Raw genomic sequence first — 72,089 nt, 5'->3', positions numbered from 1 at the left:
CACCTAGCACCCCAAATAGATGTACCATATTCCATTTCCCCAGGCTACAAAGCACTGCTTATCTAGTTCACCATCACACCATTGATCCCACAGCCTTTATGCAAGAGGGGGAAAGAGAGAAAGTTGAAGGCACAATATATTTCCTGATCTAGCCTCAGAAATCACATCTCACATCTTTTTTTAAAAGATTTTATTTATTTATCTTTAGAGGGAAAGGGAAGGAGAGAGGGAGAAATACCAATGGATGGTTGCCTCTTGTGCATCCCCTGCTGGGAACTGGCCTGCAACCCAGGCATGTGCCCTGACTGGGAATCAAACCTCGATCCTCTGGTTCGCAGGCCCACACTCAATCCACTGAGCTACACCAGCCAGGGCCACATCTCACATCTTTGTCATATTCTATGGTCTATACAGACCAAGCTTTGTAAAATGTTTGAAAAGATGACAAAGGGGCCTGAATACCAGGAGGTAGGGACCGACTTAGAAGCTAGCTGCCACGGGCTCATTTGACAGTTGAGCTTTAAGAAGTTTTCTTTCTTATGTTTTTGTGTTGATGGTTGCATAAAAACTATTCCAAAATGTATTGGTTTAACAGAACAATCATTTATTTGTTGTTATAGTTCCATAGGCAGACAATTTGATCAGGCTCAGTTGGGATGGCTCACTTCTGCTCCATCAAGTGTTAGGTGGACTACTGTGATAAGATGATCCAATATGACTCTTTACATGTGCATCTAGAGGCTGCTGCTGCCGATTGCCTGGGCATCTGTCTATGTGGCCCCTCACAATTCATAGTCTACCCCAGGCTTCCTCACATGACAAAGGCAGTATTCCAGGAGGTTGAAGGCATAAGCTGCACTGAGACTCTGAGGCTCACCTCATGTCATTTCTACCACATCTATTGGCCAAAATAAATCACAAAGAACTAACTTACTAGTTAGTCCATTAAAACAGTGCCATCTACGCTTGTTTACCACTGAAAACACCAGACTTCCAAACACAGGAGCTTGGATCCCACCTCAGAGAACAGGATAGACCTGTACATATGGATTTTTAAAAACTTTCTAGTTGATTCTAATGGACAGTAAGTTTAGGGAACTGTCTTGATGGGGAATCAGCTCATTTTGAGAATTTTTAACCTCTCACAAATCAGAACCAAAGGGAAACAATCCTTACTGGTTTGGCTTATTTTTCCTCATACTTAACTGCTAATAAATGTGTTAGTGTCAACAACAACAACAAAACTAACCAGCAAGGCTTTTAGAGTAGAAGGCTTTACCAGGCATTTTCCACACAGTGTGATTTTTTCATCATTTCTAACCAATGGAACAGTGAAGAAATATCACTCAACAATTTTGTCTTTGGGTCTTTTTTACACTTATTTCTTTAGTGTAGAAATCTGAACACCTTGTGACTTCTCTTAGTATTTCTACTCCTTAAACATGCAAAATAATTTATATAATAGGAAACAATCTTAGCATATCAGCTAAAGAATGAGCAATCTCTTCCTACGCCCTATTTCCTGTTCAAGACAAAATGATTGTGATCACTTTCTTTGTTCATATGAAGAAAATTTCTTTCTGGTTGAATTAATATATATCATTTCCCGGCTGAAACAATGGGTCAAAATTTTCTTACATTCAGTTGGAATTCAACTAGTGACTCACCGCAAACTATTCTATTACAGCAATCATTTCAATGTACTAAGCCTCATCTCAATCTCTGGACTTCCATTGCTGTTCACATCTGATGCTTCTATGAAGATTTTTAAAATAGAAGCCAGTCTAGACAGATTCTTAGTTACCTGCTTTTTCTCTATCTTTTTCCTTTATCTCACATATGCTAATGCTGTTCATATTTATATCTATTCTCACACACACACACATCTGTATTTTTCCAGGCTTCCTGACTTGAGTCACAATGCCCTGAAGGTCACATTCACCAGGTGTTCATTTTTTTACTTTACCCGCAACCACTGGTAACAGAACTGGAAGTCACACCTGTGGAACAAAGAGATAAGGCAGATTTATTAATGCAACTTGTACATGTATTTTCATTCCTTTATGGACACACCTTTTAAATCTTAGAATTTAATCTTTGGAAAGACCCCACATGTCATTTCTATCAATCAATGAAAGTTATATAATCTTCTATTTCCATTAGTCACCTGGGTACCAGGAAGCTTAGAAATAATTAAGTGCTTAAACATTAATTAACATAAACAAAGAGGCAAAATCTGGATTTCCAGGAGGAAATTTTCTGTATGAGACCCTTTCTGAGGCCACAGTTTGAGATCCAGTTATGCATATCAGTAGCTCTTTAATAAGTTACAAACTTGACTACCTTTTTGGACCATCTGGATGATAAGAACCCTCTGTTTAGTACATTTTGTGTCTTTAATCAGTGGTCCCCCACTCACCACATCTAGTAGTCTGACAAACACCATCCCAGGGACTTTGAAATATCTCGTGAGAATCTAATTATACATTTTGGTGTTCCTTCTTAGGAAAGTGTGTGCCACAGGAATGAAGAAGCAGTAATGAGAAAGCAATAACATATTTGAATGCCTATCATGTGTGAGGTATTTCATATATACTCTAGCTCATTTTGCAAGCATTTTAAGTATCTGGCATAGACATCCTGATAAAGGTTAGGCTCACAGAGGTAGTGAACCTACTGGCCTCAATCCCATAGCTCGGAAGAGGGAGAAAAAAGAGAGGTGGGAGTAAAATCAGGTTGTCTGAAACAAGGCCCAGATTCCTTCCACTTTACCAAATCATCTTGCCACATCTTTTTCACCTATGAACATATAACTTATTATGTGTTTTGTTCATTAGTTGTTGGGTAACAATTAATTAGTTGTTGGGAACCACCCTGCCTGGTTTCAGGAATTTTAACTGCCTCCCATGGCTAAGTGAGCGACCACAAGAATGCAAGCCACAGGAGACAAAACTTGCCTCTGGTAGCAAGTGCTGCTTCTGCTTCTTCCCCTGCCCCCAAAGCATGGTTGATGTCCATGGTGGGTACAACCCCTCAGAGAGGGGCAACTTAGGCCAGACACAATCACTTAGAAGGCCATTGTGGAAGGACTCTGGGACGGGGGGCTGCGACAAAGAGGGAGCGATGGACCCTCATCCCCCGGCTATTGTGACATAGCCCAAGTCCCCATTTCCATCTGGGAGAAGTGCTTCCTGGCTGTAATCCACTTAAGCCTAAAAACCTATGATGGGGAAGGCAGTGCAATTCCTTGCCTTGCTAGAGTGGTATCGGGGTAAATCAGGCATAAGAAAAAATATGTAAAAATCCTGTGAAACCTGCTTTGTTCAGAATACTCTCATTTAAATGATAAGGGTCTAAACAAAAATTTGTTCCTCAAAGTTTTATGGCTCATTATCTATCTGACCCTGACTGAGAATAAACCCTCACAGTTCTTTGAATGCTATCTATCGTTTGATCCTTACCTGTATTCTTGTGCAAACAAACCCAATAAAAGCCCCTTGAGGACGGGGCTCTTGGCCCTTCCTCTCTGAGGGATCAGCTACCTTTCCTCCCCAAGCAGATCATGTTGTGGTAGTTTCACTTTCATCCGTGGTGGATGGAGGGACTTTGCGGGCAAAGTTGCCCCCACAATTAGCTACTGTCTTGTGATTACTCTTACACTTTTTTTAACTTTTTAAGAAAATATGCTTATAATTTCTAGTAGATTATACAGTATAAAAGATTAAAATTTATAAGGATTTTCTTCATTTTTCATCACACATATGTACTTCTGGTCAAATGATGCATGCAATACTCACAGTTATAGGGTAAACAAAATTTTTAAAATGTTGTTATTGAGTGTAAGACTTCCAAAACTGCTAGAATTCATAGGCTGGTTCTTTTCAGGTAATGTAAAACTTGCATTTGATTCTGACGTATCTCTGAGTCATTGTCCTGACTGCAGTGTACTTCCACTAGTTTAAAAAAAGTTTCTTTCCAGTAAAACTTTTACCCGAGGAAGTAGGTTCTTTAGCAGTGCCTAAGGAAAAGAATTTTAGGAAGACTCGTGAAGGAGGGGCTTACCAATAAGGGCAAGATTTATTAAAGCAAAGAGTGACAAGTGACAGTACCCTCTCTGAGAGGCAGAGAGAGTGGGCAGGCTCTAGGGAGCAGCTGTGCAGATTCAGGAAGTTACAGAGGGAAAAGGAGAGCCCTCTGTTCTCGCTGTTCTCCTAGTTACAGGTTTCATGGGGACCCTGGGAGTTTAGGAGAAAAGACGGTAAAAAGTGTGTGCTGAGAGAGAAAGAAGGACATAAGTGTGCTCTGAGGAGAGTGCACCCTGGCTTCTTTTTCAGGCTTCTTTATATTCCCTTGGGTTAGGGGAAAAGCAGGTTTTCTTTCAAACTATCCAATCACTTTCCTGGCTCTTCCTGGGCTTGTGACAATGCCCTATCATTATCCAATTTCTTTGTTGGGTTTTCCTGGGACTTGTACCCTTACCTTCTCTGATCTCTTTTCCAGATTTTCCCAGGCTTTGCTCTCCCCTTTTGTGGTCACCATTGTGGCGGCTGCTGCAAATTCTCATAGCTGCATCATGTCATTTGGCTTCTAGTGGGCATACACTTAGTAAAAGTAACTCCCCTAGATGCTCCACTACACCCCCTATTTGTTAATCCAGCAGAAAGACGCTGGTTATTTCTGGGGTGACTGTTTCAACCTTGTGTTAATTATCTAACTAACTGCCTACTCTAAGAAAACCAAAACATAAGGATGCAGTAAAATTATTCCTCTGGGCTGTTCCCCTCACCAAGGACTTCTTAAGGATGGATTATAATAACCATTTGAATTAAATCATATTAGTGGAGGCATTCTTGGAGTATATTTAGGAACATTCTACTGTGTTGCCTTCCACCAGTGCCTAGCAAATAGGAGAGGGCTGGACTCTGTGCCTCCAAAGGTAACTCGAGCTAAGTCATCTTTCTGATTTCCTAGTTCACTGCCTTTACAAACCCCAGAAGTCTCGGGGTTCTGCAAAAGCCTAAAGTGAGATTGAAACTTGCTCCAGAAGGAAGGACAGAGGAAGTAGAACCTCTAAGTTTATTACATGACTGTTTATAGCAGTGAGCAGGATGAGGCCTTACAACAAGAACATTATCCACTCCAAACATGCTGCTCAAACAGAGGAGAGCACAGTCAAACAGCTCCTTAGGATTCAGTGTCACTGGCTTGGCATACTCGTATTTTGTTTTCATGAAATAGCATCTCCACCTTGATAAATGTCTCTTTCAGTATCTTTGCATGTCTCCAGCCACCCTGTTTTATTACTAAGGAGTGAAAGGAACTCTTTATTTCTGGCAAATTTGAAGCTGAATTACCACAAGACAACAGCCTTTCATCACTATTTGGAGACATAAACAACCACTTCCCACAGTTGGCCTGTGCTGTTCTCTGGCATTGCAAGAAATTTATGGTGGCTCAAGCGCCAGAGAGTTTCAAGGTTGCTTTCTTCTCAGTATAAAGGACAGAGTGAATCCATAGCATTCTTGTACTGATTAAACAGTCTGAGGTGAACTAAGCATCGGGGTGAGAAACTGAGTTTTGTTCGTAAGGACATCTCGGTGAAGGAAAAGAGGAACGTCTGCCAGAAAAAATGGGGGTGTAAACTGGCCTTATTTAATTTCTTGATCTGCTGTCAGGCCCTGAAGAGAACGATTACCGTCAGCTAACTGAACAGTTTCCCCAAAATTCTTTTCTTCTCACAATGAAGATGGCTGCTCTGTTGTGCTTAAGGTGTCATATGAATGGTAAAAATAGGGATATTTCTATAATATACATTTGTATTGCTTACCTCCATTGTTAAATTGACCTGATCAAATCACATTAATTTGGCCCTTTCTGTGCATAGGATACACACATTCGGGAGCATCATTTAGATGCTACTTTTATGTACAACCTATAGTGACTGTATTAGTTTCTTAAGATTTCTGTAACAAATTACCACAAACTTAGTGGTTTAAAACAGCAAAAATGTGTTCTTTACAATTTGGGAGGGCAGAAGTTCAAAACTGAGATATCAGCAGAAGCTCTAGGGAAGATACGATTTCTTGGCACTTTTGGTTTCTGGTAGTATTACTGAACCAAAGTGAGGTTCAGATGCCTGTTTACAAACACAGGCATAAAACGAAGGTTGGGGGGGAAGAAAAAGGTTGCACAATTTGGCGGAGCTGAGGACCGCGCAGCTCCAGGGTCTTCTCTTCCGCAAAACACAGAAACCTCCAAAAGACTGAAACTTGAGACCAAGGGCAGAGACGCCGCTCTATTTTTATCTGTCCTTCAGAGCACGAGGCTGCTAAGCAGATGGCTCTCTGGCTTCAGACTCTCTCCATTAAGTCCACATGTGCACACGGGCAGGCTCTGCGGTTGTCACGGTGCTGCAGCTGCTTCCCATGCCAGGGGTCCAGGGCCACTGCCAACCAAGGCAACCAGTCGGGCAGGGACTCTACCCCGGGGCCCAGCGCCTGGGACTACCCGACTCCTGGGCAGCAAGAACTCCTGCCCGTACATCCCATCCCCACCCTAACTTCAGAGGGAGAGAAGGAGAGAATCTCTGCTCTGCCTCTGCCATTTAAATCTCACAGCCCCAAATTCCGGAAGGTTCCAGCTTCCTCAGACGATGCCATAGGCTAGACTGGCAGGTCTGCATCTCTCCCTGCCACCACATTCCCTTTCAGGTACACGTGCCTCTGTGACCAGTGGTTTTCCCTTCAACCAGGAAACAGAAGGGGTAGGAGGACTTTTTGGGCTTTCGCGCAAATTCCATGCAATGCTTCCTCCTGTAGCACATCCGTCAGGGGCAGGGAATCTGTCATCATGTGCTGTGCTAGCTCAGTTGCTGGGGCAACAGGAGGCTGCAACCTTTGGCACCCTGCCTCCAGGGTTTCCTGTGGCCCCACCCTCACTCCCTGCAGGACACTGGTATCTGTAGGTGTTACCATTGCTGGACTTCAGGCCACATCACTCCCTTCTTTGCCTCTATAGTCACATGGCCTCTTTCCTTTCTCCGTGTATCTCTTATAAGGATATTTTTCATTGGATTTAGGGCCCAAGATTATTTCCTCTTGAGATACTGAGCTTAATTATAGCTGCAAAGACTTTTTTTTTTTCAAATAAGATCAGTCACAAGTTCTGTGGATTATTCCATCCACTACAGTGACTAACATGCCAATAGGATCGAGTGAAATGGGACCTCGGGGTGTTCCCCAGATTCACAAATTTTCTACTTCTTGCTTAGGGTGAGGAGTGAAGAGTAGATTGAAGCTGGAATGACCCTCACTAATGTAGATTACATGCTAGGGGTAACATGAGGGTAACGAACTGGCTTGAGGATATTTCTGCAGAATGCATTACAGGCAAGAAAAATATATGAAGAGAGAATTAAGGAAATTTTCAGGTAATTACTTCCCCTCAATTGCCTGGGAGGAGAAAAGTCTAGTTCTCCAGGGAGATATTATCAGTGGGTAGATAAAAGAGTAGCTGTTTGAGGATTGGATCATTCCATTTACTAATGTATCAAAAATGACTTTTTCCTAGCTCTGGAGTTAAAAACTTTTGATGATTAGAAACAGGCAACCCTCTTCTGATTTTCACATTTTCTCAAGAAAACTATTAAAAATCATTTTTAACTAGTTAAAAGACAATTGTTAAATGCGTGGAGCTTTCACATGTTTGTTCTCTAAGGTTCGACAGCACCCTCTCCAGGTACCACCCACTCTGCATTCCTGCGGCATCTGCTCAGCTGCCAGGTGAGGGGACAGATGTGGAAAAACAGAATTAGACGCCAAGGAAACGGTGGAAATGCTTTTCCCAAGGGAATTAGACCATGCCTCATATTCCTCCCTGAAATTTCTTCCAGGCCTTTGCTGGCATAATCTAAAGTTTCCTTCTGTTCTGCTTATATTGCCCACTGAATGCTTGAGATACTCTCCACTTGAGATACTCTCTGGAGAGCTGCTTTTAAAGTCAGAAATCATAATGGAACCAAAGCTACCTGATATTCTTTGTATTACATGTTTACCATTTGTTTGACCACATGAGGAGGGGACGTCATTTGTATTGTTCACTACTGAGTTTTGCAGCACCCAGGACAGAGTTGAACACTAACACACGTTTGATAAGTGAATGACCTTCCCAGGCATCTTGAGCAGCATTCTGGGGCTGTATACTGACACTTTTCAGTTGTAATTATTTAAATCAAAAACTAAAGTAAGAGGCATAAATTGAATTAGTCAGTGCTACTTTAAAAATGGTTTGAATGCATATCATCTTTAAAATTTTCCTAGCCTACTAATATTCTGTACATAAAAGCAAGGAATTGATGTGGGAAGTTGTCCTCCTTCCATTACTTCCTTTATGTTGTTGCTGTTACATTTGCATACCAATATCAGACCATCAGAGCATTGCACAAACCTGCAAGTTGTAAAAACAAAACAAAACAAAACAAAACAAAACAAAGCAAAGGAGAAGGAACTCAGATGTGAAATTGTGGTGGCAAGTTTGCCTTTCCCCTGTGGGTAGTGACAAGGCCAGGAACACATGGGAGGGTGAAACACCAGCCAGATGCATGACTCAGAAATGAGTGGGTGACAGCCTGTGTCTCATGGGGTATCTCATGATGCAATTCCTTTCTCATAATGTTACTGAACTGAGGTCCAAGGGGGGACAGTATTTGGCCCACCCAGGGATGCCAAAAACTGTTACAGAAAACAGGGGCCCCTTCCAAGTGCAGTATACTAGTACCTACTGGGCTCGTCCGTCTGCCGCCAGAGGAAAGACATCTCTCAATGCAAGAGATTTGTGAAAAGAAAAGGAAAGGTTTATTTAAAGCTGTACAGACTTAAAGTAGTGACCTAATGTCCCCATTAATATATCAAAGTCCTTTAGGACCTCCAACTCTGCACACAGTGCTCCCTTCTCCCCCTGCCCTAATTTGGGTTACTGTAACTCAGGAAAAGAAGCACATGTCCGTGTTTCAGGTTCCTGGCATGGTCAGCTGTGTCACCATCTAGGCAGGGTCTCTAATTACTCCAAAGCCATGCTGTACCTTCTCACGGTCTACTGGCAAAGAGTTCTTTGTACTCATTTTCCAGGCAAAGTCTCTTCTGCTTCCCAGGCCATGCAGCCAAAGGGAGCATCCCAAAGCTTCATGGTCCTCTTCCACCAGAGCTGGAGGGGTCTTCACTCTGGCCAAAACCTCATGGTTCTCATCTTCACATGGCTGCAGAGAGGGTAGGGTCACCCCTCTGGCAAAGCCAAATGGCGGTTCTCTGCCAAAGCTGCATGGTGATTCTCTCTACCCCCAGCTGAGGGGGTCCCCACTCTGGCAAAGTCACGTGGTTTTCCTGTCAATGGCTGAGAATGAATATGACAGAGATATGACGTGATCTGCTTGGGGAGGAGGGATGGCCAGTTTCTCAGGGGAGAAAAAGGCTAGCGATGGCCAGTTTCTCCAAGGATAAAAAGGCTTTGATCCCCCACCTCCAGAGGCTTTTATTGGGTTGTAATACACAGGAATACAGGGAGGCAAGGATCAAACAGTAGATAACATTTCAAAGAAATCTGAGGGCTTACTATGAGTCCAAGTCTGTCAGGAACAGAGTTTTAGGGTTTCCTGCTCGAACTCTTAACATATGAATGAAAGCACTCTTAGCAGAGCAGATTTCACAGGTTTATCAGGAAGTTTTTGTGATGCCAGAGTTTTCCCCAGGACACGCTCTAGCAAGGCCAGGAGCTGCACCTCTCACCAACAGGTATTCAGACTTAAGGGGATTAGATCCAAGAAGCACTTCTCCTGGAGAACATGGGGACTCAGGCTATCTCAAAGCCGGGGGTGGGGGGAAGGCGAGAGTCCACTGCTCTTTGTTGCAGCCCCCTCCCCCAGTCCTTCCATGAAGGCCTCCCAGGTGATCGAGTCTGGCTTAGGTTGCCCCCTGCTGTGAAGGGTCTTACCTGTCATTGACTTCCGACCAAGCTTTGGAGGCAGGGAGAGGAACTGAGGCAGCATTTGCTACCAGAGACAAGTTTTGTTCCCTGCAGCTGGCACTCCAAAGGTCGTCCCTCACCCTCAGCCATAAGGAGTTGAGATACAATTCCTAAAACCAGGCAGAGCGGTCTACAACATATAGCACTGTTTGTGACTGGTGGATGTTTAACTGAGGAGGGACACAATCTCATAGATAGGTAGGATTACCAGGGCCCTATGGAACTATTGCTAAGATGGTGAGACAGTGAGTAGCTGGGCAGACAGAGGGGCATGAGGAGCCTACAGAGTTACCCTGACACATGTGAGAACCAAGGAGAGGATGTGGCTCTGAATGAAACTACGGCCCTAGTAAATTCTGTGAAACAGTGACCTCCAAGTAGGAGAATTGAACCCGAGAAGGAAAGAATGATTTACCAAACCAGTTCACAGGAGAAACAGGCTACAAGCAGATTAGAGCAGAGCCGTGTCATGGGTGAATATTGATCCACAGTTAACAGTTCATTACAGAATAGTGAGGGGAGGAGAGAATGTGAACGAATTGATTGGGAGTCAATGCCCATTCCAACAGCATTTTTGAGGTACTACAGGGGACTTCCAATTCTTGTAGAAAGGGGGATAATCAAATTTAATCAAAGATACACTAGTTAGCAAATTTGAAGCTACACCAATTGGTAAAATTTGGCTGTGACCTTCAGATCCGTTGTTAAATCCATTTAATAGACATTTTATTGCAATGGCTCAACTTTGAACAGATCAATACATATCAACATCCTCAATGGAAACTGGACTGGATGCAAATGTACAAGCAAAAGAAAACTTGGCCTGAAGAGTTTAAGGCAATGATGTTATTTGGAAAAATGTGGTCTACAAGATGAAAATAGTGAGGAGAAAAATAAAGTAAGCTCTTTTTAAACCCTAATGAAGTTTTGCCTCCCATTCATCGTTTTTAAATTTGCTTACTTCAAAGAAGAGTTTTTAATTAACTTAATTTCAACTCAATTACTGCATTATTAAAAATAAGCTTTATAGTTTTTAAGACCTAAATAAAATTTTGTCAGCATATTTAGCTTCATACCATCCATCAATTTAGCTGCAAAATATCTTAACATTAATCATTGGACGGTTCAGTCTTAAGGAAAATTAAAGTGTTGCTGTAATGAATTTCTTATCATTGGTCATTCTTAAAATGTGTGTAGTGATATGCATACACTGAAATAAAGATCAAGAATCATGTACCCCAACATAATGCCCTTGTTGTTTTGAAATGTAAATAGTTAGAAAAATTAGACCGCTATATTGAAAACTCTGCAACTATACTAGAGCCACTGACTCAGATACTTTAAATAGGTGAATTTTATGGTATTTGAGTTATAGCTCAATAAAGCTGTTTTTAAGGGAAGTAGAAATATAATTTAAACTTGGCAATATTATTAAACAACTATTGGACATACAGTCATTATTTAAAACCCAATTATTTTGAATTATTGACATCAATTTTTTAAAACTGAAAATTATATAGCATTTAGTTTTTAAAACTAATATTCATGTAATGGAAACTTATATAGCATCAGAACAGTGCTTAGAGAAGCCACCAAGTTTACACTGACTAGTTAAGTTTAATGTGACCTCTTATGTTTTAGTCACTAGCCACACAATGTTAAATTGTTTTTTAAAAAATTGTGATTAGAAGATTTCAAAAGATAGTATTTACATATTACTCCCAGAATAAAAATGTACACAGCCACTTCAGATAAGTCCTTTGCTTACACATGGAGACTTTTAGATTTTTGGTGTTTTTTTATTAGGTACTGTATCAATTTTTCTATAGTGGGTTTGCCCATTTATTTTAATATTTATTCTTTTGTGACTTTTTAAAGAATGGAGTAAACAGAAAACTCAAAAATATGAATGCATGACTATGAATGTACCCATTAGGTTGGGGTGGAGTGTAAACAGCTACCAAAGTGCTAGCAAGGACATAAAGCAACTGAAGTTTGTACCCATCGATTGTGAGACAGCAAAATAGCAGAGCCACTTTGGACAACAGTTTGCCACTTTGTTGTACAATTAAAGATGCATTTGTCATATGATCTAGCAAGGTAGGTGGAAGTTAAAAGGGATAGGGGACAAGAGAATCTTGTTAAAATAATTCTGAAACAGAGCACTGACATTCTGATTTAAGGGAAGTCAAGTGAATTCAAAGCTTTGTACATATGTGTGCCCCATTCATTCACTGGCTTGGCTGTGAGATTAACATATATATGGGTTGTGGCAAAAGTAGGCTTACAGATATGAACACATAAGACAGAATCTATTCTTATGTCTTTATTTATTAATTATTATATTATTTTCTGTATGAACAACTGTAAACCTACTTTTGTCCCGCACACACATTCTTTTGGTACACATTTCTTAGACATAGGCATGTAGATACATGGAGATTTGAGGATGACTTTTTCTCATTTAATTTAGCGAGTGTCTACTCTGTATCCCAGAACTGTAGTAAATCCTTTGTATTTGTTCACTATTTAAAAAATTTCATCTTTATCATATTTCCTTCCATTATTGTTCACTCTTTTAATCCTTAGAGCAGCTGTTATCGAAGTGTAGTGCCAGAACTTTTGAAGGCTGACTTTCCGGGATTGTGAGCTCCTCATTTTTTCAACTTCAAATCTATGTGAAACTGAGTTTTCTTCATACACGTTAAATAAAACAATGTATCACATCAGACTGAATTCAGAAGCAAATCAGAGCATCTGGCTGTTTTACAGTAAGCCTCACATAAAGAGATTTACAAAGCTGTGAAACAATAACACTGTACTCACTAAGTTTTTTGGAATGTGTAGTTATTGCTTTTAAGAAAATATAATTTCTGTTAACATGTAACTGTTATATCTTTAAAATTAATAACTATTTTGGATGTCTTGGTTTTATAACTTATAATATTTTATTATCAATAGATATAACCCATATCTAACAAAGCAAACTTCTTTTGGATTCCCCCCCCCCCAATTTTTAAGTATAAAATTTATGAGAGAGAGAGATTGAGAATTGTTAATTCAGAGAAGGTCTACAAAGTAGATATGATTTGCCCCATTTTCAGGTGTACAATATCTTACAAATATTAATTGAAAGAGTCTTCTAACCCTCCCCCCCGAACTATGCTCTCTCTCCTGTAACATTCTGTGTCTTTAATTGGCAGCATTTACATATAGCGGCTTTCTTTTTTTCCAAAAGGCACATATGCCTTTGAGATTCTCACCAAGGTAACTGTTTATTGAGGGGCAAGGGTAGGGCAATGGTAGGCTCAGACAGGCAATATTCCCAGCCTACCTACTCCCACTCTTCCTCAACATTTCCTCAAGGACCATCAGGGCTATGGCTTTATTAATGTGCTAGAGAAAAGCTTTCAGGGAGGGGCCAGATATTTCACTGGGGAAGCTGGGGGCAGGTAATTTCCTACCCCTACCTAGAACCGTTTGTGTTCCTGGTTCTTGTAAAATCCAACTCCTGCCTGATTCCCTGTGGGCGTTCATGTATCACTTTGGAAGAAGTTCAACTTTGGAGTCATCAGCTTGGCTTTGAGTCTATTCCTCTGCCACTTAACAAGCTTTTCCTCTTGGGGCATGCTGTATATCCTCTGTGTGCCTTAAATGTCTCCTCTGTAAAATGTGGTGATGATATCCACATGATAGGAGGGTTGGGAAGATTTAATAAGCTAAAACAATTAAGTGATTACACCAGAGTAGGCAAAGAGGAAAAGTAGACACCTATGCTTTCCATTTCCCTTAATTTCTTCTCTCCTAAATGCTTTTCTTTCTTCTCCGTGGATATATGGTCAAAGGCACTCTAGATGACCTCGAGGTTTTTGATGTTTTTGTACTTTCTTTTTGCAGGGGTGGTGAGAAGTTTGCAGTTACTTCACAAATGTCTTTGCAGATGTTTCAGATGAGCCTGGCTTCTTTGAAGCACAAAGTATAAATACTTCTCTGTTATCCTATTTTCTACCAAGGAAATTCTTTAAAGTAAGAAGAACTTATCCTTGTTTCATTATTGAAAGGCAGAGACCCATCAGAATAGAGACAGTGCCTGAGGCTGGCTGGCTCTCCAGTGTAAACCATTGTTTCTTCCTTTCCCTTGCTCTTCTTTCTCATTACCCCTGGGCTTTGAGCGGGGCCAGGGAGGGGTGACTGATGCTGCACAAGGTCCAGGAACCTACTGCCACACGTATAGACTCTCTTGATGGTATTCCTTTCCCATGTTTATCTGTTTCCTCCATAGGTGACCAGAAAATAAATTGGCAAAGTACACATATTAAGCAGTCCTTTAAATACTCTGTGAATTTCTAGCTACAGCAAATAAAGTTTGAACCATGTAAAATTTTTGACATTCATCCATTTTTGACATACAAAAATGGCAACTTGAACCTAGTAATCATCGGGCACAAGAATCATGAATGGGTTAAGGAGAGATCAGCAACCTTAAGATAGCTGTCCATGCTAGCGAGAAAAAGTGCAGATCAAGGCGTCCAGGAAAATAATTTAGTAGAATTCGAGGTGCAGAAGAAAGTTTGAAAGAACTGCATTCATCAGTCAGTAATTATAACTACAAAATCATGCCAATAGAGCAAAATGTTTCATTTCAATGGTTGTCTTAAGCCAGGTACAAATTAAGGGTACCATACCTTCCTTGGGTCTGTCAACTTTTTCAAAGGAATTTGAGTCAAAGAGGAGGAGATAAATACAGGAGGAGGGATGAATAACTGTGTCCACCCCTCTGTCAGAGCTTCATAAGAATTAGTGAGACATTAGCCCCACTCCAGCTCAGACACTTTCATATTTATCAGCAGTAAAAAGTGCTGATGGAAGCCTCATGATTACTCCTTCAGCCTCCATGAGGCATTAGCAAAATATTTCAGTTTTATACTCCTTCCCACTTCACAACTCAATAGCTACTTAATTCAAAACATTGTGCTTTGGGGGACTGAATCCACTTCAAAGGAGAATAAAGAGTTTCTTGCTGTAGGAGAAAATATAAAATCAGTATTATATTTATTATTAATGGAACTTCCATAATGGAGGATTGGATGAAATATTATAACTACATTTTAAAAGTTCTTTATTCTACCAAATAATTTATAAAGTACCACACAAAATACAACCTTTTCCTTAACTCTTACGATTTGAAAAAGGTTTCTGGGAATATGTCTTCTTAAATATTAAATGGTCATGCTTATAAAAATGGGACTGCTTCGTTCAACGTATTTCTATGTTTCAAGAAACTTAAAGTGTAGAGTTTATTAAAATAATTCACTTCTTAAGTAAGAATCAAGCCTGAGCTATAACAGAAGTGGGTAATTCTACCTCATTCATTTATTTGTGCTTATAAAAAACTGGACTTTTGAAACCTCAAAATGTCTAAGAGGAGAGTGGTATTTCTGAAACTGATACACACCCAGGCCTCTTTGCATGGGCCACTCATATACTATTCCTACAAGCCATTATCAGAGCACAGGTGAATTAACGTGAGTAGCCTAGAGCAATTAATAAATGCCAATGGAACAAGGTATTCTTGGTAGTCACAAGCAGAGATCACAAAAGAGTCTTGTGCTAAGCTTAATTTTGATTATATTGTATGTCTCCTCTCCATTAATTAGAGGACCTTGTGAAGGATACACTTGTCTGTAGCTGTTAGGTCAACACCTGGACCCTTCAGCTCACAACCTTCCAAGTGGCAGTCCGTTTCACAAAATAGCTAAAAGCTTTCAGCAAAAATAATCAAGACAAATGTCCTGGGAACAAACCCCCCAAAAAGTTGTTCAAAATTACCTCATTCAAGAGAGTTTGAACAAGAAGCTTGTCTCAATGTGGACAGACAGGCTAGGTTATAATGCAGTAAAAGTAACCCCCAAACTTTTGTATTGTGACTTAGCACAAAATAAATTTACTTCTCAGTCATCCTCATTCAGTCATGAGGCAGGACCACTGTCATTTCAGGCTGAATCAGTCCTGTGGCCCCACCATGCCAGCTTCTGCTTCCACAGAACACAGGAAGAAGAGGAACAATTCAGTGCTACAGCCTAGAAGTCACACATAAATTTCCACTCAAGCTTCCTTGGACAAAGGATTCCAATGGGCATGCATTTCGTAAAGAGGCAGGAAAATGAGATCATTTTATATGTCCAAACAAGGAGAAGAGCTTAAAATATTGGTGAGCCACACAGATAACAAGGGAAAAGTATGAATTAAATAAAAACTTTGCCTGAATTTAAAGACATAGGAATGGAAATTACTGAAAAAAATCCATCATCAGCAAACAGAGGTTCAAAGATGATTTACTTCAGTAAATTTAAACCCTTCTTGAATAAAGAATCTTTATGCTACTCCTCAGGTAATTCCTGTATGTGAATTAGGCTTGCTGATTGATTTGATTTATTGGTTCTCTTGAGGCCAAATCTCTATGACAAAAGGTCCTTTGGGACAGGGTTGGTCACTGCCAGTCTTCTGGAATGAGCCCTATCTCAGCCTTATTCATGGTATCCCACTTATTACACAAAAATAAAACTCATTTAAAAATATTCTCAAATTTTCTAATTTTCTGAGGCTTTTTTCCAAGGGCATAACACACTGCTAATCGTTAACATGTTACTTTATTAGAAGCAATAAAATTCTCTTCCCCAGTCCTACTCAAGTAAAAAGTTCTATAAGAATTGGCCTTGGAGCACTCAGCAAATTTTGTCACCTTCATAATTTCTTTTTTTAGTGATACCTGAACATCGCATGTTATTTTAGTTCAAGGACAGCAGCTAATGGGCATAAGTTGATTCAATTTATTTAAAATGAGCTGCATGAGTGACCTGAATGGGGTGTCCTAGTTATTGAAGGAGAAAAGTTGCATTTTCCCGCTCACTGCACAGTACAGAGAGCTGTTGTTGGCAGGCAGGAGGCAGAACAGGGAAGGTGGGGAGGAAATGAATTAATGCCATAGCCAATGATTCTCTAAAAGGCCTCCTGGTCTGAAACTGATAACACAGGGTGAGACCAGTTGAAGGATTTTAGTACACTGTGTAAGGGGCAGTAAAAATCATAAAGGTCAGGTCAAAGCAATCAGTAGAATTTACTCAAACATCTGTAGCTTCTTAGGGCTTTTAATGATAATTTCCATATTAACATTTGGTTCTACCAGGGTACAGGATAATTTTCTACTCAATTTACCCCTGACAGGTTACAGACATACCAGCATTCTTATCAAATTGACTTTCCATAATGTGAAAAGACACAGAAGTTTTATGATATTCTTTGTAGAGTAAGGAGAGGGAGTATGAGAGAAAATAACTTTAAGGCAAGGAAACCAAACCAGGCCCCTTTGAATATTTATCACACTTTTTATTTTTTCATACATTTTTAATATTCATCAAAAATACATTAACAGTTCCGTTTCACTTCAGCCTGGGATCATTTACAAAGTAGACAGCAGTGTTCAGATCTAAACAGTGAGTCTCTACCTCAGCAACAGAAATCCATAATTGGATTTAGGAAATAAATTCATTATCTTAGTTATGAACTGAACATGTGGATTCAGTTTCTAGAAGTTTTCTTACCAAAAGAAATTCAGAAGAACTTTAGAAATCAGCTGAAAAGTGGAGCATTGAGTCAAAATGGAGTACCCTGAGTTCCAAGACTCTGTAGACTAAACACTACTAATAGTTTGGTCTATTAATAATTTACTTTTACTACAAATAATTTACTTTTAAATGTTATGAAACCTTTGTGGTGAGACTAACAATTAATCACCTACACCTGCTTCTTAAAAGAAGCTAGAACTATGCTCAGAGGCTAGGTCTAAGTCACGTGCTCTACAGCTATTACTGGAGATAGAACTACACCCACAATATCTGGATGGAAAATGTTTAGATAATGCTCCTCCAAGGAACCAGCCTACTGGATTCTTTATTCCTAGAACTGGGAAATATATGCTTTAGATAGAATCTATATGTGCAATAGCTTTCTCTCCTCTCTCACATTCATCCAATTCAGTTTTGCCTTTATTTAGGAATACTTTGACTTGAAATTAGCTTACTCTAGAGCTCCATTCACAGAAATTTTAGTTTAATTGGCCTGTAGACAGATCAACTGAGGTCAAAATTGAGGACTGAAATCGTGTTATTCTTTTGTTAAGAAGAAAAATGTGTAGAAATAATTGACAACTCAAAGAGACATAAAACAAACAAAAATTGCACATACAATGTTTAATAAAGTTTTAAGCAGAAAAAATTAGACATGACTTTAATATCTTGATGACATAAACAATATGAGAATGGTTTGACCTTGACAACTGTCACTTTCTTCTTCTAGAGACCTAGGAGGTCATGTAATAACACGTGGTCCTAGTTACCACTTGGCCCTGCCTAGAACAGTATTTTATTTTATTTTTAATTTTTTAAATTTTAATTGTTGTTCAAGTAGAGTTTTCTGTCTCTTACTCCCATCCCAGCCCATCTACGCCCAGCCCTCCCCACCCCCCTCCCATTCCCACTCCCTCCAGTTTTTGTCCATGTGTCCTTTATACTTGTTCCTGTAAACCCTTCCCCTTTTCCCCTGAAATTCCCTCCGTCTCCCCTCTGGTCACTGTCAGCCTGTTCTCTATTTCAGCGTCTTTGGTTGTATTTTGCTTGCTTGTATTTTGTTGTTTGGTTCCTGTTAAAGGTGAGATCATATGGTATTTGTCCTACACCACCTGGCTTATTTCACTTAGCATAATGCTCTCCAGTTCCATCCATGCTGATGCAAAAGGTAGGAGCTCCTTCTTTCTTTCTGCTGCGTAGAATTCCATTGTGTAAATGTATCATAGTTTCTTGATCCATTCATTTACATTATTTTAATAGTCAAAGTTAGATGAAAGCTCTTTGCTAATTTCCTATTTTTAAAGTTAATCTATGAAGAATGTATAGAAGACACAATTTTGGTGGAAGAGAAAGTAAATGATGCTAAGCTTGCCAATATAAAAGCAAATATTTACTGAAAGAAAATGAAACATAGAAAAGAAGGAGGAAGCATAGGCAGATGTGATGCTAAAGGTGATATAAATAGAGATATGATACAAGCAAACCATAGAGCTAAAACAGTAAGACTACCACTCATGGGCAGTGGGGAGTAAAGTGAGTTAAACTCTTATCTTTCATAACGGTGAGTAACAGACTTCATATAAAGTTAATAAGTCAAGAAACAATAGATATACTCTGTATAGTTAAGGAATTAACAAAGGAAAAGAAAATAGAAATAAGAGCTGGGACAAGAGAGGGAAGGAATATATCATAAGCTTTTAAATACTCTTTAGATTTTAAAGCCAAAGACTTGTGATTTTTTGAAAAGGGAAGAATAAAGAAGGTAGTAATGAAGTAACTGGGAAACATGAACTACGTTGATTTACAGCACAGTCAAGAGCAGGGAACATCCATTTATAACCTTGACAGTTCAGAGAGCAGTGGGTGGAAAGCAGTTTTCACAAGCACACATTTTTGGTCCCCACTGGGACTGCAGGAAAGAGAAGGAGCAGGGATGAGCAGGTGTGTACTAAAGACTAGTTACAGCCTGGAACCCTGGCTTTGTCATTTGAGTTATGAGCTTTGGCCTCCCCCAGGAGGGCACTTGCAACACAGACATTTAGAAACCCAGACAGATACACCCAGAGTTTATCATGGTGCAGCTGTGCTCTGCTAATTTCACATAATCAAAAAGACACAAATCACAGATGCAAATCAAGTAATTTATGCAATTAAAGAAAAATGATCTTAGAGATAAACAGAGGGTGGGGGCTTCCTCCTGAGGGTGTCAACAAGGGTCTAAGTGTTCTAATAGATGGAACCCACTGGAGAACACTCAAAAAGAGAGAAACCAGCTCAGAGAATATCAAGATTGGAAGCAACTCAAGACTTTTCTCATCTATAGTTCTTAACCTGGGTAGGATGCAGGGACCCATATACTGGGAAGAAAAAATAAAAATATTTATGTTCACTAGCGCCTATCTGAAATGTAGCTCCTTAAACTATGAATGAGAGCAGCCAATCATAAGAGTGCTAGCAGTCCTGACACCCATATAAATAAATGCCAAGTAATTTTATATTGCATCATTGTTGCTTCAGATATCTAACAATATGGTTGGCACTCACACAGTAGTTCATAGACCCACCAATAGATCTTATTATTTAGTGCATTAACAAATAAATGTATTATGTTACTCTGACTTAGATATGTTTTTAATATTTAATTACTCCATTTCAGTAAAAGCTGTTACCTTTGTAACCCTGCGGGTTTTATTGTAAGCATCTAAAAATTAATTCTGAGCAGAAGTCTATAGGCTTCACCAGTCTTCCCATGGGGTTCATTACGCATAAAAGTTAAGAATCTCTGGACCCCTACTCTATTAGTTTTCTATTTTTTCACAAAACATTACCACAAACTTAGAGCCTCCAATACCACAATTTATTATCTCCCAGTTTCTGTGGGTCAGGAGTCACAGCACAGTTTAGCTGGATCTACTGTTCTGAGTCTCACAAGACTAAAAACATGTTCGCTGAGCTGAGCTTCTCATCTGGAGTTCAGCTCCTCTCCCAAGCTTCTTCAGATTGCTGGCAGAATTTAATTTCTGGTCACCATTATAGGCCTTACTCTTTCAGCTCCTCAGGGCTGCATACTCTTCCCACCACCTGTGGTTCTCTCTAACTTCTTTTATTTCTGACCTATAAGCCCTCTTTTAGGAGCTCACCTGATTAGGTCAGGCCCACCCCAAATAATCTTCCTTCTGACTAACTCAAAGTTAACTGGAAGAGCCTGGCAAGGAGACCATCTAGGTTTCACCACCTACCATTTAGTAGTTCGCTTTAAGAACTGTATCCTTTTCAAGAATTGTATCCTTTCCCAGCTGACTGTTTTCTCCTAATGAAGGACATATTGCACTGCTAATACAGTAAGTCCTCATATAATATCTTCCAGTTTCACATCATTTTGTTACAATATTCATGTGATGCCACAGAAACTTAACTCTTGTTTGCGTCAATTAGCCTATGGTAAAACTGGTTTTGTCATATGTTGTATTGTTACAGAATCTATGCATGACATTAAGTGAGGTCTTAACCATACTGTACTGTGAACAAGTATATCAACACAAAATGTTTGAGGAAGGGGAAAGCTAAAGGCTTAGAAAAACCTTGAAAAGCAGAAGTGGAGCTCATAATCCCAGATATTGTCTACCTAATGCTTTTGCCAAGGTGCACACTTGGCTCTGGCCTGCCTCCCAAAGTATGTGCAGTAAGTAGGCAGATTTTCACTGAAAGAGGCTTCTCCACACTGTGATGACTCAGCAACTAAGGGTGCAGGTTTCAGAGGACATAGGCAAAGCTGTAGGAGACCTGGATTTATATTAGTCTCCACAAGCGAGTGGAGACAGTGTATCCAAACCTCCTATTTGTTAGATCCCCACTCAAAACAGAACAAGGCCCCGTCAGCAATGTACTGCAAGCCTCAGTTTTGTTCAATAAAGAGCAAACCCAGGGAGCTCAGAATGATTTTAGGTAATGCTTCCTCAGTAGATGCACACCATTCAAACTGGCTTTTATCCTTCTAATGGAAGTGAAAAGGTGAGTTTATACTTAGACTCTGTCCTAAGGATTTGGGATTGATAGGAGCCCAATTAGAGGGTGGTTTTTTTTAGAAGCCTATGGAGTGAGCAGACCTTTGGTTATATATATTTTTAAAAAATATCACCCTCATTCTAAAATATAATGACTTTTTCAGAGCTTCAAGCCAGGCCTAAGTGAGCTCTTCCCTCTTCAGAAATTGTTTGCTGAGTTTCAAGTACCGTAAGCCATATTGGGAAACAGCATACTTGCTGTTCAGCAGATAAGTGATGTCCTAAGAGGGAGACATCAGTTATCTCTGATGTCCTGTGTTGAGAAGAGAGATAAGAAGCCTTGGATGGTGGTTGAACAAGGAATTCATAAACACAAAAACAAGTGGGGGGACTCACAAGTAGGTAAATTTCAGTCTTAACCTTTTTTGTCCCTCAGATCCTTCTGGCACTTGGATGAACTGAAGCCCCTGCTTTAGGTTAAAATTTTTAAATGTATAAAGTACATGGACATGGACAATAGGCTGGGAATTGACTATGGGAGCAGTGGGAGTGGGGGCAGGGGAGAGCAATGGGGGTAAATTGTGATAACTGTAATTGAACAGGATAAAAAATGTAACATAAATGTATAAAGTGAATTGCACAGTGGTACAAAGTAAAAGCTGAATTAGACTGAAATTTAGCAACCTAAGTATTCAAACACACTAATTATGATATAATAATGTTTCTGTTTCTTTGTTGTCATTAAATAACAAGAACGAGGGATAGCCTAATAATATAATCGAAAAGTAGTGATTCAAGGGTAAATGACATTTTAAGACATCTGGAAAAATTGTATTGTGAGATTAAAATAGCTCTGATTTCTATTGATGTCAAAGACCCAGATACTGCTAATAATATTGTAACTGATTGCCTATACATAAAATTGAAGAGCATCCTGAATTTCAGTGAAATGAAAGTGCTTTAGTTTTTTCCTTAGACATTTAAGGACCCTCCTCCCACCTACCCAGTTTGGGTATGTGGACTCTAGGTCAAGAACCAGTGAAAATAACCTGGTCACTGCAGGTTAAACCATTCATATCAAGAAAGTCTCATCTTCCTTTACATTGACTAGATTAAGCTAATAATTGCTAAATCTTATTATCTTTTCTGCAGTTTCAAAGAATTGGAGAACAGATGTAGTAGACAGACAGGCATAAGCAGAATAGGGCAGGTACAGAGAAGGCCACCAGGGTGGAAAGCCCCAGGTACCTAGCAACGGGCTGAACTGGGATGAAAAGTATTGTAGGGTGGAACCTCTCCCCCTGGATGACCTTTCCTCTCCTAGCATATTGCTAGTGAAGGGTAGACCCCCTTAGATGAGAAACAAGGGAGCTAGAGAAAAGACTCATGTGATTCCCATACAAGCCCTTGCGTGACCACTTCAAGTGTTAAGCCACTTGAGGCAATGAAGTTCTGACCTACATCAACAAATCTTAGGCACAAAAGCTCAGGCCTGTTGACCACAGAGACAAAGTTTTCTTCAAGCTGGAGATAATATTTAAACCTCAGTTGTGTTTTAGCTCCAGGCCCAGAAAAGCAGCAAGACCAGAGGAAGGAGCACCAGGGCAAAAGCAATGTCTCTCTGTCTGTCTGTCTCTCTCATGACTCTGCCTTTCCTTATCCCTTTGCTCAAGGACTATCCCTGTCTTTCTCTTTTCTAAGTTCCAAGGACCCTTCTTTCGCCTCTGTAACTTGTTTTCTGAGTCACTTCTTCTACCTCTGTGACTTTCTAAATTAACTTTCTCTTATAATTAGAGTTCTTGGCTCTGAATTCTTTTCTTAAGAGAACTTAAGGACCAAGGTCTAACATCTGGTGCTGTTTTGCCGTTAATAAGAACAATGAAGGAAAATGAATTTCCTGTAGAATTTTAAAACCATACTGGACTAGTGAAAGAGAAAAAAACACTATTTAATTTTAATCCTGCCTCTATGGAGTCAAGGATAGGCACAGTATGCAAATATATGCAATTAGTTTTTGAATTAGCATACTGACCCCGGAGCAGTGACACTATAAACAAAATAAAAATAAAAATCAGAGCATAGTTTTTAAGCATCAGGAGGCATGAGAATGTTGGCTTGCTGCCTAGAGCTCAGAGTGTACCTTCTACTATTTTGTCTGTGACAACAGAGCAGATTCAAAGCAAAGTCCATTTTCTCCAGGGAGAAATTCACAGCCAACCTCCATATGGGAAAGATCCAGGTTGTACTTCCCTCTAAGTAATTAAGTCCATTTCATCTTATCATACTTAAGAAAATCCCCAAATACAAAAACACACATTTTTAATCACATTTGAAGTAGCACTTATTATTCCCATTAAAGGAGATACTTTGCTTTACAGAATTATTTCCTGTAGTGTTATTAATTCAATCAACTCCATGAATGCACACCTGATGCCAGGAACTCTGCCAGGTGATAAGGGTATAAGCATGAATAAGAAAAATACCTCGTTCTAGAGGGGCTCATTATTTGGTGGAAATTCCTTGAAATAAGAGTACATTCTGATCATTATTGTTTTAAAACTCATTAGGCTCCAGAGAAACACTGTGTTCATTGGGCAGGAGAACTTAAAGGCAGAACTTTAGAAGCATGATTAATTGAAGACAGTGACTAGACATAAAAATAGAGCCTCCCAGAATTCCAAGGTGGAAAGGAAATAAAGCAAGTGTGGGAGAAACTTTGCGTGCAAGTCCCCCCATCCACCACAGATAAAAATAAAACTACCAAGACATGATCTGCTTGGGGAGGAGAGGTGGTTAATCTCTCAGAGGAGAAAGACCAAGAACCTCTTCTTCAACGGCTTTTACTAGGTAGTAATACACAGGAATACAGGCAAAGCTCATCAATCAATGTCAGGAGCAAGAATCAAACAGTAGATAACATATCAAAGAAATCTGAGGATTTAATCTCAGTCAGTGTCCGTCAGGTAAGGGGGTTGCAAAAACTTTGGGAGACATACTCATTTCCTGCTCGGACCCTTATCATATGAATGAAAGCACCCTTAGCAAAGCAGGCTTCAGAGGACTTTGTGAATTCTTTCTTATGTCCAATCACCCTGGATCCCTCTAGCGGGAGGACTGCAGCACCCTCCTTGTCATAAGTTTTTAGGCTTAAGTGGATTACAGCCAGAAAGCACTTCTCCCAAATGGAAATGGGGACTCAGGCTATGTCAGAACAGCCAGGAGGCAAGGGCCCATCACCCCTCTTTGCTGCAGCCCCCTGAGTCCTTCCGTGATGGCCTCCCAAGTGATCATGTCTGGCTTAGGTTGCCCCTCCTCTGAGGGGTCTCACCAGTCTCTGACTAACCGACCAAGCGTTGAGGGCAGAGATGGATGAAGCAGAAGCAAGGCTCCTGCCAGGGAGATAAGCCTTGTCTCTTTAGTGGCTCACAGTTCAAAGGTCGCTCACTCAGCCTTGTCCATGGGGAGGCGGTTACAACTCCTGAAACCAGGCAGAGCAGTTCGCAACAAGCAAGACTATCTTTTCTCAGGGAAGCAGATAGCTAAGACCATGCCCCTAAGCCTCCTTTTGGGAACAGGTGTTATTGGAAGAGACACACAGCCACAAGAAACTCTAAGAGAAATGTGGAACAAGAATGAAGCCAGATAGCCATTCTGATAGGTGTAACATGGTATTTAATTGGGTTTTTAGTCTTCATTTCTCTGATGATTAGTGATGCTGAGCATCTTTTCATATGTCTTTTGGTCATCTGTATGTCCTCTTTGGAGTAGTGTCTATTGAGGTCCTTTGCCCATTTTTTAATTGGGTCATTTCTTTTTTGAGTGTTGAGTTTTATAAGTATTTTATAAATTTTGGATATTAACTCCTTATCAGATATATTGATGAATATGTTCTCCCATTCTTTGGGTTGTCTTTTTATTTTGTTGATGATTTCCTTTGCTGTGAAAAAGTTTTTAGTTTGATGTTCTTTGTTTATTTTTTATTTGTTTATTTTTTCTTTTGTTTCCCTTGCCTGCGGAGATATATCTGATAAAACATTGCTACAAGTAATGTCTGAGATTTTGCTGTTTAGGTTTTCTTCCAGGATTTTTATGGTTGTGGGTCTAACATTTAAGTTTTTGATCCATTTTGAATTTATTCTTTTGTGTGATGTAAGAAGGTGGTCTAGTTTCATTGTTCCGAACATATCTATCCAATTTTCCCAACACCATTTATTGAATAAACTATCTTTAGCCCATTGTATGAGCTACAGTCCCACTTCTGGGAATATACCCAAAGAAACTCAAAACACTAATTCAAAAGAACATTAACACCCACATGTTTATTGCAGCATTATTTACAATTGCCAAGACATGGAAGCAGCCTGAGTGTTCATCAATAGATGATTGGATAAAACAACTATGAGACATTTACATAATTGAATACTACTCATGGCTAGAGTAGTATTTACATAATACTACTCCATCTATGAGTAGTATTCCATTTACATAATGGAATACAACATCACATGGCTAGATTATCTCTTGTTCCAAATGAGCCTCTGAATCTTCTAGAATCAGAGAATGTTTGTACCAGAAGTGCCTCAGCAATCGGCTACACACCTGTTTTTCTGCTGAGCTGAAGGGAAATTAGACAAAAGCCACAGAACAAATATTAATGTCAGCTTCCCACTATAGAGAATGAAAGAGACTAGAAATCAGTGAAGAGCCTTGGGCAGAGACTAGAACTTGGACTCCTTTGAGACTTTAAATACAGTACTCTGAGAGGTTGGGAGGGGATGCAACTCAGTTACTAAATACAAAGGGTACAAACTGTGCCATTTTATTTTCTTTCCCTTCAACCCAGCTTTGTAGGTTGTGCCCCAGTAGGAAAAAGTTCAAAACATTTTATTATCCATAGAGTATGGCTCAGGCATTTTTTGCCTGTTTGTGGCTTAGCTACTGCTAAGATATCCCTGTTTGCCTGAAAGTCCCATTTCATCCCTGGGACCCTGGCCTTGTTCGTTCAATGTAGCTACCTGAGCTAAAGCTAAGTGGATATTTTATATAGCATCCTAGGCCAGCTTTCCCTGACCATCTCTCTTGTATTTAGTCTTGGAGGCTTTTTTCTTTTTGCTTGAGTCACACAACACAGAGTCACACAACATTTGCCAGTCTCCCTTGGACATGTGCCTGAGTTTTGCTTAATGGAATGTGTGTGGAAGTGAGGACACTGCTTCCAGAGCAAGCCCATAGTATCTGCTTTAGTACAAGTCTCATTGTCCTTCCCTGAAGCAGAATAGATGCTGAGGGTGTAGAGACAGGAGGAGCCATGAGACGGAAGGTCCCTGAGCCAGGAATTTAGGCACGTGTGGTTCATTGAGGAGAGCTCTCAGGAGGAGTGGAATGAGAGAAGCAAAAGGGTGCAGAAGAGGGCACTAAGCAACGAAATGGTCTCCATTGGAGTCTAAGAGCCTTGTCCTGAGAGTTTCTTATTTTATGAGAGTTTCTGAAGCACCCTTGAGTTGTGCCACTTTGAGACATGGAGTTGGCCTTTCTACCTCCATATCAGTTTATTATTGTCTGTGGGGTACTTCCTGAAGTACCTGGAAAGATAGAAGGCATTTGTTTTTCTGAGTGCTCTGGAAAATTCCTTGGCTGGGGGATAAGGCATTCAGATGGAAACTGTGAGACTTTATCACCCAATATTTATAGCATCTGGGGATGGATGCATCTGCCTGATAATGGGGATTTGGGTAGGGCATCACCGCTTTCCACTTACTTGCACTAAAAACTCACTGATGCCCCAGCTGGTGTGGCTCAGTTGAACGTCATCCTGTGCACTGAAAAGTTGTTGATTCAATCCCCAGTCAGGGAGCCTATGAGAGAAAACCAATCACTATTTCTTTCTCACGTTGATATTGCTTGCTCTCTCTCTCTCTCTCTGTCTCTCTCCCCCTTCCTTCCTATTTTAGGAACATGTATAAAGGACACATGGACAAAGCCAAAGGAGGTAGGAGCAAGGGTGGGAAGTGGTGATGGCTGGGGTGGGGGAGCACTGGTGGGGGGAAAATAGAGACAACTGCATTTGAACAACAATAAAAATATGAAAAATAAAATAAAAGCATAATCAGGAAAAATATGTCCTCAGGTGAGGATTTAAAAAAAAAAGTCATTGTGAACCTATGTCAATGTGGCTTTAATTCCAAGATAAACATTTGATCCCCCTAAAATAAACATTTTGACTACTGTGAGAAGTAAGAAAGACTGAAGAGAATTAAAAAAACATTTTAAAATTAATCATACAGTTTTTAGTTGCAAACAAATAAAATGTGTTTAGTTAACTTATCAGAAAAGGGATTTATTAGCAAAGGGCATATTAGGAAGAGGGATTTTTTTTTATTATTGAGTAGTTTCAAGAATTGCTAGAAAGTACTGAGAATGTAGCTTACAAATTTGACAGAAACAAGGAAGGTTGTGCAGAAAGAGAAACGCAACACAAGTTCACATCTGTATAGGATGACACTGCAGCACGGTCAGCACTGGGCACCACACTGCCATCACCTCCAATATTACCTTCCATTGAAAGTATGGGGAAAATGCTTTGGATGGCATTCTATTTATCTGAATTTAAGGTTGACACTAAGAGAAGGTTCAAAGCTTAGGGTAAAATGAGCAGAGTATTATCCACAGGTTAGAGAGAATACTCTGTTCAAACGGGTGAGAACATCTGTCTTTCCTTCCACCATCATAGCTTTATATATTTGACACTCGAAGTCTTTGAAAGATCAACAGATCCCTCTAAAAATGTAAATAACCTTAACATTTTTAAACACCTTAGCTTTCAGCTAACACTGTAGTTATGGTTATGTTCAAATAACTGAAAATAGGGCCGTAGTGATTTGGAGTATCGTATTTCCAAAAGGAAAAAGAAATGCTGATGGAGGAATATACACTTGCCCCCACTCAGATTTTGGGAGCATTTATTCATCATGTTGATTTTCCCTACCAAAGCCCTGTTATTGCCTCTAAAGTGGTAACAAACTTCAGTAGAAATAGTTTTCATTTCAGAAGTCACAGCACATCATTCATTTTCAACAAGGGAGTACATTCATTCTGCATAGCAAAACAGCGCTACTTCTGACTCCACTGCCAAACCCACCGTAGTTTGGGGTCCTTAACACCAAGAGCCTCAACCAATGAGCTTATTTTGCACATGTAAATTTTTATATGTTTCAGCTGGTGTGGTAGGTTGCAAAAATGACCTCTTTGTATGCAGACACTTTGCTTAGATATGATGTTCTAGCTTCCCCTATCAACACATGGAATCTATTTCTCCTCCCTTTGATTCTCGCTGGCTTTGAGATTGCATTGGTCAATAGAATGTATGAGAAGTCATAGCACACTTATGAGTCCTGACTTTGAAAAGGTTTGCATTCTTCTAGCTAGACTGCCCTGGCTAGCCTGCTGAAATAAGAGACACATGGAGCAAAATGAGTTATCCGGCACAGTTATCATTTAGAATGGAAGGGCAGATAAATTGCTGCCCAGATAAGGTCAAGTTAAAGGAGTTAATAATCATCACCAAACCCTTATTATATGAAATGTTAAGGGGACTTATCTAAGAAAAAGATAATCAAAACGATGAACAGTAAAATGACAACAAACTCACAACTATCAACAACTGAACCTAAAACAAAAACAAAAACTAAGCAAACAGCTAGAACAGTAACAGAATCACAGAAATGGAGATCACATGGAGAGTTATCAGTGGAGAAGAGGAGGGGAGATAATGGGGGGAAAGGTTCAGAGAATAAGAAGAATAAATGGTAGGTACAAAATAGATAGGGGGAGGTTAAGAATAGTATAGGAAATGGAAGAGCCAAAGAACTTATAGGTACAACCCATGGATATGAACTAATGGGGTGGGGGGAATGCTAGAGGGTGGGGACCAGTGTAGGAATGGGGGAAATAAAGGGGAGAAAAAATTGGAGCAACTGTAATAGCATAATCAATAAAATATACTTTAAGTCTTTTTAAATGAATTATCCCAGTGTAGGTCATTTTGAAGTAACCAGCCCCAGCCAATCTGGTTGCTTGCTACAAACAAATAAGTAATCCCAGCCAAGACAAGAAAACCTATTCAGCTGATCCTAGTCAAAATTGCCAATTGGTGGAATCATAAGCAAATAAAAAATTGTGTTTTTAAGCCACTAAGCAAAAGGGTGTTTTATTGATTCACAAAATTTACTGAAGAAAGCGAATTACCTTTGCCCAGTGTGCATAGGCAGAGAATAAAGATATTCAAAGCCTGGGCAATCACACTCATGTTTAGTATTCCTCATACACTAAAACTGTGGGGAGATTCGTGAATCTTATTCTTCTTGGCAGGCATTAATTTTTTTTACCATATATCACTGTCATTTCCAGGAGAACTTGATAATAGCAAACACTGCTCACTTCCAAGAGAGCTAAAAGAAGAAAAAATGAGCTTCAACACATTTGTGGTAATTACTGGCTGCATAATTAAAACAGAAATCTGTCATCTACAGCCATGGGCAAAGCAGGTAAAATTTAACATAAACTGTCATAAAAATAATTTAAAACTAGACTTTTAAATTAAAAGGTGTCTTTTAAAAAATCAGACATTTGCTATTGTTCTAAACAGACTTGGGGCTAACGTTTAAGAATTGCTCAGTGTCCTTTTTAACCAAATTTTAATTATGCCTGATGGAAGTAAAAAAGTTGTCCATCCATTGATTTATTAAATGTATATTCTGTATAAGGTAGGCTTTCACTGGATGCCTCAAAGAATGGAACACTCTGCTCTCAAAGATGTGATAATACAGAAGGGGAAATAAGTGTTTCTAAGTATCACTTAATTGTTGATTTTTCATTAATTGGCATAAAAAGAAGGTATTCTCAGAAAGGTAGCATCTAAGCTACTTGAAGAGTTAGGGCAAAAAGTTGGTATATAGAGCTCAGGAAGGCCATACAAAGCTACGAGCAAAACAACTCATGTAGATCTTCAGAACGGCCCTTTCAATAGTGGCTTGGATTCTAGCAACTCTTAGGAAGGGAACTGTCTACAATCTTGTTTTGGAGAGCAACCCATTATTCACTCCCTAGAAGTACAATTAGGTATCCAGACATTCGTTACTCTAGGTAAGTAAACATTTTTCTTATAGTCATAAACTCAAGCAGCAGAGGAATGATATTCTAAACACCAGGCAGCTCTGATACTCAATAGCTTCTGCAGGAAGACAAGACCTGTGATCTTTCACAATTCCAGCTGTTCCAAACCACAAAAGCACCTGCAGGCCACCTTTGCTATAGATGACCTTGGTTACCTCTATGGGCCCCAACCTCTATCCCTGTGTTGAATATTTCCAACATGCTGTGTGTTTGTTTGGCATTAGAGCACCAAGTATGGCTTTTGGAAAGTGTTTGATTTGAGCTACCTTAGTTGGACAATGAACAAATGTTTTCCTTCTCACTGAGAGAATAGAGGCACCCAGCTTCTGTCAATACATCTTCCACTTGTCTCTGTCTCCGATCACTCTGCCTTCCCTCTAGATACTGTAATGAAAAGTCCATGTGCCTGGATAAAGCCCACCCCTCCCTTTGTACACACAACCTATCATTTTCACTGCTGAAGGCCATCAATTCAGTAACTTTTCCTTCTTCTCTGTTATTTTTTCCTGCTCTAATAGGTCTCATGATTGTTTCTACCATTTACTTAAAAATGATTTCCCCTTGATTCTTTCATCAACCTCCAATGAACAAAGCCTTTTATTCTATTTATAGAACTCCTGGTGTGATCTATCTTCAGTCACCAATTGCTCCTGTCCCATTCTGTCTTAGACCCATTTTGACCCAGCTTTTATCCTCTTATTCCAACTAATCTGTCTCATAAAGTGATCAATGACCTGCATGTTGCTCAACCTTACAGTGATCTTACCTGACATATGGGTAGCTCTGAACAATGCTGTAAAGTCCCTTCTCCTTGAAAACATTTCATCGCTTAATTTCTGTGACTTCACACTCTCATTGTTTCTCACCTATGCCCTAGTCATTTATTCTAAGATTCTGTTGCTGTTTCCTCACTATCTTCTTGGCATCGGAAATTAGAAGTGCCCCAGAGTTCAGGTCTTGGCTTTTGCCATTATTTTATCCAAATCCATTCTTTGGTGGGTCTCAACCTTATGGCCTTAAATAGTTCAAAACTACATACAAGCATGCAGAGAAGACCTCAAAATTTATCTCTTCAGCCTGAACCTCCCTCTGCTCATCTCACTATTTGACAGCCTGCTTACTTTTTAATGTGGATGAATGATAGGTGCTTTAGGGTCCCAAAATGAACCGTGATCTTTATTTTTCATGTGCTCTTCATAGAGTCTTTTCCATCTCGGAAAACTGGAATTCTTTTTTTATCCAGTTGATTGAACCACACTCCTTGCCATTCTCTCCTATTCTGCAAATCTGATTGTCAGCAAACCTGACAGACTCAACTATGAAATATTTTCAGAATCTAATCAATTCAGTGACTATTATCACATCTGCTGCTAAAACCCTTTTCTAAGCCACCATTGTCTATCACCTGTCTATTGCATGATGGCTTCTTAGCTTGTCTCCACACCCCCACCAGTCCATGTTCAGTAAGTTAGCCAGAGTGATCCAGTAAAAAGTAGAAGCAGACCGTAGCACACTTTTTCTGGAAATTCTCCAGTGGACATTCACCTTATTCCAACTTAAAAGATAACATGTTTTACTGACCCCGAACAATCTGTGCTCACATTTTTGGTATTCTCCTCACTCACTTTGCTCAGTTACCTAAACCCTCTTTCTGCTATTCAAACATGCCAGGTAAATTCCACCACAGCCTCTGCAGCTGATTGTTTCCTCTGGTTTTCTTCAGCTATCTTCAGGGATGTCTCACTCACTTCCTTTAATTAATTTACTCAATTGTTCAATTTACTCAATTTACTCAACTCAAGAGGTTGTTTTGTAAGGTCTTCCTTCTTGGATATTCTTCTAAAATTTTCACCACTATTCCTATCATCATTCTCTCTAATCCCCTTTCTCGCTTTATTATCTTCTCCTATGTAGTTATGTTTATCTAAAACTTTACATAGTTTATAGTTTATCAACCCTTTGTCTATAGCATATAAACTCTATGAAGTTGAAGATTTTAGTCTGATCTCTGCCTTTATTGATTGCATTATTGTTACCAGTCAATTGTCCTTTTTCTGAATCTACACTCTTTGCAGTTTATCCCAGGAAAGGCCAATTATACTTCTATGCTTCCTTGTTGTTGGACTTGGTCATGAGACTTCCTTTGGTCAATGGAAGGTAGGTAGGTGTGATAGTGAGGCAGTCCCAAGCCTAGACTTTACAAAGCATTGTATGTTTTCACTCACTACTTTTATACTTCTGCCATTGTTATGAGAAGTATGTGTCATGTAGCCAGTGGTCCCAGGAGAAGAGGAGCTATATGTCACAGACTCATACAACCTGTACAACCTATTGGTTCAAGTCTTGATCAGCTGAATCCAACCTATCCCAGATCAACCAGATTCCAACCACCTGACACATACATAATAGAGAAATAAATATATATTATATATGTCACTGAAATTCTATGATTGTTTTACACCAATAACAGACTATTGTATTGTTATGTTCATAGATCCTGCCACATAGTAAGTACCCAATAAGTAATTGATGAATAAATGACCATGTAAAAGAAGTATAAATTATTTTATCTGTGAGAGTCTTTAGTGCTTGCCAAATATTATGCCTTGCATCTTCTAGCAGAGAACATAGGGACATTTGACTGCTTCTGACCAAAGAATTATGAACTAAACTGACATTGTGTCACTTTTAGGCTAGATACATAATTGCAAGACATTCTAAAGCTCTATTTTCCCCTTTGGCATAGTGAAAAGCAATGTGTGCCAGGATGATTGCTATCACGTGTAATAGAAATGAGCAGAGCCTCTAACTTATCTGCAATAGATGTATAACATGTATGAAAAACAAACTGTTAGTGTTTTAAAGCACCAAGATTTGGGATTCTGTTTTTACTATAAAATAACCTAACCTGTGTCTTACCTCTTTTGCATACAAAATCATATGCAAAGAAGACATTTAGAGTCATCCTAAATGATTTGAAGTGGTTTGAAGTGTTGTCTTTATATTCTTATTTTATATCCTTGTTTTAGAGAGTACATTTCTAATGTAAGTTTTTACTCTAAAAGAACTTGGGTTCAAATCTGCAAATAGCCACATATTACATTTGTGACATTGGATAAATCATTAATCCACTATGATCCCATTTTCTTATTTATTCAATAGTCCTAATAATATCCATCTCAGAGGAAGTTGTTTTATTGCATTCATATAACTCATATTTTGAGCTAAAAGAGTTGGATATCCAAGAAAGGGCAAATCATAAATGCATACTGCTCTGTTACCAGGCCCTGCATGTGGCAGGAGAGCCTCAGAATGAGGGTATGAGAGGGATGAAAAAGAGAAATGGTGTCTGGAAGGGAAGTGGAAAGACACCATGCATGAGTCAGAAGCAACTATCTGAGCCAGGTAAATCATAATTTGGAACCTAGTTGCAAGGCAAACTTCAATCTCAGTACTGAACTCTCTGTCCCATTCAGCTACCCTCTGTCACCTCTCCGCAAAAGTGTCTGCTTCTTGTTTGAGAATATCTGACCCATTAAACATAAGTTTGCTGTCCTGGATAGCACATGGCCTTAGAAAAGTTGATTTCTGGTGAACTTCTAGTACTATAGATCTTTTCAAGCCATTGTAACTTCTTGCAACCCTCTTTCACTGAGGTCATTTCAATCTTCAGTTATTGATTCTGTGATTATTTAAACACCAATAATCTCCCTCATTAAATTTCCACAAGGACAAATTAATATTGCATACCCAGTGCATAGCACACTGTCTGACAGGTAGTATGAACTCAATAAACAATTGGTAAATGAATGAATAAATGAGTGGCGGGTCTCAAATCTCTACTGTGTCACTCCCCTAATTCACCACAGAAGTTGGTTTAATAAAGTTTGATGGACCTAAGTACTTAGAACAGCAAATGACCCCAATAAAATGAATTTGCTTCAAACATAAACCAACTGTTTCTAGTAAGGAAGGTTCACATTTTAAAATAGAACCTATGAAGGGAAGTCTATTCAAGCCCAATGAAAGGTGATACAATGGTAAGGTTTCTGACTAGAGGTTATTTAATGGAAAGGGGATAGAAAAGCATTTTGAAATGCATTACCATGCTGGTCTTCAGATTATACCGTCTGTGTAATTGTTTACTTAAAAGGTGGACCAGGGGGAAGAGAATAGAGATTCAAAGAAGCAAGTGAAAAAAAACCCAGATAATTTCATCTAAATGAGATATGTTTTATTCATTCCACCTTCATTAAAAGTGAGTAATAGACAGAAAACTGTACTTGAAAAATAATTAAATAAAAAAATTGGAAAAAAAAAGTGAGGAACCTTAAATCAAGTGTGTGCTAGAAATTATATTAACTGCCCTTTGAAATGGAAATGCTGGGGTGCATGAAGAATAATGATAAAAGTGGGTCATAAAGAGTCCTTGATGCATTCTGATGGAACCAAAGGTTTCAGATCATGCTTCTCATGTCACTTTATTTAGAAATACTTTACCATAACGTGACAAATCAAAATAACTTAGGCAGAAATACTTTTTTCTTTAGTAAGAATGAGCTGTAAAAAATTATGTGTTTGAGTTTAAAACTGAAATCATGAGACTCAAGAAGTAATTCCTCTTCATCAATGCTAACTCTGAAGAGTAAAAGAGTAACGAGTCTGTAAAGAGTGTGGGTTTTCATCTGAATGTTGGGATGCTAAACCAAATTATACAAATACTTGGTTTCGACTGGAAATCAACTCATTTAGCACTGTGTCAGTGCTCCGAAAACTGCATGTTTCTTATTTTACACAGATGATCTGCTCAATTTGCCTTTAATTTGCCGTATAAGTAGTGTGACCTCATTTCGTGGAGATGAAGACAACCTCAGACTCATTCAGTACAATAATTATGGATTACAGAGGGATAACATAATGAGAAGATCCTGTTTGCATAAATTGCTGTTTGAATGTTGTATGCCAGCGTTGGCTTTATCGGAGTTTGACACATCTGCCAGACTCAGCTGTGGCTCCAATGGGAAACACAAATTTAATGTGAGTGCTGAAAATGTTGAGGCCTCTAAGATTTATAGGGATGGCATCTCAGCTGATTGTAAAAAGTTATCTTTCTGTGTAATGGCATTACCATGGGCTGCCAGCTTGCTAAGCATTTATGAGGATTATTTCAATTCAGACTTCAGACAACCTTGTGGTGTCAGTGTTATTAATATTATTCTCATTTGACAGATAAAGAAAGTAACTTGTGCAAAACCATGCAGCTGGACTGTGGGAGAACTAAACCCTAGACCTGAATACAGAGTTCAAATCCATATTATCTTACTTCTTCTCTCTCTTTAATTATCTCTTTCACTTGTGTGCTTATCCATCTATTTCTTCATTTCTTGCCCTCTTCATCTCACTCCCCACCTGTTCTTCTCACCATGTTCTTTCTCTGTCTTTCTCTTCATCTTCATGTACCTCTTTATCTCTGTGTATTCTCTCTATTTGTGTCCTTGACACTATCTTGGTCCATATGAGTTAGTATCTTATTTCATGTCTCTGTCTTTCTTTTCCTTTCTTTCCCTTACTCTTTTAAGCTCTCTATTCATATAAGTATTTATGTATGAATTACCCATTTATATTTATATATATAAATATATTTGTCTTTATTTTCCATCCTTTCTTCCTTCAATTCATCTTTCTAGCCACCCATTCACTTATGCTCTCTATACCTCCAAATCATTTTCTGAATATGTCATATAATTTCTAATTTTCCCTCTGAGTTTTTCTCCCTGTCTCTGTTTCCTCTTTCTCACATGCTCTCTCCATGAATCCATCCCCAAACCTCTCTCCTCCCTCTCCATTTAAAGTTGGTGTTCACCCAGGTATTTTAGACATGTTCTTGTATGTCTAGGATGTACCTTTTGTCTCATTCAAGGTCAGAAATTGTGTTCCCATGTATCGAAGATATATGCCTTATTAAGGCAATAAAACATCTATATATGGCTCAACCAGCAGTCAACCCTATTGCTACTTATGAAGAATAAAGTATTCAAAGAAAATTAGTCATGGGTGACTCATATTTCTACACATTTTATGAGTGAGGCCCTAACTGCCTTTGTTCTGGATTACCTTTTCAAGAGTGTTTGGATACTGAGCAGCCTTAAAAGACACATAGATTATCTCCATCTGAAGCTGAGGACAGATTTGCCTGTATTGTTATAAGATAGATAAGATAGTTCTGGAGGACAGGGTAAGCATGCTAACTATTCATAAAAATAATATAATGTCACCTGTGATTAAAGGGAGGGCATACCTGCCCAATATGCAATTTGGGTTTCTGAAGCTTAAGGTTCTTCTGAAATGCCACCTAGTGCCCAAACAGACATCTACTTGGGATGATCCATGTAGCTCCTTTTGGATTTGAGAGTAAGGAAAACTGACAACATATGCCCATGCTCTTGCTGCTTATTGTGTTTGAGTAATCGGACCTCTGTGTCTGACACTGGAATTTCCTATATTCTGCAGACATCCGTGAAAGTGTGGTAGACTAACTTAGCTTGCAAGTGGGTAAAATCTCAGCCACTTCAAAGCCTTACCTCAGGCTGCCTCAGGTTCTACTTCTGAGGGAAATACAAGCTAATCCAATGGTAGAGCAAAAAGATCAATGCCTCTGGAACCAGGCAGACCTGAGTATGTACTTTCTACCTGGAAGATCTTCAACAAGTTTCTTAACCTCTGTGAGCATCTGCTTCTTCATTTGCAAGATGGAGAAAATAATACTTATCTGCTACAGGTGGAGGATATTGATTATAGAAAAAAATCACACAGTTCTTAATGTATAGTTTTTAATAGCATCAGTGTTCAACAAATAGCAGTAATTATTGTTATTATAGCCTGAGGGAATCCCAGGGGCACCCTGGACATGTGAGGCGGCAGAGATGATGTTTTGACTTCAGTGATTATCTGGGGACCACTAACCTGTAGGACTTTACCACTTTAAGGACACAAAACCATACACATCATTTATAAATCACTGTTCATAGAAATGGTTGCATCATAAATAGCTTTTGTAGTCAATAAAATTATTTATGTATTTGTGCAAAATTATACATTTGAGGAATTAAGCTGTGTCATTACATTTCTTCTCTTCTCCTTAATTCTTTCTACCCTTCCTTCCTACCTCTTCCGGTCAGCTTGTCACTGTGCATTTGTGGCCTCAGGAAAGAAGAAATTTAGAAGTTTAAAAATATTCAATTCTTCTCTTTTATTTTATTGCTTCAGTTTCATAAACCTAGAGCAGAGGCCATAGCTTTTGAAGAAAGTCTTCACTCCTTTTTAAATAATAAGAAATTCTCAGAACATAAAGAAACTTACAGAATGGGAATTCAGATGGAAAGGATGGCAAACCCACACAGGTAAGAACGAATCCAGAGATGACTCAGCCTCAACCTGAGTGCAACTCAAGGACACCACTCTCATGCCTCCCTAGAGACCATGTAGGACACAGCACTTCAGTAAGCACTGGGTGTTCCCTTTGATGGAGAAATATGTTAGTTGTTCTTCCTGTTGTCATCCACCAAGAGCTTTCCTTTGTTAGCAGTTAGAGTTGAAAATGGGCTTCTGAAACTTTGCTGTGAAACATTCCTTTTTCAGAATTCCAAGACACCAAGACACCTAGAAGACCCTAAATAAGGAATGGGCCCAATGTGGAGGTGGGAGAGGGTTACATCTATGTTATGAGTCTCAGAGTAGATGTCTAGCCCCAGCCAAGAACAGTGGTAAGTCAACCCCTATGCCACATGACTTATTCATCAAAACATATAACATGTTGAAGGGGTTCAGAATATGCCACTCCAAAATATGCTGTTCGGGCATATTGACTATTTTGAGTTAACAGAATTTGTAAAACAGCAAATACAAGGAATATACTGACCATTTTCCTTTTTCTTAAAAGCAGGAGATGAAATTTCCATGTGCAAGATGGACATCCTATACCAGAAGTCCAATCTCATCTCATCAAGAATGAGTTCAAACTGAGAGAATTCTGTATATGCAGATTTTGTTAAAATCTTTATCTTACTTCAGCCTCCCCACGAAGTTTAGTTACTTGTCCACATGGTCTCTTCTCTCTTTAACCCAATACAAAGGCATATACGTTTCACAATGTTTTTGTATCTTCATTCCTAATAAAGGCTTCAGTTTATGTAAAACCTGTATTACATAAAATGTGTGCTTTCTACTGTTGATCTATCTTATGTCAACATATTTCTCAGGTTTAGCTGAAATAAAAACAGTAAAGGTAAAATTTTGCCTTCCCTAAAATCCCTTACAAGTTCATCTGGTTTATAGTAAGCACACTCTGTAGCTTCTGAGAATGCTGGAGAGTTAAGGTCCACATACTTGTGGATCCCAGTCCCAGAAAAAGCTATTTCTATAAGACATGAGTCATGAACTTATCTTCAAGTACACCCTTGCACATCACCCGAATTTGTCGTTTCTGGAAGATCCCTACCTAACAGTCATTAATGAATTAGACAAACAGATGTCTTGGAACACACAAGCTGAGAGGCATGTCTGGCTGAAAGTAGTCACCAACCATGGCTGAGTAGTAAGATCTCTCAGATTCTTACACTCGGCAAGTAATGCGGCCTTTACATAGAAGGTAGGGTAAACACTGATGGCAGCAACCTTTTCCTTCACAAATCCAGTCAGGACTAATGCCTTCTAACTACATAAATGGCCCCTTTCCAGGAAAGAGGTGTTATACAGGGAAGGACATTGTATATCTCAATAATATTGAAAACTTATATTTTCTCTGCCCTACTACCTGACCCCCAATTCAAGCAAGACATTTTTGTAGTATAACTCTGTTTCAATGTACCAGTTGACAGTGACCATATTAGTTATTAATATGGTCATTTTGAGACCATTAATATTGTCTCAAAACCTAGTAGATTCAAACAATAAATGTTATCTTACAGTTCCTGGGAGTCAGGAATCTAGGTGTAACTTAGTTAGGTGCCACGGGCTCAGTATCTCACGAGGCTGTAGCCCAGTTTTCAGCTGGGCTGTATCTCACCTGGAGACTCCTTAACCTCATGTGCCTCTACACAGGGCTCAGCACAGGATCTGGCAGCAGGGCCAAATTGCTGTGAATGCTCCCACAGGTTGCCCTGCATTTGCCTCCCACAGGTTGTGCTCTGCATTTGCCTGTGGATGAGTCATCAGCAATCCATGGGTCAGTACCAGTAGCATGCACAGGCCAGTGTGAGAAGCCTTGACTGATTATCTTCCTTCTTCCACGTGTCTTTGTCCCCCAAGCCTTTCCCTCAAAGGGGATGTTCTCCCAGGAACATCAACTCAGGCAAGAAGGAGTCCTGAAAGTTCTTACCCCTCCAAATCATATTTTTAGGGGTTTTTTTTGTGTGTGCTCATGTATGTGTGTGTCCACTCTGGATCTTTGTCCCCTACACATGTGCAAATTCAAATCTCTCTACTCACCAAGTTTGCCCTTTCGCTGAAGCTATTGATTTGGTGAACAGAATTCTTATTATCTTAATGATCAGTGAGAAACCACATCTTCCCTCCTTTTTCCCCTATTCTCATTTGGTGGTCAAGACCCAGTGATTAAGTTCTGCCATACTTTCTTGCCCCCTCTTTTTTATTTCTAGACCCATAAATACACTCTTAGTTCGAGCCCAGATCATCTCCCGACTAAATTATTTCAGTGTCCTCTAAATTGCCTTCCTGTCTCCTGTTTTCCTCATTACCCAACTTACTATATATAATGAGTTCAAAAAATATTTATAAACCAGGCTTTATCAACTGTTTCACACTTTTAAATGGACTTTTCAGTATTTACACAGGGCCCAAGGCATAAAAATGTGTGGTCCTTGGGTACACATCAAAGCTCTCTATAATGAACAATGGTGGTGTCTTTTCTACAAGTTTTGGTACCCCAGAAGTATGTCTGGAGTAGTAGAGAGTTAACACCCTCAGGAATAATCCCACCCAGTAAGGGAAAAGAGTTGGTGGATAAATACTCTGGCCTTCTAACTCCTCAGTAAGATAATTCTCAGATGATGCCCAGCAGGATAAAGCCCACAGTGGTAACCTGTGCCCTGCCAAGCCAAACTAGAGCCTTAGACAAAAGAATTATGTAATGATTATTATAGTATAATTTAAAGTCAGGGTTTGATATCTTCTGCTTTGTGGGTTTTTTTTAGTTTAATTTAATTTTGTTTTTCCCTCAGGATTGCTTAGGCTATTTGGCATCTTTTGTAGTTCCATACAAATTTAATGATTTTTTCTTCTATTTCTTTGAGGAATCTTGTTAGGATTTTGACAGGGATTGCATTAAATTTGTATCTTGCTTTGGCTGATAATGGCCATTTTAACTATGTTGGTTCTTCCAATCCATGAACATGGAGAGTAATCTTCAATTGCTTTCATTTGTCTTGAGTTTTCAGTGTATAGGTTTTACACATCCATTGTTAAATTTATTCCTAGGTATTTTTTGTTGTTGTAAATGCAAAGAGAATTTTTCTCATTTCTTCTGAGTGTAAAGGGTTTTTGCACATTGATTTTGTATCCTTCAACTTTATTTCTTTACTGTTTCTAATAGTTTATTGGTGGAGTCTTTGGTGTTTCCTACATAAAGAATCATGTTTTCCTCAAAATGGGACAATTTTTCTTCTTCATTCCCAATATGGATGTTTTACTTCTTTCTTTTACTTGATTGTTCTGGCTAGGACTTCCAGTACTCTGTTAGAATGGCTGCTATCAACTGTGGGGGCAACTTTTCCCACAAGTCCCCCCATCTGCCACAGATGAAAGTGAACAAGACTGAGACATGATCTTCTGGGGTAAGAGAGGTGGCCATTCCCTCAAAAGGGAAAGGCCATGAGCAGTGGCCAGTTTCTCAGGGGAAAAAGGCATTGAGCCCCTTCCTCCAAGGCCTTTTATGGGGTTGTAATACCCAGGAATATAGGGCAGCAAGGATAAAACAGAAGATAACATTTCAAAGAAATCTGACGGCTTAGTCTGAGTCAGTGTCTGTCAGGAAAGGGGGTTGAAGAAAGTTTGGGAGACGTACTCATTTCCTGCTTGAACCCTTAACATATGAATGAAAGCACTCTTAGCAGAGCAGATTTCACAGGCTTTTCAGAAATTCTTTGTGATGCCAGATTTTTCCCCCACTGGGATTCCCTCTGACAAGGCAAGGAGCTGCACCCCTCCCAATCAGGTATTCAGGTTTAAGGGGATTAGAGCCAGGAAGTGCTTCTCCCAGAGGACATGGGGACTCGGGCTATGTCACATAGCTGGGGAGGGACAGGTCTATTTCTCGCTCTTTGTTGCAGCCCCCCAGAAGTCCTTCCATGATGGCCTCCCAAGTGGTTGAATCTGGCTTAGGTTGCTCCCCACTGTGAGGAGACTTACCCATCATGGATTTCCAACTCAAGCTTGGAGGAAGGGAGAGGAAACTGGGGCAGTGTTTGCTACGAGACAAGATCTGTCTCCTGTGGCTCACATTCCGGAGCTCACTCACAGCCTTAGCCACAGGGAACAAGGGGCAGTGTTAGGGTTACAATTCCTGAAACCAGGCAGAGAGGTCCACAACAATCAACAACCTGAGAAATAACAAGTATTGGAGAGGTTGTGAAGAAAAAGGAACCCTCTTATGCTGCTGGTGGGGATGTAAACTGGTACAGTTACTATAAAAAACAGTAAGAGGTCCCTTAAAAAATAAAAATAGAGCTACCATATGACCTAGCAATCCCTCTTCTGGGCAACTACCAGAAAAAAATTTAAAAGGTTGTTCATATAGTTATATGTAGCCCTCTGTTCATTACAGTGCTATTTGTAGTAGCCAAGACATTGAAAAAACTGAAGTTTCTTCCCATAGATGATTGAATAAATGAAATGTGGTATGTATATATATAAGGAATACTACTCAGCCATAGAAAAGATAAATATTGTCATTTTCCAACGTAGATTGATGTTGAGAATATCATACTGAGCAGAATAAGCCAGACAGCAAAGGACAAAAACCATATGATTTTGCTCCCATGTGCACAATAACATAAAGTAACAAATAAATGAACAAAACAAACAGACACAAAATTCATTGACATGGACAGCAATATTGTGGACAACAATACCAGGGGAGAAGGAAGTAGAGGATGGTAGAAGAGAGTAAGGGAGTCATACATGTGGTGACAAAAGGAGGCTAAACTTTGGGTAATGAACAAACAATGCAATATACAGATGATGCCTTGTAATATTGTACACTTGAAACATAATCTTATTAATTAATATCATCCCAATAAATGTATTAAAAATATGTATGCTCCTATATAACATTTATATATTTTTTAACTTTTTAAAAATCTTCACCTGAGGATATGTTTATTGGTTTTAGAGAGAGAAAAAGAGGGGGGCAGAGAGGGAGAGAGAGAGATGTGAGAGGAAACATTGACCTCCTGAACTCCCACTGACTGGTGATGGAACCCACATCCTTGGTATGTGCTGTGACGGGGATCACAGCCACAACCTTTCTGTGTATGGGACAGTGCTCCAACCAATTGAGCCACCTGGCCAGGGCCTTGTTTTGTATTTTTTTATGGTTAATTGTTTTAATGAAATATTATTGATGTGTTTATTTTATTTTTATTTTTTATATTTTATTTTTATTAAAATTATGTAGAATTATGAGGAAATATGGTATTGATATAAATAAAATGTTTACACTAAAAATAATGGTGTGAGTTTTAACACACCTACTTTATGATTTTTCAATATTTTTCAGTTTCTTTAGTGTTTTGCACAAAATACGCTATTTTAGAAAACACATAATTTTTAAAATTTTATACACTTTTTCTTTTCCTCAGGCTCCAATATGGCTAAACACAGCACTGTCAGATCATGTCTTTATCTAAATTTGGACAATTTTGTATCATAAATTTTTGCGTTAATTTTGATATTCTAAAAATATTTCATTAAAATGTTGTGTATTTGGACTACTGAGTGTTTGGCACCCCTTAAATTCTGCATCCTAGGTCAGTGCTTCCCCTACTTTACCTTACTCCTGGCCCTGAGGGTAACTTGTTTCTTTATTTATTCATACTTTTTCATTAACTTTCCTAATTTCCCCGGTTCATTTTCTACTCCCTTGACTCTACTTCTTGGGATTCCTTTCCAAATAGACTACCCAAATTCTTTATTTTAGGAACTGCTATAAGAGGAATCCAAATTAAGATGCCCTCTGTGGTCTAGCAACAACTGACTATCAGAAACACTTCTATCTCTATTCTTCAAACCTATGCTTAGCCAATTTAGGGTGTCTCCTATTCCTACTTTATTTAACTATAATAAAATACGTGAAATCCTTTTATTTGAAAATATATAATCATAAATGATTGTTATTAGCTCCTTGCTCATCTATAAAACTCCTTCTCCTTAGATTTCTTTTATTCTATATTTACTAGATGAAATATGTCATGCCACTCTCCTCATAAAAGCATTATTCCCACATATTTTCATTCATATTTATTTGTTTTTTGACTCCATATCTTATTGGCAACCGTATGGTAGGCTCTATCTCATGTACCTTATATATCCTGGGTATTTTAATACTCTTATCACTTCTATTAGACTATCAATCTGAAAAAAAATGGGGAAATGGGGATTACAACAACTTCATCCTGCCTTGCAATGGGCAATTGCACATTAAATGCCTAGTGAGTTAAATTAAATGAAGAATTTAATAAATGTAGAACAAAATGCATTCCACAACAGAGCCTTCGGTTTGGTGAACTGAGCAGGTGGAGATATACACAAATATATTCAAAACAGAGCCATCAGGGAACACAATGTACCAGATCAGTTGGCTTGATCTGCTGCCTGGATAGGTTTAGAAACCTGCCCACCCAACAAGCTGGAGGTAGATTTGGCAAACCAGAGTACACAGAAATTCTTGGCCTCCCCCAACTGCTAAAGGTTCTCCATTAAAGGTTGTGCTGTTGCTGTTACCAAACTCTCCTTGATGGTGTTGCTTGCCTAGATACACATCAGGTAACGAATATCCCTAGCAGGTGTCCTCAATTAGGTCCAAAAATGGTGCAAGAGAAAAAATAGCTGGCATGTCATCTACTCTGATCCTGATGATAGGGTTGATTTAAACCCTGGCAAGCTTTTAAAAAAACCACCTGGCGGCAGATCTCATCACACCCACACATGTAATTCAGTTAGCAATTCATATGACTTTTATAAATATCCAGGTTCTCCGATCTGTTCTATCTATGGACAGCTGAGTTTTCCCTGGCCATGATTCAGCTGTTCATGCCATCTTTCCCCCCACCATGCCAATAATTCAGAGGATACAGTGTCCAAAAAAATCATCTATAATTCTACCCTTTCTCTGCCATCAAAGTTACATATCAACTTCTCTAATATAATATAATTTATCATAGGGTAGAACTGAGAAGAAACCTAAACCACAGAGTAATGATTAAGCAAATTATTGCACTTCCGCAAGATTATATAGAGAAAAAATAAAAACAACAGTGATATATTACCTATAATATTACTCATTATAATAATTTGGATTATGCAAACATGAATGATTGTTTCCTTTTATTCATAATCCATTTTAATGCATTTATGAATATTATTCTTTTAGTAACTATAGGAAATAATTATACATCACACATATTTTTAAAGAATTAACTTTGAGGACATACTTAATTGGAAAAAAAATCATTAACAAATAGGCATTTGGGGAAGAGGATTTCTAGTCTTATTCTTTGCTTTAACAAAGATGTTTAAAAATTCTGAAGATGGATGGTATTGATCTGTTTGTTTTTGTGTGTACATGTGTATATACAACACCTAGTTTTAATGTTTACAGATGTTTAACAACTGGCTCCAATAAGTACCCCAATTTGTAGCATTTGCTGATTTCCATGGTGTAAATATTCCCACTGTAGCCAAGGGTGGGGCAGAGAGGCACATGATTGATCTCACAAGGCTGTATGTAGGAGAGAAGCCAGCCTCGATGAACTGCTGGATTTCACCTTCCTGCTGTGTACCTCCTTGAGCCAATGGCTTCTAAAAAACAATTATCTGTGGTCAATTTGAACTCCTCTCCAAAAATCATAGCTCCCTAACAAGTCAAACCCACCAAAACACAAGATTGAAGGAGCAGATGCACACTGCCTTTGCCCATCTGTTCATTCTCTTCGAGTCTCTCTTCAGTGTTCTGGAGGCTTATTAGGTTATAAAGTCCAAACATCATCAGATAGGAAACATTGTGTGGGCTTTCTAAAGGGAAAGCACCTAGTTATAAAAAACATTAAATGTAAAATCAACTTGTGTAAAGAAAAGTAGTGAGAATAGATTGGGATTTATAAGTAAACATGGGAAAAATCATTGGGAAATTGATCAAGGAAGTGCAGGTCTGATAGGGACCTTGGTAAATATCTAAGCTAATATCTAAACTAACAGTTTAGATAGATAAGAGTGTATAGATAAGAAAATTGAGGCCCAGAAAATTTAAAAATTTTTAAAAGATTGTATTTATTTATTTTTAGAGAGGAAAGGGAGTAGAAAGAGAAGGAGAGAAACATGTGCAGTTGCCTCTCATGCATGCCGTACGGGGGACCTGGCCTGCAATATAGGCATTTGCCCTGACTGGGAATCAAACCAACAACCCTTTGCTTTGCAGGCTGTCACTCAATCCATTGAGCTACACCAGGCAGGGCAGAAAATTGAGGCCTAGAAAGTTTAGATGACTGATTCAAAGTCAGATTTCAAATCAATGTATTCTAATTCTAAGTGAATTGCTTTTACCATTAATTTGACACCATTTAAAAAATCATGCCAGTGCAAATTTTAGAGGATTATTATGATAAGATAGTTTAAGACAACAAAGACTCTAAAAATTTTTAGTATTTTGGCTAGTGGGTTTAGATAAGTAAATTGTTTTTTAAAAATATATGTTCAATAAATTTATATTCTAAATGGGAACTTTTTAAATACCTAACAGGAAAGCACTGGTGATTGTCAGTGAAGCTCTATCTTACATTTTTATGTTGCCTGATGCAAAATAGAAGCTAAGCTACTCCCATTCACCTCTTTCCATTTCATCAGAGTGAGTGTGTCCTACACATACACTGCAAGGAAGTCAAATTTGACTTTGCTGCTGATGTTAGTCCCTGAGGAATGAGATACAGAAATGACTTCCTCAAGAGAGCCCACAGCCTGATTTTGTTGTTACTGCCAGTAGGCGACATGTTTTCACAAAAGACTGTGTTTCTCAGGGAAAACACGAACACTTTGAAAACTCACAAAACTACCCAGTTAAAAATATAACAGTAGAACATGCTTGGAGGAAGAGAAAGAAGAAAAAACAGATGATAGACTTCCACCTGGGCCAAAGCAGCTCGTGAAGTAGTGGGAAGGAGGGATGGGGTGACACCACCTTCAATGCAGGTCACCAATGGTATGGCAATCTGGAAATCCCCTCTCTAAGAATATGACAGTGATGACGACTCTCATGAAATGTTGGATTTAACAGAATATGCAAGGAACCACCTCTGGTAGAATCATGTTTTGGGCCACAGTTCTGGACCTGTAGTAGAAAAAATACTAAGTAGCCACCCAGATTGTAGTGGGTGGGGTGACTGGTTGGTATGCAGGATTTTTGTTTCAGAAAGTTGGAAAACTCGCAGCAATTGCAGTGGTGGTGGCTTTCTTCACCTTCGGATTGCTAGTCACACTGACTATGTGCAGATCATCTGGAAAAATGTTAAAAGGTATATAGAAAGCAAAAAGACAAATTAAGAAATGAGCAAATAAAGGCAGCACGTGAGATTAACAACATAATTGAAGAGGCAACAGAATTTGTCAAACAGAATGTTGTGATACCCAGTGGGTTTGTGGGAGGCATTTTGTTACGCCTTGCATCTTAGGATATGAGTGCTCTACCACATTGGAGTCACCTGTGAGCAAACAAGTGGTGGTGACAAGGTGGTCTCTCAACATTACAGGCCACCAGAGTCTCCAGGGCAGCAAGAAACAACTAGCTGGACAACATGAAACTCACAGGTTAGCATGTTGCCTTCTGAAGTTTGGCAAATTAGTATCTGCTACAAAATGACTTGTATGTGTACAAAATATTCCTGAGCAAAAATGTCTTTCATTTATTTAAATCAGATGTTCTTTGCTGTGCTTTATAGTGCCAATAAACAAAACTGTATAATTGCTGCAACATTAGGGTTGACTTTTTTAAAAGATATGTTTCCAATACACTGAAGAACTCTAATACCCTTTTGTGAAAAAATTCAGAAATACTAGAATTATTAAATATATTAAACAGACTTAATAATAAAAAATACAATAGTAACAAGCCAAATTTGTATCTATGCCTATATTTTCACCATAACATTTGCTAATTTTATAAGCATGTCTTGGTGTATACAAACCAATACACTTACATCAGACACACTATACTGGTCCCCTGATTTGTTCACGTAACTTGGGATAGGGCTTCAACTGAGCATTTCTCATTAGTAGCATGCATGTATCTGTTAATGTTGTGTCACTTGCTAGAATGATGATTCAGTCTCAGGATGAAAATTAGTAACTCTTACTACAATACAAATATTTTAAAAGAAAATAACTATTTTGACAATTAAAACATTGACATAACCAACCTATTGTTTATGCTCCATAAATTTTGCAAAAATCTAAAAAGCATAATCTTCTGGCTGCAATGCAAATCGGAAAGCTTCTAATAGTCACTAAATTTATTTGGGGTTACTTTAGAGATAGGTTAGAAAGTATCTGATAGGCAGAGAATAATATTTGGGGGAAACAGTAGCATTATTACTCCAGAAGCTCTTACTTTGGTGGTTGGCATTTTTCCTGTAATCAAGGTGTGAAATTATAGAAAATCTAGTCAGGTGCTATCCACATTCATATGATGATTTATAAAATTTGGACTTCAGCATCATACTAATAGAGTTCTTCGAAATATCTCATGAGTATTAATTTATGTATTTATTTGCTTCTAGATCTGCAAGGTAACTTGGAGAGAACCAGCTGGCCATTTGCTACTCAGAGTGTAGTCTGGGACTCACAGCATGGGTACCACCTCGGAGACTTAGAAGTGCTGGATCCTAGATCTACTGAATCAGTCAGTCTGCATTTTACCAACATCCCAAGGAATCTAAATGCACATTAAAGTTTAAGAAACACTATTCTAGGTCTTTTTCACACCCGAGGCAATAGAGGAATTTCCGAGTTCTCATAGCTAGTTAATTGATGATCAAAATTCAAACCTAGGGTTGTTAACTCCAGAACTGTATCTTTTTCTGGCTCTCCTTAATTTTTTGACAAATTTTTAGGGAAAATGAACAATGCTTCCCATACAACTCCTTAATATTAATCTGGTTGCTATCAATGTCCATCATTGCCAATGATGGGTTTGACTGGATCTACTCTCTGCAGTGATTAAGTTTTGATATCCTTTTATGTTAACAGAGTCTCAATTTTGACATGGGTACAATGGTTGGCAAAGTCAAGAGAAATGTTTTTGAATTTGTTGGCAAAGATCAATCTACTTGGGACTGAACAAGAATCTTTGGAATATTTGTCCATTTACTAGAAAATTAGAGAAGCTTATCCTCCCTCCCTCACTTGGTTCCAATCAGAAAGAAGCAGAAATAGGCCTTGAAATAACTTATATTTTCCTGGAACCAACCATGCAAATGGAACTTCATTTAAAAAAAGATAGCTGTATACAAATCAACAGAGGGAAAATGCCTCAACTGATAACTTTCTGAAAACAGGAGACTCACTGCTGGTAACAGTGATTTGGACACAGATTATAGAATAAAATAGTTCATTTGCTGTCACCCTAAGAGAACTGAGTCGGAGAATATGGCTTGCTTTTCCATTGTCTTTTGTCAATGAAAAACAACAGCTATTACACAGCAGGAAAGGGGCAGGGAGGAGTCAGCACTGAAGCCATGTCATTACAGAGGCAACAATCCACTTCGTGTTTCAGTTGAAAGTTTGAAAACTAGCCCAATAGATTTTCAGTTGACTGTGATAACACAGAATTTTCCAGATCCTCATTTTCTAGTAAGATCCTTTTACAGTATTAAAATCAAAAGGGGTTATGAGAAGTCATTGCCATTTGACAGTTAAGGTTCGAAATACAACTTTCTCCAGATCATGTGAGGGTCGAAACTAGGATGAAGATCCTGTGTGTATGATTTTTTGTCCAGTGCTCTGACTTGGCTTTATACTCTCATTTTCCACCTAAAGGTTAAGCTACATTTCTCAAATGGAAGAAACCTTATTTTTTGTTTAACACACTCATGTTTCATAAAAACAGGGAGAAAATTCAGTATTTTGGGAAAATAACAAAAGGATATGGGTTAGCTTTGGAGGAATCTATTTTGTGAAATTAAAAATTTTGATGTCCTTTCATGTTAATGATACACAGATTTAGAGGTCTGGGTCAAGAATGAGGAAGGTCAAGAGAAATCTCTTTGCATTTGTTGGCAAAGAATAATGCATTTTGGAAGACTGGACAGGGGTCCTTGAAGTCTTTGGGGCTTAATTAATATCTCAGTTGTACACGTTGCTTTTGGTAGTGATCCTACTTCTGTTTCCTAACTTTAGGGAATGAGAATTTGGCCTCAAAGCTACAGCCAGCTGTGAAATTGAATGCTCTATTGGAGCATTTTAAATAGTACATTTGGTCCTTTGGAAGGAACTAAATGGATTCTACTTCTACAGATTTATATAATTTGCTCTTTACCCAAAATTCTACTTCTCCTGGTTGTCTCACTCCCAGTACCTCTGAATTGAGTCCTTCATTACTCACACTCCCTAAAATAAGTAAGGTAATCTGGGGTTGACTTCACACAAAGCTAGCAAAGCTTATTTTCTTTTAGATGCTAGTTGTATCTATCTCTTTTCCTTCCATAGCAACATATTGAAAAGTAAAAAATTCAGATAGTCTAGTCTTGCAAACTAGAAATGAAAAATATGGTCTAAGAAATAATTTTCAACCTTGACTGCACATTAGAATCATCTGGGAAACTTCAACTAATCCCCACGTCAGGCTGCTTCCCAGGTCAATTTCAACAGAACCAGTTCGGTGAGACCCAGGCCTTGGCATTCCCTAAGCAACTCATCACGTGAGTCCAATGTTTAGCTAGGGTTGAGAACAAGTGGTTTAAAATAGCCCTTATCAGAATTTGGTGAGAACTCGTATCTTCTAGACCCTTGTTAAATCACAGACTTCTGGGCCCCAATCACTGGTTAACAGACAACTTCCTCAATTCTTCTCAAATTGTGGCCTTCAGTCAGCACAAAGACATCATTGGAAATGCAGATCCTCAGGTACCACACGAAACTGAGTCACTGTGAGTGGAGCTCCTGAATCTTCAGGATTATTATTAGCTCTCTGAGTATTGTCAATGTTTACCAAAGTTGATCACCATTGTCCCAAAGAAGCTGGTAAGAACTCTGTAACAAGGATAACAGTAGAAAATAATATTTCAGACAATGGTAATATTCCAATCACTCATTAACTGCCTGATTTATTATTTGTAGCAGAAAACCCTGATAACAGTAGAAGGCCTGTTTAATCCATTTGTGAGCTGATTCCTCATTCCACCTTGTCCATCTGGATGAGTCTTCCTAATTCTCTCACAGACAATACCTATCAAAGCTGAGGTTACCTTGGATGAAGAGAACCCTTAATTGCTAAACCAACTTTCCATGAAAATTAATTCAATCATATGTTGGCCAAGGACCCAGATTTACGTTTTTCATCAAGATTGGAAGAGGGAAGTTTAATTTGAAGGCAAAGCCCATGTCATCTCTGGGAGAAGTATCCAGGATGAATATATAGGCAGGAAGTTTAGGATATTTGCTCCCGCTTTAATCAGAGATAATGTTCCTACTCAAGTCTCTAGTATGTTTCATGGGTCCCAGGCTGGACTCCAAACACATACAGAAGAAAGAGCTTCTACCTGGACCCAAAATTTAATCCCATCCTCCAGTTTATCTTCTTGCAACACATTTTCTTGGATATATCATCTGCATTCACCTTTCTTTGCCCCATTACCATATACCAGGTACTCTGAGGTTACCTGAGCCCCAGCATATTTTTTTCTATTCATCCATTGTCTTCCATTGGGTAAAAATTGTCTTAGAGCTGAAATAGAACATTAAAATTACTAACAGTTTCAGGGTTATTTTTCAGTAGTATATTTGACTGTGAGCAGGGCTACAAATGCTCTTGTGAACTAACTGGCCCCCTTTTAACCAGTGAAACTCCAAAAAAGGGATGTTTTGGATGCTTTGGCAATTGATACATAAGTCATGACTTCTGGTTTCTATAAATTTTAAGCTCAACTGCAAATGCTGTGACTATCACTTAAGAGCATAAGTCAAATATTTTTCCTTTAATTAAAATGCTATCTTACTTCACAATACAGAGTAAAAACAATCACGAGTGTTTCAAACACTAGATTGGCATCAGGGAAATACACTTGAAAACTAGGTTAAATATTTTTACTCTGAAATTTTGAGTGGTAGGACCAGGAATTTGCCTTTTTCTAACAAAAGAAAATAAGATAAACCTAAGAACAGTAGGGTGAAGTTAACCTAAGCCAGAACTCCCTAGAGAACAGAAAGCTTCTTATGCTGGATGTGGGTTGTGCATATTTTATTATTTCCCACTCATTTTGGCTTATAGAAGTGCAAGAGAAACAGCCTGCCCAGGATCAGGACAAATATGCCAATTAAATAATTACAAATAATGCTTAGACAATTGCTAGTCTCCAGCTAGGATTTTCCTCTTTGTTATGAACTTTAATACAACAGCTTCTTCTCCTAAAATTATATTTAAAAATTGGGTTCACTTTGTACAATGATGTAAGCACTTCTTAGGGAGGTTCTTTGTAACTGGGAAACTGAATGCTAATGTAGGGGTTGCTATAGTAAGCAATCTTTTCTATTGAGCAGGAGAAGAAATAGTTCTATGAATTCCTAAATCGGTAGCTGGGACTAAACAGGATATAACCTGTTATTTTAGCCCCTGATACAGGTTTGGAGCTAGACAATCATGGCTTGTCTATAAAATCCTAATATAATTATAGATGCTTCAAAATTTTGTGTTCACCTTTTGAAATTGATTGTTGATATTTTTTTCAAAGCTTTTACATAACTCTCTAACATTCGCTCAATAATTTTGTTTTTTAGCCAGATAAAGGCAGCTGAGAAAAAAATAACCTGTTGATTTTCAAAACTCTGAAAAGGAGTTTGCAGAATTAGAACCTAATTAATGAATGCTTGATGAGCTAGAAGCATTTAATGAACATAAAATAATAACAGTAAAATAGGTATGCATTAAAAACAGAATATGTTATAAACAAAGAGCTTTACTTTATTTCTTGAGAAACTATAACTCTCCAAATGATAAGTGTTCTTCCACTTCTCCTCTGGCTGTTTTCCATCTGGGGAAAAGGGGAACTTACCTTTGTGGGCCAATCAACAGGCTCCTTGCCCCTGAGCTTCCAGATGGATTCCTGTAATGGGAGGTACCATCCTGTAGATGGAAGGGAAGTGGGGTTTGACTCTCTCCTGCCAGAGTGCTGCAGCTTGGCTGAGATTCTTCACCTCTAGCTCCTGGGTGCTGGGTGCTGTCTCCACACTTTCACCCTTGGTGTAATAAATAACCACTCACTATTGCTGGCCAAAGGGGCTTCACTTTCTCTGTTGGTTCCCCTTAATCCTTACCATGATTTTATAAACATACTTCTTTACCTCTCCTCAAATTTCCTATTTGAGGGAGAATGTGATTCCTTCTGGAGTGCTAGTCCTTGAGAGTCTATTTTTCATTAGGATGAAAAACTTAGCATATTCAAAAGCATAATTATATTTCTATTTAAAAACATATTGTTAAACATATATTTTAGGATATAACTATGACAACTGGCTATTTCAATGTCAAATTAGCTACCTCTCTGTTGATATAATTTGTAAGGTCAAATGGATTTGCTCTTTCATATTTATATGAATCACTTGATTTATAATTTGTATTTTATTTTCATACTGTTTCCTGTACATTTTCCATGTCTGCTTCCCCCAAGTAGAAACTGTGAAGGAAGATTTTCAGATGGCTTTTGTATTCACCAAGGGGCAAAGACAGATAGGAATGAGCATAAAAACTCAACCTGCTGTTAAGGAAGGTGCTGTGATGAAGTTTTCCTCTGTGCATTTTGTCTTTTTCTCCCTTGCTCCCTTTGGTCACTTGTACCTTGGTGGAAAGTCTTTGGAAAGAGGCCTTCAATTCAGCATTTTTTCTTTCTAATCGAGGGTTGCTTGGATGAATTTACTGGTTGGGACCAAAACAAACAAACAAACAAACAAGCAAACAAAACAAAACAAAACAAAAAAGCAGGCTCCGAGCAAGACACTCCTTTATCCGTTACAGTGAGCAGGTACTTTACTTTGGAGCCATAAGGAATTAAGAGGTAGGGTATTTAAAGAGAAGTGAGGGTGTCTTTCCCTACGTATCTCTCTATCTTTTACTTTCCCCTAAGGGTTCTATTATTCCTTAAATTCTCAGATTCCCCACCTTCCACAGAAAGGCAGACATACAAAGAGGGAGGCAGTGCCAGCTCCTGCCCTGTCCAAGCACTCATCTCATTTAGCATAGCTTTTGAACAAGGCATGGCCTTCTCTGTGGGACTCGAAATGATAAATGACTCTGTTACTGGGACTCTAAAAGGATAATCATTTTCCAAACCCATTATCCATTCCCAGGAGAATATTGGATAATGGTATGTTAGGGCCTTTTCCCTGTGTTTGACTGTGTTGGTGGCAAGAACCTCCATCTCTTACCAATCTATGAGTAATACACTGCATATAGCTCCAGGGAGATAAATAAGCACAGCTTTCAAAGCTGCCTAATTTGCAACCACACAACATCTTAGGCCCAGAAAAATAGGCTTATTGAGATTTAAGTGGAAAATCACAAGGCTATAACTGAAACACAGCTTACATGGACCTATGATTAAGTTTACACCACTCTCCAATCAAATTCTTAAAATAGATGCTATAAGTGTGTACTAAATATGAAAATATAGGGACTTCCGGCCAAGATGGAGGTGTAGGTAGATATACCTACTGTGCCTCCTCACATAACCAAAAGACGGATAATAACAAATTTAAAACAAAAAACAACCAGAACTGCCAGAAAATTGAATTGTATGGAAGTCCGACACCAAAGGAGTTAAAGAAGAAACACTCATCCAGACAGGTAGGAGGGGTGGAGATGGGCAGCTGGGTGAAGAGGATTCATTGCAAGGTGATGGCTGGTTGACCAGGTGGGTAAGGAAGCAGCTGGCAAACCCAGCAGTCCCACATTTGCATGTGGATCAACCAGGAGGAACACTAGGAGAGTGAGACAGAAAATGCAACCCAGGATTCCAGTTCAGGGAAATAAAGCCTCAAAATCTCTAACTGAAAAAAACCTTTAGGGGTTGTGGCAATGGAATAATCTCCCAGCCTTACCAGAAGAGTTGGCTGGAGAGACCCACAGGATCCTAGAACATACACAAAACCACCCACCTTGGAATCGGCACCCGAGGGACCCAGTTTGCTTGTGGGAAGAAGAAGTGACTAAAAGGTGACAAAGAGCAGAGCAAGCAGCATTGTTCCCTTTTAGACCCTTCCCCCACATACAGTGCTACAATACAGTGACTTGAGTTGACCTGTCCTGGTGAATACCTAAGGCTTTGCCCTTTATGTGTAGTAGAAATGCTGAAAATTAATAATAATAATAATAATAATAATAATAATAATAATGGTCCAAATGAAAGAACAGATCAAAGTTCCAGAAAAAAACACAACTAAGCAATGAAAAGATAGCCAACCTATCAGATGCACAGTTCAAAACACTGGTAATCAGGATGTTCCCAGAAATGGTTGCATATGGTTACAAAATAGAGGAAGAAATGAAGGATATGCAAAGTAAAATACAGGAAAATGTACAGGGAACCAGCAGTGATGGGAAGGAAATCAGGATTCAAATCAATGGTTTGGATCAGAAGGAAGAAATAAATATTCAACCTGAACGGTATGAAGAAACAAGAATTCAAAAAATGAGGAGAGGCTTAGGAACCTCCAGGACAACTTTAAGAGTTCCAACATCAGATTCTGTGATGTGGGTCGGAGGGTGGGTGCACAGAGGGGAATAAAGGGGGGTGGGAAATGAGACAACTGTAATAACATAATAAATAAAATGTATTTAAAAATAAAAATATTAACACATAAAAAATCCTGTGACTCAGTAATTTCACTCATAGGTGTATACCCAAATGAAATGTATTCATAGGTTCAACAAAAGTCATATAGCAGAATATTCACAGCAGCTTTATTCCTAATGGCCCAAAACTAGATGTTTCCAAGTTGTTAATTATTAGTAGAATAGAGGATACACAGATATACTTCATCTGATTATACAGATGAAGTAATTCTTTATAGCTATATGTAGAAATATGCATGAATCTTACAAACTGTTAAGTGAATGAAGCAAGACACAAGAGTACATACTACATGACTCCATTTATCCGTATATATGAGTAAACAAGCAGAACTAACCTATATTAATCAAAGTCAGGATTGTGGTTACCTTTGGGGGGAACAGAGTCTGGAAAGGAGCATGAGGTGCTGGAGGCTTCCGTTACGCTGATAATATCTTGTTTCTTAACTGGGTCAAGTTTATAGTTCAATGGATTTTCCTAAAATTAACATGCCTCATAGAAAAAAAGGTGGCCAGATATCCAATCAATTCTGATTTAATGCAGAATTATTAATCTATTTGCAAGAAACCTTTAAGCTTCCCTTAGAATGGGGACAGAGCTGAATTAATGGGAGGGCCATTCAGAGAGCCATCTGAGGTGCCATTTTATAAGGAATGCTAATGCCTGCAGGGGAATAGAAGGTATAGAACATTGTACTTGCCAGATTCCTTCCAGAGATGACATTTTATGTATTTAAAAAGGACTGACTGAGGCAATCACTTAAATTTGGTAGAATACCCCAGAAAACAATTGCAAATATCTCTAGCATACTTTGATTAGAAACTATACTGGGTTAAATAAAATGGCCACAGTTTATTCATAATTCTGTGATCACTTGGCTTATCATTCAGCAACTGTTCTCTCTCTGCTTTCTTCTGAGAGAACAAGCCTCTTGCTGTTAATCTTGGCCAAATGATCTCCTTCGGCCAGTGGAATGTTAGCATGTATACCGACACACTTCAGGACTAAAGCACCATTCTCCCAGGAGTATAGGGAAGGTGAAAGAAGCTTACGGATATATAGGTATCAGGATCTTGAATCACCTTCACTAGAAGAGATGTCTGAAATGAGGATTTATAAATTGATAATTTATTGAAATGGTACTTTTAGGTGAAACTAGAAAGAAGCAAGAGAAGGGGAGAAAGTGGGTCCTTTTCCCAAGCATTAAGTTTGGCAGTACTCCTGGCCTATATCATCTTGTATCTTTCCAGGCCCTAGCTCCCATGCCCACTACACAACAGGTCCTCCTTACACCATTGTTCTATTGATTTAAGTTAGAAATGGAGGAGATCAGTAGTTGTAAAGTGCATTAAAGTAGTTTATAAAGTTCAAATTGATGTGGCAATTAAGTACAACCCCCATCTTATACTCCATGGAAAGTTTAGTATCAGGTGCCTGTGGCCAGTTTTGGTCTTGTTTCAATTCAACTTAAAAAGTTTTTATGAAGTCTTACATTTAATTCAATTACAACACTCATAACTGGGGGAGAAACACTCATACTACAAAACTGAATATAAAAAAATGTATAACCTTTTTTAAAAACCAGACTCCATTCTCTCCTCCCCATTCCATGGCAACCACAGTTTTCTTTTTTATAATTAAGGATTGCCATATTTTATTTGAAAAGGAATCCAGAATAGGTGAGCTTTTTTTGTGTCTTCTTTCACTCAGCATAATGTTTTCAAAGTTCATCTTTGAACTTGAGGCATGTATCAGTACTTTGTTTCTTTTTATGGCTGAATAATATTTTACATACATTTACCATAATGTGTTCATCCACTGATGGGCATTTGGGTTATTTCTACCTTTAGGATACCGTGAATAATGGTGCTATAAACATTGGCACTCATGTACAAGTTTTTATGTGGACACATGTTTTCATTCCTCTGGGGTATGTACTAAAAATAAAATTTCTGGGTCATATGGTAATTCTGTGTTTAACTTTTTGGGGAGGCACCAACTGCTTTCCACAGCAGTTACACCATTACCCATGGCCCCCAGTAATGTATGAGGATTCCTATTTTTCACATCCTCACCAATACTTGTTATTTTCCTTGTATTATTATTTGTTGTGGTATCCTAGTATATATGAAGTGGTATCTCATTGTGATTTTCATTTGTATTTCCTCAATAACCATTGAGGTTTCATATCTTTTCATGTACTTGCAGGCCATTTGTTTATCTTCTTTGGAGAAATGTTCATTCAAGTCCATTTTTGATTTTTTAATTGTACTCTCTGATTTTTTTTCATTGTTGAGTTGTACAAATTCTATATATAGTCTGAATGCTAACCCTTCATCGGATATATAATGTGAAATATTTTCTTCTATTCTGTATGTGACAAGTCACTTCTCTCTTGCTGCTTTCAAGACTTTGTCTTCCAGTTTAATTGCAATGTGTCTCTGTTTATATCCTTTCGAAGTTATATTCCACAGAGTTCACTAAACTTCTTGTGTAGGTTTATGTATTTCATCGCATTTGGGGAGATATTGGTAATTATTTCTTCAAATATTCCTTCTGCTCTTTCTCTCTTCTCCTTTTGGAAATACCATACTAATTATGTTGGTATTCTTCATGGTGCAATATAGGCCCCAAAGGCTCAGTTCAGTTTTCTTCATCCTTTTTTCTTTCTACCCCTTAGGCTGGAGAATTCTAATTGCTCCATCTTTGAGTTCACCAATTCTTTTTGTCTGGCTGTTGAAATGTGTTATTGAACAACTCTGGTGAGCTTTCTATTTCAATCATTGTGTTTTTCAATCCAGAATTTCTATTTAGTTCTATTTTATAGTTTCTATTGTTTTATTTGATATCCCCTACTTCTTATGCATTTTCTCCTGGTTGATTTCAGTTCTTTTCCCTTGACTTCCTTCAGTTCTTTGAACATATTTATAATAGTTAATGTGAAATGTTTTTAAAATAAATCTAATATGTTGGCTTCTTGAATGGTTTCTGTTGATGAGCTTTTTCCCCCCAAATGAACCATATTTTTCTGTTTATGTGCTTAGTAAAATTTTGTTGAGAACTATATATTTTCAATATTGTAGTGTGGTAACTCTGGAAATCAGATTATTTTTCCTCACTGGGGATACTGTTGTTCCTTGTTTGAGGGCTTCAGTCACCTGTTACTTTAGTGACTTTCCAAATTATTTTTGCAAAGGCTGTATTTCTTGTCTCTAGCCTTGAAATTCATTGTTCTTTTGTCTTATAGTCATTCAGTCATCTGACAGAATTTTTTTGAGTGTCTAAATCTAGTAAAAAAGAAAGAAAGAAACAGAGAAAGAAAAGAGAGAAGGAGGGAGAGAGATGTGTTCTGCCTTTTCTAGTTCTTACGTGTGGTGCCTGGGAAGCCACATTAGTTCAATGGGTTTAAAACAATGAACAGTCCCTTTGCTGGTCCCAGTGGCCCCCACTAGGCAAATCAAAACACACAGCCTCAAGTTTTGGACAACACAATACTTATTTCCCATCCCAGTACCAGCAATTGTACCAGGGACACAGGCTCGTGATCCCCCTGCTGCTTGCCACAGGCTAGGAGAGGAGGAGGTTGCTGCTGTGTAAAATACACTGAAGTCAACCAGTGTCTTTCCTCATCAACACTCCCTTGAACAATGTAAGTGTTTAACTAAACTCCAGAGTTCCCAAATAATTGATCCTAATTGTCCTTGCCGGTTCAATTGTTGCTTTGATAAACAGGTCAATTCCTGAAACTTTCTACTTTGCCATCCGTAGTGGTATCCCTCAGAATATTTTAATATTTGGCAAACCAGATTATTTATGCTGCTTCTGTTGTTGGGTTTTCTCTAGCCACCTCTGTACATCGATATTTTTCAGATAAATAGTAGAATAAGTATTGCCAATTCTTAAAAAGGAGAGACCTTACAGGCAAGAAGGGGCTGGAAAGAAGTATTCCAAGTCATGAAATCCAAAGACCTACAGCCAAGATTGCTTTATCCAGCAAAGCTTTCATTTAGAATGGAAGGACAGATAAAGTGCTTCTCAGATAAGATCAAATTCAAGGAGTTCATCATCACCAAGCCCTTATTATATGAAATGTTAAAGGGGCTTATCTAAGAAAAAGAAGATGAAAAATATGAACAGTGAAAGGACAGCAAACTCACAGTTATTAACAACCACACCTAAAACAAAAGCAAACCAAGAGGACAGCTAGATCAGGAGTGGAACCATAGAAATGAAGAACACATGGAGGGTTAGCAACAGGGGAGTGGGAGGAGGAGAAGGGGGGAGAAGGCACAGAAAATAGCATAGATGGTAGGTAGAAAATAGATAGGGGGGAGGGCAAGAGTAGTGGGGGAAATATAGAATCTAAAGAACTTGAGACACGTGGTTATAAACTAAGGGGGGGAGAATGGTGGGGGAGGGAGTGTGCAGGTGGAGGGGGATGAGGGGGCGGAATAGAACAACTGTAATGGTATAATCAATAAACTATATTAAAAAATAAACAAAGAACTTGTAGGCATGAAGAGAAAAGGAAGACAAATAAAATTATACTCATTATTTTTAAATTGAGTTCCATATATTGATTATTTTAAGACAAGTGGCTTACTTTTAATATTATATGTTATCCACATTAGATATAGTTTTCCATTTATTCAAGTCTTCTAAGTTCCTGTGTAAGCTATATATTTTATATAATACCAATAAAAATTCCATTTATTGTGGTATTTGTTGTTTATTGTCTCCCATTTGTGAAAAAGTATTAGTATTTACAACTTACTATTGTGAATACAATTATTTTCTGTAATATAACTTCTTAAGGGATATTACTATATAAGAATCGTAGGGGAAAAGGGGATGGACTCACATGAACAAGTATAAAGGACACATGGACAATAACTAAGGGTGCGGGGCAGGAAGGGTTGGGAATATAAGACAGAAAGCTGTACTTGAACAAGAATTAAATAAAAAATTATTAAAAAAAAGAAAACTATACTTGGTTATTTATTATGTGATTAACCACCCTACTAAATTCTCCCAGTAATTCTAATTGTTGTTGCTCTTCTTAAAATTTGCGGAATATATAATCACATAATTTGCAAATAATAATTATTTTTTCTACTTAAGTATTTATATCCTTTATATTTTCAGAAAAATTATAAAGAGTAGTGTTGTTTGGAATTGTCCTTCTTTTGTTCTTCATAAAAGGGAAAGTACCTGGTGTTTCAACATTTATTTTGATGCTGGGTATTATTGTGTGCTATACATACATATATAAACCTAGCTATATAAACACATATAAATATATGAAAATTATATTTTAATAAATATAATTATATTATAATATTATCAAAATTATTTTGTGCCTTAGATACTTGAACTGCATTATGCGTCTTTTTAAATGTATTAAAGTAGTTGTAACTTTTATTTTTTTACATTAACTTATTAATATAGTAAATTTGTTAGTAGATTTCTGAAAATTTAGATTTTCTGTGTTTTTGGTATTAACCTCACTTAATCACTGTAATGGCTTATATGTCCTATGTATACTTTATACTTTTACTGAGTGTGATGTAAACTGGCCAGGTTTTTTCCACCTGTGCTACTTTGGTTTCAATAATAACTGCATTTATTCAGTTCACTGAACATTTTTTACCTTTGTTTATTCTAAAATTGTACAAAATATTGACATAAGTGGGCTTACATTTTTGCTATTTGGAAGTATTAATGATGAAAATCTATATTATTTTCCTTTTTTTGTAAGTGGATGTTTAACTATTTACTGCATAGTCTACATGATTATTTATTAATTTACACTTTCTTTTAAAATCATCCACTTTATCAAATTTTTAAATTTAATAACATAAAGCTATGCAAATAGTCTAATAAATATCTATTTCCTCTACAATTTAATATTTTCCTTTAGTTGTGATTTATTTGATAAATTTATTTTGTGACTACATACATGTGTATACATATGAACATTATAATTTTACACATATTTATGTATTATATAAGCATGTAATACTATTACATGTTTCATTCATCTTTCAAAAAACACTTTTCATTGTAGTTTTCTGTTTTATAATTTATGTATTACTATCTTCCAATCTATTGAAAAATATTTGATAATGGGTTCTCAGACATGTCACCAAAAGCACTCTAGTTTAGAAATCAGTAAGTTAAATTTAACTGAAAATTTTTTAAAAGTTCCTTTGTAAAATACCATGCTACAATGATAAAAAGACATACCACAGACTGGGAGATATTATTTACAAATCAAATATCTGACAAAGGACTTGGATATAAAATATATTAATAATGTAAACTCAAAAGTAAGAAAATGAACAACCCAACTATAAATGAACCAAAGCTTGGACATTTCACTAAAGGGAAACTAAAGATGACAAATATGCATATGAAAAGTTGTTCAACATCACTGGCCACTAGTGAAATGCATGCTAAGGCTGTGATAAAATACCACTGCACACTGATTAGAATGACTAAAAGAAGGATACAGTACTAATTACAAGTGCTGGCAAGAATGCGGAACGACCAGCTTTCTTATACATTGCTGGTGGTAAGGTAAGATGGTACCACCACTCTGGGAAACAGGTGGACAGTTTCTTGTGAAGTTAAACATAAACTTATCATTTGACCCAGTTATCATATTCTTGGCATTTATCCTAAACTCATGAAAATGTCTATTCCCATGAAACCTGTACATAAATGTTTAGAGCAGCTTGACTTGCAATCGCCAAGAATTTTAGACAACCCAAATGTCCTTTAACAGTTGAATGACAGTTGTACATCCAAACAATGGAGTACTCAACAATAAAAAATAATGAACTATTGTTGTATGCAACAACTTGGGTAAATCTCAGACATTATACTGAGTTTTATTAAAAAAGCTAATTTTGAAGGGTTATATGTTGTGATATATTTATATATATTTAAACAAAATTATGTGTGTATACACACACATATATATACCTATATATACAAAATTTAATGTCTATATCCAGGTAACAAAATTATAGTAATGAAGAAAATAGGTCGGTGCTTGATAAGGAGTAACATCAGGGAGTTTCTTTATGGTGATGGGACAATTCTGTATCCTAAGTGTGTGGTGGTTACTCAAATCAAAACATGTGACAAAATTTTATAGAAATATACACAAAAGAGTTCATATAAAAACTGGTGGATTCCAAATAAGATTTGTGCCTTGTATTAGTGCCCATTTCCTATTTTTAACAGGTGTATGGTTATGTTATCTTATCTTTTTCTAAAAATTAATCTGATTGCATGGAACTAGATACACACCCATAAATGCATGTAATATTAATGAAATGTGCTTAAACTCTGTGGATTACAACAATGCCAACTTCCTGGATCATACATTGTACTGTGATTACACAGATGTTATCACTGGGGGAAACTGGCTGGAGAACAAATATGACATCCCTATAATTTTTTAAAACGCTCATGTATCTATACTTATTTCAAAATAAAAGTTGTAAAAATATTTATCTCATTATTTTGTTGTGAAAACTACTGTTTAAAAACACTGGTTTCAGCTTCTACACATAAAGGGCTTGCAAACTGTCACTCCCATTCTAACAAGAAAAAGCTGAAAAAACTGAAAATCAATGGTTTTTCTTGGATGCATATGAAAACTGAAGTTTCAGGATAACCATCCACTCTGAAATCTGGAGAGACAGGCTAACCTTGCGAGTCACAGCTGAAATCTGCTTACCTGGAGCAAAGCCACTGGAACCATAGACGGGTAGGAGCTGTTAAATGGTGATCTTTATGAGTTTCTGGAGACTGAGTATGAACAAGCGTGAGAGTGAGGAACTATGAAGGCTCCAATGTTAGGAGGTTGCCATATGTTGCTGGGCATTACTTCCAGGTACCTCACTACATACCCCACTAGGTTCTCACAGTGAAGCTCTAAGACAGATCCCCTCATGGTTCTGACTGGAAGGGGCCAGATAATCACTTTGGAATAGGCCCAGAAGCTTCTGTATACTGGAAGCCAGTGCTCCAGGGTAAAAACTTTGCCAGAGCACTGTCTCATCATCTAGCAGAAAAACATTCCTCCCACTTGAGTGTCCTCTAGCCTTTCTGTCTCACCAAAGGGGGGAAAAACATTGTCAACAGAGGATAGGGCTTCAAGAATATCAAGCAGGAATTCTATAGCCAGGTAAGGCAACAGAATTGACATGGAGGGAAAACAAAAAAAGCATTCCACTGGTGAAACAGTTGTAGGCCCACTAAAACACTGATATTTATATATAATATTAAAGAATGCTTTTCCTCTGCCACACTTGACTGCAACATCATCACACCTACAGAACAACTGTGGACTACAGCTGAAAGATGTGACAGTTTCTCATTCAACAGGAACACTCAGGGAAACCCAAAGCCAGAGGAGACAAAGACAAGAACACTAGAAAAATTCAAGGTCTTTAGTATCTACAGCTAGAGCAAACATCACACACAACCCAACTCTTAGCCAGATTTACTAAAACCTCATAGTCAATGCCTAGTTACTTCAATTCCTATTACCTTGTACAACATGCCCATCTTTCAACAAAGAATTATCAGTCATGCCAGTAGACATTCACAAATTTGGGGGTTCTCTGTTATGCAGTATTTTATAATAGCAAGATGGCTAATAAATGATCTCCTTTAAATATCATCTAAATTATTTGCATCTTGTTTACGACATATGCATTTGTTTATGGCATAAGACTAAAATCCCAGGGCCCCAGTCCCTGAGCCCTGTGATCCATCCCTGAGTTAGCTCTGAGACCATACCTCCCATAGGCTGCTCCCAGCAGTGACAGAACAGATCATAGCTCATTCCAAGGCAGGCCCCTTTCTAAGAGATGCTGGACTCCTCTGGTAACTGGCTTTGGCTCACAGATGACCTGATGGTTTTGCTGAAACTTCAGTTTCAAAATGGCCTGGGAAGCTTTCATTCCATCTTCCTTCGCTCTCATTTTCACTCCAGGTCAGATGTACATTGTGTCCTGACAGCTCTCCCAGCTTTTCCCAGCTCCCTTGTGTGTTTTCATAGGTTTCCTCCTAAAAAAATCCTTTGCGTTTAATTCTTTCTTGGCATATGTTTCTCAGAGGACCTGGACTACCATAGTCTTTTATTCTTTCACTATTTCACACTTACAAACAGTGTTCCTTGGTGGGAATTTTTAAATAACAGATATTTGTGGATAGATATTGTGTTTTTAGACCTTTTCTCCTAGGAACACAGAGAAATTCAGGGAACTTCCTCAAATGCACCATCAGGATTTTTCTTTTAATATCTTGAATTTTAACCTGGAATGTCTTTTCAGAAAGCAAATGCCACATCATTTGCTGCAAACTAGCAACATAATAAGAAGAAAATGCTAGATTTGGGAAAAGTAGAGTCGGTCTTTCAGTCTTCATATGATACCCACACACTTCATAGATTGTTAAACAACGCAGAAAAAAATGAAATCTTAAACATACTGAGATTTTGTGGACACATGGCCCCTGAGTTAGCTCATGAAATGACTGGGTTAATAGGATGTAGTTGGATCTTCACAATTATATAGCTATGGTTTTGGTTTTATTTCCCTAAGGCCTGAGGGATTTAGAGGCTAGGAACAAATTTTAAATAGATTAAGCAGTGTGTATGTTGTGTGTGAAATAGGTCAGTTGTGTATTTTTAACTTTCACAGCAGGGTATATGTGTGGTTTAAGAATTGTCTCATTTACATGCTGAATTTTGAACACTATACGTCATCTAAAACCCACACAGAAGATTAAATGCTTATCAAAAATAAGTCCATTGAAGCCAGCTTTTTATTTGGCATTTTTAGGGACAGTGAATATTCTTTTTAGTGTCATATGTCCAAAAATTCCCTTGAGGAAAAAGCTCCTTAACATTGATCTTGACAAGGAATTTTAGATATGACACCAAAAGTATAGGTATCAAAAGCAAAAATAAAAACTGGAATGACATAAAAATAAAAATCTTCTGCACAGTGAAGGAAGCAATTGACACAATGAAAAGGCAACCTACAGAATGAGAAAAAATATTTGCAAACCATATATCTGATAAGAGGTTAATTTCCAAAATGTAGAAAGAATTTATCATACAACTCAATAGAAAAAAAGAAAAACGATGACATGATTTAAAAATGGGTAAACGACTTGAATAGATATTTTTCCAATGAATACATAAATAGCCAAGATGCATATTAAAAAGTTCTCAGCATCACTAATCATCAGAGAAATGTAAATGAAAACCACAATAAGATATCACTGCACACCTGCTAGGAGGGCAGTTATTTAAAAAACAAAAGATAAGGAGAGCTGGTGAGGATATGGAAAAAAGGGACCCCTCGTACAATGTTGGTGAGAGTATAAATTGGTACATCCTTTATGGGAAACAGTATGGCTACTCCTCAAAACATCAAAAATAAAAAGCTGCCATATAATCTAGCAACTTCTGAAGATACACTCAAAGATGAAATCAGTATCTCGAAGAGATACCTGTACTTCTATGTTCATGGCAGTGTTTGTTATTCCTAATATCCAAGATCTGTGAATAAACTGAAGTCAATCAGTAGATAAGTGGATAAAGAAAGAGCGGTGTATACAAACAATGGAATATTATTCAGCCTTAAAAAAAAAAGGACAATACACCATTATGACAACATGGATGGATCTGGAGGACATTATGTTAATTGAAACAAGCCGGACATAGAAAGACAGATACTGTCAGCCTGTTAGTGACCAGGGGGGAGAGGGGAGGGAATTTCAGGGGAAATAGGGGAGAGATTTAGAGGAACATATATAAAGGATACATGGACAACAACTGAGAAGGGTGGAAATGGGAGGGAGGGGGGAGCACAGGGGGTGGGATGGGATGGGAGTAATAGACAGAAAACTGTACTTGAAAAATAATTAAATAAAAAAATTGGAAAAAAAAAAGAAAGACAGATACTTTATGCTCTTACTGATATGTGGAGTCTCAAAAGTCAAACTCCCTGGAGCAGCAGGTAGAATGTTAGTTACCAGGGCTGGAGGAAGGAGAACATAGGGAGATGTTAGTTGTCTCAGTTTTGCAAAGCCAGTAAGTTCTGGGCCTCTAATGCAAAGCATGGTGGAGCCAGGTAACAATTCTGTACTGTGCAGTTCAAACTTATAAACAAGGTTGATCCTAGTGTTGTCACCACTAAGAAATAAAAAAGGAGTTGATGCATGAAGTGATACATGTGTTAATTGGTTTTACTTTTGTGATTATTGCCCAATGTACAGGATGTGGCAAAAGTAAGTTTACAGTTCTAAGTATACAAACCAGTTTATTCTTGTATTATTATTTATTAATTATTACATTATTTTCCATACAAACAACTTTAAACCTATTTTTCCCATCCTGCATATGCATATAAAATCAAGTTGTACACTTTAAATATGTGTAATACAAAAAAAATTGATCTTAAACCCAAAATTGCTTGGGTCAAGATGGAGGTGAGGTAGGAAGATACAACATTTTTAGACAAGTGTGTTACCTACAAGTCATTTGAATTTTCTGTGGGAAAATGATTCAAAGCAATTCTGTGTGTAAGCACTCAGGTAACTGCATACCTGAAAAACACCTAGATGAGCAGCCGTCAGTCCATAGTGGGTGTTCTCATGGGCACACCTGATCTACTATAGATCTATTAAATCAAGTTCGGACAACTGGCTATTCATCAAGATTGCCAGGGAAAAGATAAAAGTTAACTGGCAAATGGTTAATCCTTGTTTCTGTTTGAAAGAAACTTAATTGGAAAGGTAGAAAACATTTTTTAATAAAACATATTTGAACTGCCAATATCTTATAAGAATAGTATGAAGTAAAAGGCTCTCATTAAAATGAGTAATTCCACACCAGAATACTTGGAATGCATGCTTTTTTCATAAAGAGGAGGAGTATTTCTTTAGTCAGAACTCAATTTAGCATTTTCTTGATTTATAGATGAAAAGAACTCCTATTCCTTATTTATTTGTAATACCTGGCATGTGAACCTCTAGCTGGCTCAAGTAGTTCTGATGAAATGCAAGACAATGACACCTTGAAAGGTGGTGACAGTGAATCCACTTGAAAAGTAATTGCTCCTGGCTTCAAGCACAGTAACTTCAAGATAGAAAATATATTCAGAATAGCAAATGCCAAGAATGCTTCTAATTCAACTGAATCCCTCCCTTATCATTTTAGGGAAGCAGGTGGGATAAAAATAATGCCAAAAAGCACAATTTACCATATCAAAATTTAGTGTATAGTAAGTAGTCTATTTTCTTTTTTCTCTCTTTCTCTACTTTTATAATACTTTTCTTATAAAAAGCTTCTACTTAAAACTGTTAACTGAATTAAATTTTCAAAAGACTAAGTAGACTTTGGAAATGTGAAGTTCTGGACCATTTGGCATTTTTATTGTTTTGCATTTAAATTAATTAATTGTGTTAAGTTTCAAAGAACATTGACTCAGTTGGATTCATTTTATTTTTTCAATATGTAATGTTTGATGCATACAAAAGAATTATATAAAATAGATGTAAAACATGTAGCACAACACTAAGTACTCATGTAATTCCCCTCATTTTATTTAAGCCATTATTAATATTGATGCATTCACTGTTTTTCCCTTCTTCATCTTCCCTCACCCCCTGAAATAACTATTATTCTGAATTGTTTTTATTATTCTCTGGTAGCTCATGATTAGCCTGTCTGCTGTATAAATAATGTATTATTTAGCTTTGATTGTGTTAAAAGCACATCATATGGTACACAGTGTTTGTGGTACTGGCTTTTTTCACTTACTAGTATTCTTATTTTTAATTCATCCGTTTGTTGTAAGAGCTGAATTTCACTTATTTTCACAACAGTCTAGTTTTCTCTTTTACAAATACATAAAAATTCAGTGTGCTGCACCTTGATTGACAAGTGGGATGTGATATGTTGCAACTATCTTCCAGTTTGCGGCATGCCTTTATTTTCACTATATCTTTGATAAAATTTTTAATTTTGTCAAATGTACTTTTTTAGTTTAGCACTTTGTGACTTGTTTAAGGTAGCCTTCCTTCTCCAAAGTTATAGACATATTCTTCCAAATATTTTACTTTGTCTCTGAAAATCATCTTTAGTCTATCAGAAATATATTTTATGGGGACTATTTTGTTATTTGAAAACAAGTTTAGTTTCCTGTTTTAAATTTTTATCATTATACAAAAATCCTTTTCAATGTTAACTTTGCTTTTTATCCTAAAGGTTTTTTGGACTTATTTAATGTAATTATACCAGATTTCTCTTGGTTAATGCTTGCCATATATTTTTCTACATGTTTCCCTAAAGATTTTATTCATTTATCTTTAGAGGGGAAGGGAAAGAGAGAGGGAGAGAAATATCAGTGTGTGGTTGACTGTCATGTGTCCCCCACTGGGAACTGGCCTGCAACTCAGGCATGTGCCCTGACTGGGAACCACGATTCCCAGTTCATGAGCCAGTTCCCAGGCTCATGCTCAATCCACTGAGCTACACCAGCCAGGGCAGCAACTCTACTCCTCCCTGTCGGGGATCCATATTTTTATTCTCATGTTTTTTTGTAGTACCTCTTATAAAGAACGTGCACATGGATTTCTTTTAATGCAATCTGATTATATTGCAGGGACTAGAAATAAACAATGAAATTTATCCTTCCAGTTAAGAACACTTTTTTAAAAACTGTATACCACTTAAGATACTGAGGGCATTATCTTATAAAAATAACATTAGATTCTGTCACACAATTGACTATTACCATAAAGAGGAATCAGCAAGTTTAAAAGAAATTTATAGCCCTGGCTGGTGTAGCTCAGTGGATTTGAGCACGGGCCTGTGAACCACATGATCACGGTTCGATTCCCAGTCAGGGCACATGCCTGGGTTGCAGGCCAGTTCCCAGCAGGGGACGCATGAGAGGCAATCATACATTGATATTTCTCTCCCTCTCTCCTTCCCTTCTCCTCTAAAGATAAATAAATAAAATCTTTAAAAAAGAAATTTATATTATCTCCAATCTGATTCTTTCAGAACAACTTGTGGGAACACAGCCTTAAATGTATACCATCCCTTGAATCATCTCAATTCTCATAAGAAAAATTCTCCAAAGAGAAACAAAAATATCTCTATCAAGTCTTATAATACATTTAACCATATATTTATTAGGGGACTAATCTAAGCAGGGTGAATTTGCAATTACTTAATCACATCTATTTTTTATTGCATTTAGCAATTTGGCAAGAAAAATGCTGAGTTATGACTAGAGAGGGCTTCGGAAGATGTCTCTCCCACACTCCTCCCTCAACCAGGAGAGTATTTTCTACTAGGAAGATTATTCAAGTCACAATTGTGGTTCTGAAGGTCTGGGCTGGTGGAGGAAAGAGATTATTCACAGGGAAACTCAGCCTTCATGATTGTAGGCTGTAAAAGAAGTTTTTTGGTCTTGGTTGGGCTCATCACATAAATGGGTGTCACTGGCTGTTGGCTGATTTAAAATGGGTTGGACTGGGATAACTCTGCTCTATGCTACCTATCTTTCATTTTCCAGTGGACTTGCTAGGCATGTTCACGTAGGCATGTTCACAGAGAGCAACAGAAACAACCTCAGCATGCAAGCAGTCTTTAAGCCTCTTTCTGTATCACACTTGCTAATATCCCACTGGCCAAAATAAGTTATATAAACTAATTGAGCTTAGAGTCAGACTCTGATGGTACTATGATGCTACAGGGCAGAAAGTGAGGACACTGGTAGGGGCCAGGTAGTGGGGCCATTAAGGCAATTAGTCTACCACAGAGACCAATTTCCTTCCCTAAGTAAGAAATGCAGACTAGGAGCCAAACAAACCTTTTTGTTAGAGAGGATTGACAGGAAACCACTGTCCCCAAGGAAAGGCAAGTTTCAGCTGGACATGACCTCTCTAAAGGACAAGCTTCTCCTTTAGCCTGGGCCCCTCACCATTCTTTCCTTGCTGTTTGACCGTCTGGAGCGTCTAATTGCCTCGAATCAATTTTTACAAGGAGAAAGAAGCAACCAAAAAGCAGCAGAGTCCTTTGTTTAACTTTGCATCTGTGGCAGAAAGCAAGAAAAGAAAGTGAGAGTTCTCATAAAGGCATGGTACATTTCTTGTCAGGGGCACAGAGAGCTTTTGGGAAAAAAAACAAGCCCCTTGTAACTGCTGTCAGGGACATGTTGATCCTTGATTTGCACAAACTGTGGGCATATCCTTTGAATTTCATAAAAATTGCAAATTGAGAAGTGCAGAAACATTGATAGGAAACAGCTAGATTTATGAGGCACAAAGTACTAAAGAGTCTTGATTTGGAAAAATAAAATATATTCATGATTTTCATATTTTACATTTTGGGTACATTACTCTCGTGTGTATGTGTGATAGTCACCCTACAAACCTGTTTTATAATTTTAGTTTATTTAAGTTGATTCCACGGTGTTACATTAATGTATGTTTTTGCATTCATTGCTAGCAAACAGGGCAATAAATCCTAGGAGATTCAGACCTAATTTGTGTTGCCATATCAGAATGAAAAGCTAGGATTTCTGCATATATTTTAAGCTGCTTCCTTCCTTAATGCATTGTGTCATGTTCTTAGCCGTTTCTCCCATAGAAGATAGGCTTTCATCGTGCATGTCGGCTTGGGAGAAATCTTGCTCCTATGTATTAACTGCTGAGTCCTTTAATCCTGTTAGAATTTAATTTCCCTTGATTGAATGTGGTGTTATCACCAGGTGCTGAGTGGCCCTTTCCTATCAGTGCATATAAATCCTGTTAGTTCTTCCCGGACTCCAAATGTACCAGAGTCTTCTGAGGTCAGGCTGTTCTGAAGGAGCATTTGCTCTCAGCTT

The 72,089-nt window shown here is 38.0% G+C and overlaps 1 pseudogene; it reads left to right on the top strand.

Annotated features, from left to right (window-relative positions):
- The first annotated feature begins 30,176 nt into the window (after positions 1-30,176).
- Positions 30,177-47,772, top strand: LOC118997087 (FUN14 domain-containing protein 1-like; annotated as a pseudogene).
- The last annotated feature ends 24,317 nt before the right edge of the window (positions 47,773-72,089 follow it).

This window comes from Sturnira hondurensis, unplaced genomic scaffold (assembly GCF_014824575.4).
Source record: "Sturnira hondurensis isolate 20B ecotype Veracruz unplaced genomic scaffold, ASM1482457v3 Scaffold0012467, whole genome shotgun sequence".
Lineage (NCBI taxonomy): Eukaryota > Metazoa > Chordata > Mammalia > Chiroptera > Phyllostomidae > Sturnira > Sturnira hondurensis.
This window is presented reverse-complemented; position numbering and strand designations above follow the sequence as displayed.